Genomic DNA, 72,089 nt, shown 5'->3' with positions numbered 1-72,089 from the left:
GATTGTCACCCACACGACGTCTAAGAAGAGAAGAGGAATATGACAGAAGATCAAGAGGTCTTTACCTATGAAGAAAGGTACAACTAGTTCTTTAATTCCATTGCGTAATTGGTTTTGTTTCCTTCATGTCGATTTTGGATATCGATTTTGAATACCAATACAAGAGGCCAGCGATCTTATACTTTAATCAAGGTGTGCTTTGATCATTCAAGAACTTGCTTGATTGATCAAACATATGTCTGATCGAACGTGCAGGTTGCTAGGAATAGTTCTATACTTGTGCAATTTTTTGTATGAAAAATTTAAATAGAATGGAATTTCAGCGCCTTCAGTTCTGATGCTAATGACCTACACTCCCCCTCAATCCTTGATATGGATGACTTTCAATATCCTCCTTGAATGTTGAGAACTTCTCAACCTTCGAATCCTCATGTTTTTTTTATCTAAAGAGTTCCTCTCTTTAGATTTGTCCTCACTTTTCATTGAGGTTCGATCTTCATGGAGCTTGTTCAACTTGCTCCATAGCTCGACATTTTGATATATACCTATTCTACACAAAATATTATTAGAAACCAAATTAACTAAAATTTTGGGTCCCTTGTTATTTGTCTCCGATTTTCAAAGATGTTCCTTGATCCATTTCTTCTTCCCAAGGAGTTTTTTTCTATTCATTGGAGCTTCAAATCCCTCCATTAGGATGAACCAATCTTCAATATTCATCATGAAGAAATTATCAATCCTATCCTTCCATTGATCAAACCTCTTGATCCAAAAGGAGGTGGAATTAGAATGTCATATCCAAGTCCATCTTTGAACACCATTTAACTTAAAATTTGAGACTTTATCTTCTACCTCTAGCTTTTGTGCTCTGACGAAGGTTAATCCGTTGAAGAGTTGCCTTGCTCTAATACCACTTGTTAAGACCTGTGTAGACTAGAGGGGGGGGGGGGGGGGGGGGTGTGAATAGCTCTTAACTCTTCTTGTCTTGATCTCGTGTGTGTCATTTGAATGCGCAGCAGAAAATTGAATCAATACCAATGCTACATACGCAACTCTGGAAATTACTTGGTATCCACTTCTTAGGTGACTAATCGCAAGCCTATTCCTAGTAATCTTTCTCCACTATGAACTTCTCCTTTTTAGATACATACCAGAGGTAGAGAAGCCTCTTACAACATGTTCTTATAAGAGAACAATAAGAAAATGAATAAAAAGACCAATGAAATTGAAAATGACTTTATAATGAGAACTTGATTTGGATGCTTTAGTATTGCTTAGAAATGCCTCTTGTTGATGCAGAAATGCACTAGCACTTTGCCTCAAAATCTACAAGAACTAGCACTGAAAATCCTCTACGAACTCCTCTTTATAGGGATGTTGTTCGGACTGATTTTAGCCTAGTAATCAATTGTTAGACTTCACCAATTGATGAATCTGATCATTTAAACTTGTAAAATAACTCTTTTTTATATTACCAATCAATTGGTTGCCTCTGTTGGATCGTAAGAGATCGAGAGAGAGGGGGAGAGGGGGAGAGGGGGGTGAATCTTGACCCTTTTAAAACGTTTCTTTTCTTTCATTAAAACTTAAGTGTGCAACGGAATAAAGTAAATAGAAAGACAAGAGACAAGCTTATTTTTATTTGGTTTAGAATCTTCTACGACTCCTACTCCAAGGCCTGCGATCATCAATTACTTTTGTTGGACAATCCACTAATGATCAAATGATATTATAAGGAGTACAATATGTAAGTGAAATAAAGAATACCGACAAAAAATGAATACAAGATGAAGAGTAAGTTGTCAGAAACCTCCCGATGTCATAGTAGTCACAGCTTGCAGAAACACTGAACGAGAGTAGTTGAAAAATCAAAAGATGAAAGTTCTATCTAGCTTGGAGCTTGAGGGCTTATTTTATATGTCTCGATCCGTCGACTGATAAAAGGTTTTGTCGACTAAACTGATCAGTCAACTGATCAATCTATCCATCAACTGATCCTCTATTCCTTCCTTATTTGCTTGATCTGACCCGTTTGTTCATAGAAATCTCATTGTTCCATTGATGAAACACAGTCTATCATGCCCTGAAGGTATACTTGTCCTCCAAATCAGACAGTACACCTAGTGATAGTATAGGAAATAATCGATACCAAACTAATTCAAGCCAACACAAACACCAATGTGATATAAAATCACTAAACTCATAAAAACTAATGCATATATGTATGCATGTACATGTGATCATACTAAACTACACAAGATAACAATTATAATATTATAACAAAACCTCAACAAATTGATGAGGGAAAGAAAACAATAACTGTGATAGTAGAATAGAAAATAAATCAATTCCAAAAGAAGAATCCAACTTGAGTGGGACTGGTAGCCAAAACTTGTGAGAGACACAACATATCCTCTATTTGCTAACCTGAAAGTCAAAGGAAAAGTAGGGGGTAGTGAGTACAATAACTTAGTGGGTATAAGAAGATAATGCATGATACTACATATAAGGAGATCAAAGGAATGCAATCTCAGGCAATAATGCCTACTATAAAAGTAAGGGCAATAGTATAATTGTTTGCTAACAAAACATAATAATTATTTAACTCTATACTAACCTGCTCAACCAGGTGTAACCAATAAATTGGGAATATATATAATACATCCAAAACTAGCATGAACAAATACACAACCGACATATAGCAAGCATATAATAAGTCCTGACTAGTGCAATATATACTATCATGAATGGATCTCGTGGTAGGTAAGGGTATATAAATAGTTACTGTATGTAGGAGAACACTCTATCATGGATGATCTTGTGAGAAGATAGAATGAGATAGCTATCTAGTTCCTCAGTCACTAATTGTGGGAGAATGTTCTACCACGGATGGTTTGGTGGAAAGTCAGGGTATGTAAACAATCACTATCTACAGGAGAACTCTCTACCACGGATGGTCCCGTGAGGAGACAAGCTATCAAGCTATGAACTATGGGCGAATATGCTACCACAAATGATCACATGGATAGTCATATGCATCATGATCGCTGACGACTCTTTCAACCATAAATGGGAGACAATAGTCAACATAATATACTATCAGTCACTAACAACTCTCTTAACCACGAATGAGAGACAACTGTCGTCAGGATATAATAACATAATGATAATCAAAAAGTGAATAATCATATATTTTATGACCCTCTATAAGCACACCTCGATCTAACTTTACTAGTGTATAGCCATGAGTCTAAAGAACTAACAAAGGTCTAGTAAGATACTCATCTATCTAACTATGAATTACGTGCTATAGCTCAATACCACTATCTGTTCTAATGGGTTGTTAAAATGCATAGGAATGTAATAAATAACAAGTCTATCAACATGTATCTAAGTACAACCATAGCAAGTATAGTAGTAACTTTCGCAATCAAGGGAATCTTAGTCGTCAAGTTATAATATCTTAACTAACTCCCTGGTATTATCATAATTACTCTAAACCACCGGGTTCAGAATCAAGTAGTCATGGATGCCGCTACAAAGAAAATAACCTAGTGGAATACTCTACCCTTTGGTAGGATATGATTTCTATCATGTGTAGGTAGGTATAGTCTTGTTGACATATATCTATACTTGTGTAAGTATACACGAGTGTACTTATAGATACAAGCCTAAGTGTATAACTAGAATGTGAGGTAAATGCATGAGTATCAATCAGTAGCTACACTATGATCTAGTAATGTCATATATACTCAAACAATACATTCATAAAACAAAGGAGACTGCATAGATATCAAAATAAATCAAAATACAAGATCAAGCAATTAAAAGGTCAAACTTAAGTAACAATATGAATAGAGTCAAGATAATAAAACTACCAATCAGATCATAACTCATGCGCTAAGATCAAAGATCTAAAGAAGATAAGTAAGAACTACCCACCTCAACTATAGATCATCCTAATTGTCTTCAAGTCAGAGGATTTACTTTGACCTCCAATCCTACATACAGTATGTGAAACACAACTAAGTGGTTGAACAATCCTAATAACCATGAATAGTCTACGTATGTTAATCATTTATTTCCCCTTTAATAGTTATCTTGATTTCTTAATTAGTATTAATGAATCTATAATTTATTTAGTCATAATCAATGTGATTAGAAATTGAGTCAACTACCAAGTTAATTAAACTAGTTTAGATAACATAATCTGTAATTAATTTCATTATCTAATCATCTAACTAATCAATCTAGCATGCTAATTATCATTTGAATTAAACAACGTTACTTAATCTCAAATTCTCACATACTAATTAATCATCAATTAACCCAATTAATACTAATGGATTAATTAATTAATTAACCAATATATTGATTAATCAAAACCAAAGCAAATTAATTAGAGGCCATCAATTAAACCGATTACCTATTGTACAACCTCCTCCTTTTCAACATGAACACTCTGTAGCCAGCGACACATAGCGACGATATTGATAATAGTCAGCGGAACTAGAGTAGGCAACAATGGTTGCTGCTTGTGGCAGATGGCACAGATAGGGAGGCAAACAACCGACGACAAGACTTCAGTGGCTTTGTGTGGTGGTGGAAACCACGGTGGCTGGCACATGACAGTGCTATAATTGGCAGGCTTATAGTAGCATACGTCGCATGACTCCTATGAGGGGACAACTACTGGTGTGGTGGTAGCACACGTAAACATAACATAGGCGAGTGGGTGAAAAGGGTGCTCATGAGGGCCTCGACCCAATTGTAGACAAAGCATGTAGCACCAGCAGTTGGGGAAGGAAATGGACGTGATGGCCATGTTGGCCTGTCTCATGGGCGGAGGGGTGGCATCGGCTTCCGATGGAGGGTGGTGTGGCATGTGTTGCAAACCCGAGGGGGTTGCGCACGCGTTTGACATGAGACCCGGCTGGGTTTATGGTGTGGCCAGATTCCAGCGGTGGTACCGTACATTAGTGAGGAAGAGCGGCACCATCGGTGGGAGGCGACAGTCGTTCTTGGCCTTCGTCGATGCACGATAGTGGCTACGGGTGAGGGAGCCGACTGGTTTGTTTAATCAAAACTTAGGTTTTGATAAACAAACTTTAGGCTTATATACTCAATTAACTTCCAATTTAATTAGGTATTCTAAACAAGCTTTTCTAAAGCCTTAACCATTTACTCCCATAAAATATCTACACATTCCTTTTAAAATTCATAAAAATTTGAAAAAAAATTATAATAAACTTTATATATTTCTATAAATTTATTAGTTTATTAATTATCATTTATATTGTTATTATTTTACTAAAGAAATTCATTTATATAAATTTTAATTATTTTAATTCTTATAGTTATTTCAGTATTTTACATTCTCTCCCACTAATAAAAGTTTGTCTCCAAATTTACTACGCAAATGGTAGTACTAAAGTATCCTCCAGATTATGGGTGGAACAAAGTCCACACTTTTGTATATTAAAAGAAATACGAAGGTTGTTGTATGCTCTAGCTAAAACTATGAATAACAACTAGGCAGTATGTTAGCTAGAGCCCTAGAGCCAATCATTTGATGATTGTATTTTGGACTTGTTGTATCATATTCTGTATAAATAAAGGAATTTGGTTTTTGGTTATTATACTTACTTGTATTGGTGCCAAATAAACTAAGTATAATAACGTCCTTGAGTAGAAGGTTCTTAACTATATCAATCGATTGGTTGAATCGATAGTGAGATGATATAGGGAACACTATTCTAAATCATTCCTAGTCGAGTATTAACATTCAGGGACAATGTTAATGCAATAAGACTAGCATGTAGGTCAACTCGATGACTTGATCTCACAAGTCATGGATATGGAGATATCAAGTTGACACATGGGTATGCATTGGAGAATGTATACTGAATGACCCGCCATGAGAAAGTATCATGGATCGTTATATGAGTGTAATATACTTTATCATGTGACTATTAGTATGACTATTGGTCCTTAGACCTGAAGTCACCATGGTTCCCTACATAAGGAGTTATGTACTTTGGTTTCGTCAAACGTCACCCGTAACTGGGTGGACTATAAAGGTGATTACTGGGTATATAACGAATTATGCAGAGGGATGTGAGTGATGTAGATGGGATCTATCCCTCCCATATGATGGGAGCGACATTGGTATTCTTGATAGAGTTAGACCACGAAGTGTATGGCCATGCCCAAATGAGTCAACATGAGATGTTGAGCTCATTTGATCGAGTGAGTCTACTTGGAATTCAAGATTTAGATTGATTAGAGGATGACACGGTCTATGCCTCACATTGATCAATTTAGATGTCTAGGATAGAAGGACAATGTCACATATTGTGAGGAGTCACAATTAGTAGTCACAAGGTGATGTTAGATCTCAACATTCTTGTAACTTGGGTAGCAATGATGTATTGCTAGATGCCGCTCATTGCTTATGTTTCTATAGGAGTTTAGAAACATTGCCAACGTTACAAGAACCTATTGAGCCACACACAAAGAACAAGTGGATGGAGATTAGGTTCATATGATGAACCAATTGGATTAGGTTCATATGATGCACCAAGGATTGGATTCGGATTAATTCAAATTAGACTTATTGAGTTAGACTCAATTAGATTCAATTGTTAAATGAGTCTAATTTAAATTTGATTCTTTGAGTCAATTTATATTAATGAATTGAGATTCATTAAATTAAAATTGACTTGAACCAAATGTTGGTTTTTAACTCAACAAGGAAGAGAATTGGTTAATCTTGACTTGACCAAATGGAAGTTGAAACATCAAGTTTGACTTGATGTATTGCCACATCATGAAGGTTGACTCATCCTACATGGCATGACTAACCTTGCCACATCATCTCCACCTCATAATGGTGTGCCACCTCATGGAGGTTACACATCTTATACTAATTAATGTGGCTGGCCACATTAAATGAGGGGTTACATTGTGTGGCCGGCCACACTAATGTTGGTGGGGGTTTTGGTTTTGTGGTATTGATGAGTATTATTGATTCCATCTTCTTCCTAGTGTTCTTCCTCCTTCCTTGCTGTGGTTGCCGAGAGTTTCAAGTAAGGTGAAGAGGAATGTGTTGAGTTCCAAGAGAAAGGGTGAAGTGAAGGTCACAAAGGAGGGTACCTAGAGGAGTATGTGAGATTCTTTTTCTTTCTCTCCTTTCTCCCCTTTAAAATCCTACCCGAGAGCCCTAGAAAGTGCTAGCACACTTGTGGTGCTCTTCTTCTCCATCCTTGAGTGTTAGAGAACACTTCTTGTTCGTGTGGATATCACTAGAGAGTTGTCTACGTTGACAACTTCGAGATCCGGCGTACCGTTGGACGAGCGGGATTTGCGAAGGCACGCATCGAAGGTATAAAATATTTTCCCTTTGTAGATCTACTGTAGATCGAAGTTTAAAACTCGTACTCGTATTTCTGAAATTTTTCTTCGCACGGATCCAATGGCTAGGGGTTTCGGGGTTTCCGCGACGCGAAAAAGCGGTTTTCGCGGTCCGAAAAACCCAACAGTGGTATCAGAGCCACGTGCGAAGCTTGTACGAGTTTAGTTTTTGTTTTTATGACAAAAATTTAGTTCTGTGATATTCTGTAATTTTATGGTTTTTAGAGTTTTTATGGGTATTTTTCTCGTAGAAGCGAAGCACAAGTGTTTCGGCACTTGTAGGCTTCGACTACCGAGAAGAATTTTTCAAAACAGCAAAGTTTCGCCCCAAAATTTTTTGGGACAGCGGGCTAAGGCGCTCTTGGATCGCTTAGGAGCAACTCGCGATGGTTAGATCACGGGTAGGGGTACTGCCCCTGACCCCGCAAGGGGATTTGCTCCGCGATTGCGCCCGAAATCGCTAATCGGGACCGCCGGGAAAAATTTACTCATAAAATCTGTAAAATTATAAAAAAAATTGTAGAAAATTATAGAAATATATAATTTTGAATTATATATTAATTTTGTGATAGTCATGACCCAAACGACCCAAATTGGATTTGGAAATGTGTTGTAATTCATAATACGACCTGCGTGCCGTTATGTGATGTGCGTGCTGTATTTATTTTATTTTTATTTTATTTTCACGGCCTGCGCGTCGTGCCTTTCTCTTATATTTTGGTTGTAAATTAGATTTAGACTCGAATGTAACTTGAGTTTCAAAAATTGTAATGTAATTTTGAAGCGGTGGAAGGTCCACACGAGACGGAGTTACGAGGAGGGCGCGAGCAACACGAGGTGGTCAAAGGAAGAAGCTTGAGAAGCTGTTGACCTTAGGTTGACCATCCGATCTTCTCATTGGCTTGAGAAGATCGTAGTAGGGCCATGACACAATCACAAAATAATTTAATTAATTGCTTATATGTAAGTGGTGCATGTTTAATTAAGTAGTTAATTAGTGCCTAGCGATTATATTAGATCTAAATCATGCACATGATGCACCCTTCGATTAGATTAGATCTAAATCAAGTATTTGATACGCATCATCATTTAGATTAGATCTAAATCACATCAACTCGTAATGCCTACCATGTCGTGATACCTACCACTACCTCGATCACATGTTGTTGTTGAATCTGCCAAAGTAGAGCAACATATACTATCTTGGTAGGGTACGGAGGGACAATCTTGGTCCCGCCTATCAACGCATGGGTGAGTATAACTCAATTAGATTGAGTAACTAGTTAACTCAATTGGATCGAGTTTAACTATAGGCATTATCCAATGGTTGGTAGATAGGTCAAAATCATGTTTATATTAACTCTTGGGCGTATTAGCCAAAGCTAACTCGAGTTTTAATATAAATGCGGATTTTGATCCTATAAACAAGAGTTGTATAGAGATGTAATTGGTAATCATTACCTACCGATCATACTAAGTCTTGGGCGTATTAGCCAAAGCTAACTCAAGGGTTAGTATGATGTGGATCTTGTCCCACATGAATTATAGAATTCAGTGGGAGCATTATTTAGTTAAAGGCCTAATTAAATGATTAAGAATATGATATTTATTTCTACATTTATTTTTGTTGTAGGATTTCCATGATGTCAAACACGAACAACTTCTCTCTGCGTTCTGTCCTTAAGAAGGACAAGCTCAACGGATCAAATTTCCTGGACTGGTACAGGAACCTGAGAATAGTTCTCACCCAAGAACGTAAACTGTACGTTCTGGAGCAGCCCATTCCGGAGGCTCCTCCTGCCACTGCCACGCGAGCAGACCGAGATGCTTACAAGAAGCATCAAGATGACGCATTAGATGTGTCCTGTCTTATGCTCGCGACCATGAACTCTGAGCTTCAGAAGCAACATGAGTTAATGGGCGCTTACGATATGGTTGAACATCTTTGTCACCTATATCAAGGACAAGCAAGGCACTGGAAGAGGAACTCCAAAGAATACCTGGAAGATCTTAAGAAGAAGAGAAATAAGATTTCTACTTCAGGTATACATGTTATAGAAGTCAACCTCTCTATTTCTTCATCGTGGGTATTAGATACCGGATGTGCTTCGCACATTTGTACTAATGTACAAGCACTGAGAAATAGCAGGGCATTGACGAAGGGTGAGGTAGACCTACGAGTAGGCAATGGAGCACGGGTTGCTGCTATTACTGTAGGAACTTACTATCTATCTCTACCCTCTGGGTTTGTACTAGAATTAGATGATTGTTGTTATGTGCCTGCCTTGACTAAGAACATAATTTCAGTTTCTTGTTTGGACAAGAAAGGATTTTTGTTTACAATAAAGAACAAATGTTGTTCCGTCTATTTAAACGATATGTTCTATTGTAGTGCACCTCTGATAAACGGACTCTATATTCTAGACCTTGAGAGCCCTATCTATAACGTAAATACCAAGAGGTTCAAGTCAAATGACATGAACCAAACATACCTCTGGCACTGTCGCTTAGGTCATATAAATGACAAGCGCTTATCCCAGCTCCATAAGGATGGTTTGCTGGACTCATTTGATTTTGAATCATATGAGATATGCGAGTCAAGCCTACGAGGCAAGATGACGAAGACTCCCTTTAGTGGGCACAGTGAGAGAGCGACTGATTTGTTAGGACTTATACATAGTGATGTATGTGGCTCTTTCAATGTCGCTGCTAGAGGTGGTTATAGGTACTTCATCACATTTACTGATGACTTCAGTAGATATGTTTATGTGTACTTGATGACACATAAGTCAGAATCCTTTGAAAAGTTCAAAGAATTCAAGAATGAAGTACAGAACCAGCTTGGTAAGAGTATTAAGATACTTCGATCAGATCGAGGTGGAGAATACCTTAGCCATGAGTTCCGTGACTACCTAGCTGAGTGTGGGATTCTATCCCAACTCACTCCTCCTGGAACACCACAGTGGAATGGTGTATCCGAAAGGAGGAATCATACCTTATTAGATATGGTACAATCTATGATGAGTCACACAGATCTTCCGACATATCTATGGGGATATGCTCTAGACACGGCAGCTTTCATTCTCAACCGAGTTCCATCCAAGGTCGTGATAAAGACACCATATAGGATATGGACTGGGAGAGATACCCAGGTGTCTTTCATGAGGTTTGGGGTTGTGAGGCTTACGTTTGACGTCAAATCTCAGACAAGTTAGGACCCAAATCCGACAAGTGCTATTTTATTGGATATCCCAAGGAAACTAAGGGATATTACTTCTACATTCCCAGTCAGCACAAGGTAGTTGTGGCAAAGACTGGGGTCTTTCTAGAAAGGGACTTTGTTTCTAGAAAGACTAGTGGGAGCGCGTTCGATCTTGAAGAAGTTCAAGATGTGAACAAAAGCACTGATGTCTCGATGGAAATTGAACTGGAACCACAAAGTGTTGTGGATGATGTTGTTCCACAAGGAGTTGAAGAACAACAACTAGTTCAAGTAGACCAACCTCTTCGCAGGTCTGATAGGGTACGTCGTCAGCCTGAGAGATACTCATTTCTCTTGTCTGACCATGATGACGTTATGCTCATTGAGGATGAGCCTACCACCTATCAGGAAGCTGTGATGAGACCAGATTCCGAGAAATGGCTAGAGGTAATGAGATTCGAAATGGAATCCATGTACACCAACCAAGTATGGACTTTGGTTGATCCACCTGAAGGGGTAAAACCCATTGGGTGTAAGTGGGTCTTTAAGAGAAAGACTGACATGGATGGACTTATCTATAAGGGTCGCTTGGTAGCTAAAGGTTTGAAGCAGAGTCATGGTATTGACTATGATGAAACCTTTTCTCCAGTAGCGATGTTTAAGTCCATTCGGATCATGCTTGCTATTGCAGCCTACCATGACTATGAGATATGGCAGATGGATGTCAAAATCGTGTTTCTGAATGGAAACCTACTCGAGGATGTGTACATGACACAACCTGAGGGTTTTGTAGATCCACATCATACTAGCAGAGTATGCAAGCTGCATAGGTCCATTTATGGACTAAGGCAAGCTTCTCGGAGCTGGAATCTTCGATTCGATGATGCAATCAAACAGTTTAGTTTCATCAAGAACGAAGATGAACCTTGTGTCTACAAGAAGGTTGTAGGGGACATAGTTGTCTTCCTCATATTGTATGTGGATGACATACTGCTCATTGGGAAGGACATCCCTATGCTTCAGTCTGTCAAGACATGGCTAGGGAGTTGCGTCTCAATGAAGGACATAGGTGAGGCATCCCGCATTCTAGGGATACAGATCTATAGAGATAGATCTAAGAGATTGCTTGGCCTAAGTCAGAGTACATACATTGACAAGGTACTCCTTCAGTTTACCATGCAGAACTCCAAGAAGGGATTTCTGCCGATGTCACATAGCATGAGTCTTTCGAAGACTCAAGGTCCCTCTTCTAGAGAGGAGAGAGACCGCATGGATCAGATCCCTTATGCCTCAGCCATAGGATCGATCATGTATGTCATGCTATGTACTCGACCTGATGTCTCGTATGCTTTGAGCATGACGAGCAGATACCAGTCAGATCCAGGTGAAAGTCACTGGATAGCGGTCAAGAATATTCTTAAGTACTTAAGAAGGACTAAAGAATATTTCTTGATATATGGAGGTAATGATGAGCTAGCTGTAAAGGGTTACAGTGATGCTAGCTTCCAGACCGACCAGGATGACTATAGATCGTAGTCGGGGTTCGTGTTTTGCATTAATGGTGGTGCTGTGAGCTGGAAGAGTTCGAAGCAAGACACAGTAGCTGATTCTACGACAGAGGCCGAGTATATTGCTGCATCAGAGGCAGCAAAGGAGGCAGTTTGGATTCGCAAGTTCATCACTGAACTTGGGGTGGTTCCTAGCATTGCTGACCCCATTGAACTCTATTGTGACAACAATGAGCTATAGCACAGGCGAAGGAACCTCGCTCACACCAGCGGACCAAACACATACTACGGCGCTTCCATCTCATTCGAGAGATCATCGAGAGAGGAGATGTGAAGATTTGCAGAGTACCTATAGAGGCTAACATCGCAGATCCCTTGACCAAGGCTTTGGTACAGAGGAAGCATGATGGTCACACTAGGTCATTGGGGCTTAGAGCCTACACTGATTGACACTAGTGCTAGTGGGAGATTGTTAGCTAGAGCCCTAGAGCCAATCATTTGATGATTGTATTTTGGACTTGTTGTATCATATTCTGTATAAATAAAGGAATTTGGTTTTTGGTTATTATACTTACTTGTATTGGTGCCAAATAAACTAAGTATAATAACGTCCTTGAGTAGAAGGTTCTTAACTATATCAATCGATTGGTTGAATCGATAGTGAGATGATATAGGGAACACTATTCTAAATCATTCCTAGTCGAGTATTAACATTCAGGGACAATGTTAATGCAATAAGACTAGCATGTAGGTCAACTCGATGACTTGATCTCACAAGTCATGGATATGGAGATATCAAGTTGACACATGGGTATGCATTGGAGAATGTATACTGAATGACCCGCCATGAGAAAGTATCATGGATCGTTATATGAGTGTAATATACTTTATCATGTGACTATTAGTATGACTATTGGTCCTTAGACCTGAAGTCACCATGGTTCCCTACATAAGGAGTTATGTACTTTGGTTTCGTCAAACGTCACCCGTAACTGGGTGGACTATAAAGGTGATTACTGGGTATATAACGAATTATGCAGAGGGATGTGAGTGATGTAGATGGGATCTATCCCTCCCATATGATGGGAGCGACATTGGTATTCTTGATAGAGTTAGACCACGAAGTGTATGGCCATGCCCAAATGAGTCAACATGAGATGTTGAGCTCATTTGATCGAGTGAGTCTACTTGGAATTCAAGATTTAGATTGATTAGAGGATGACACGGTCTATGCCTCACATTGATCAATTTAGATGTCTAGGATAGAAGGACAATGTCACATATTGTGAGGAGTCACAATTAGTAGTCACAAGGTGATGTTAGATCTCAACATTCTTGTAACTTGGGTAGCAATGATGTATTGCTAGATGCCGCTCATTGCTTATGTTTCTAAAGGAGTTTAGAAACATTGCCAACGTTACAAGAACCTATTGGGTCACACACAAAGAACAAGTGGATGGAGATTAGGTTCATATGATGAACCAATTGGATTAGGTTCATATGATGCACCAAGGATTGGATTCGGATTAATTCAAATTAGACTTATTGAGTTAGATTCAATTAGATTCAATTGTTAAATGAGTCTAATTTAAATTTGATTCTTTGAGTCTATTTATATTAATGAATTGAGATTCATTAAATTAAAATTGACTTGAACCAAATGTTGGTTTTAACTCAATAAGGAAGAGAATTGGTCAATCTTGACTTGACCAAATGGAAGTTGAAACATCAAGTTTGACTTGATGTATTGCCACATCATAAAGGTTGACTCATCCTACATGGCATGATTAACCTTGCCACATCATCTCCACCTCATAATGGTGTGCCACCTCATGGAGGTTACACATCTTATACTACTTAATGTGGCCGGCCACATTAAATGAGGGGTTACATTGTGTGGCCGACCACACTAATGTTGGTGGGGGTTTTGATTTTGTGGTATTGATGAGTATTATTGATTCCATCTTCTTCCTAGTGTTCTTCCTCCTTCCTTGCTGTGGTTGCCGAGAGTTTCAAGTAAGGTGAAGAGGAATGTGTTGAGTTCCAAGAGAAAGGGTGAAGTGAAGGTCACAAAGGAGGGTACCTAGAGGAGTATGTGAGATTCTTTTTCTTTCTCTCCTTTCTCCCCTTTTAAATCCTACCCGAGAGCCCTAGAAAGTGCTAGCACACTTGTGGTGCTCTTCTTCTCCGTCCTTGAGTGTTAGAGAACACTTCTTGTTAGTGTGGATATCACTAGAGAGTTGTCTACGTTGACAACTTCGAGATCTGGCGTACCGTTGGACGAGCGGGATTTGCGAAGGCATGCATCGAAGGTATAAAGTATTTTCCCTTTGTAGATCTATTGTAGATCGAAGTTTAAAACTCGTACTCGTATTTCCAAAATTTTTCTTCGCACGGATCCAATGGCTAGGGGTTTCGGGGTTTCCGCGACGCGAAAAAGCGATTTTCGCGGCCCGAAAAACCCAACACAGTATGCTACAACACTAGTTCATCCTAGTGTCACAAAAAGTCCTTAATCATGAGGGAGTAGGGTTTCCTTATAAAAGTACATGATAATCTACTTCTAAGTAGATAATCATTACTCTATGGGTTATGAACTCACTCTATTACGACTACTCTAATATTACTATCTATAATTGGGTAGATGAATTCCAATAGACTTAAATGATCTTTCCAACTACCTCTGAAGTCCATCATACATGCTCTAAGCAAATTTTCTAGTATCTGAATAGTGTGCTCTGTCCATTTGCATGCTTGTCTGAAATACTATACAAAATGATGTTCTACACAAAATAAAGTTTTGTACTCATGACTCATTGGAAACTTTGCTAAGTGATCCTAAGAGTCAGTCTAGCAGGTTAGTAGGAATGAATGAACTTAGTTAATCGATCATTGATTACCGAAATCAAATCATGCACCCTCCAAAGTTCATTGTACTATGTTCTCTTTTCTACTTGTTATGAAGCCATAAGTGCAAGAGTACGTCAGTACTATGTTCTCTTTTCTACTTGTTATGAAGCCATAAGTGCAAGACTACGTCATTAGTAATAAAATATCGATCGTACAGGGATTGTTAATTAAGCATTAGTTAACTTAGCACAGTGAATTATCTAGATAATCAAAGGTTGGTTGATGGTCACGTACGCAAGAGAAAGAGAGAGAAATAAAGGGAAAGAGAGAGGAACTGTATGGTGGATGAATGATTCTAGGAGTTCAATTTCATTGTAATGTTGATCAATGTGTTTTAAATTGTTCATCTCAAATCCTCTATCCTTATATAATGTAGAAAGTCTAATTAAATCCCGACACTCCCTAATGACGATCGTGTCGGAGTGTTGCTCTCTTGATTATCTGATGTCTCTAGGTAATGTAGGATTGTTGCACTAGAGGGGGGGATAGCGCTCGTGGCTTTCACGTTCATTTAAAACTCGGAGAGTAAAATGTAGCAGAATAAAGAAAAAAAATAAAAATAAACAATGCTAACACTACCAAGTTTTTACTTAGTCCAGAGCCTGTGACGACTCCTACTATTGTTCGACATGTATCAACCAAAGGTCCAAATATTTTGATTTGAATGTAGGAACCAAATCCTTGGGGGAAATAGAACCATGTGGTCGTAGTCTTGAGCTACTAGGTGTGGGCAACTTTTTGGTGAGTCGACTAAACTCCACCTTATGGTCCATTATGCAATAGTCACCTCACTTAGGTTTTAGGAATTCTTGAAGACAAAGTACATAAAAAAGGTAAAGAAATATTGTCTCTACCTCTCAAAGGTCATCTTTTGTAATTTTCACTATGTAATGTCATGATCTTACAAATAATAAGCAACTAGCTCTATCTTCTCCACCTCACTATGGTCATATATCTGAATGTACCTTCTAAGTTATCTAACCTAGTACGAGCAGTCCATAATCAAAATTCCCATGGTATATAATACATCGATCCTTAATTGATTGTGATAGTATCAGTATATATCCCTTGTCCATTACCCAAATGGTAGTGGAAAGAATGGTATAATTGTTGGTTTTTTCTGAGATTATGCTCTTTGATCTCCAATAAGTGGTTGATGGACTCAACCCCCACTTTTCGACTTGGTATCAGTCGGTGTTTCAAGAGAATTAACATTCTCTTCATCAAGGTCGAGTCCCTAACATGTCAACTAGTTGCTTTCATGGTCGACCCCAACCATGATTGAGAATAGGGCTGATTTACTATGTGTCATCATGCTAAAACCAAGTAATTAATAGATAGGTATGGAGATACCTACACAATCCATCCAAATTAGAGAGTCTAATAGTAAACCAATCAAAGTAATGAACCCAAAAGGTAAGATAACCACTAGAGATATACCTTACTTTCCAATAGCTCAAAGATATCCTTCTACTTGCCTTGTGTCCCTAACTCAAAAAAAAAAATCATAAATCAAAACAAGATGAAAATCCCATAAACACAAACCCTATAATTGCAATCAAACTTGTCCCTGATACCAATAAAATTGTTACACCCCGAGGGTATATTTGTCTGCTAAATTAGACGATACCCCTTGGTAACAATATAGGAAATAATCAATGCCAAACCAATTCAAGCCAACATAAACACCAATGTGATATAAAATCACTAAATTCATAAAAATTAATGAGTATATATATGCATGTACATGTGATCATACTAAACTAGACAAGATAATAGTTATAATATTATAACAAAACCTCAACAATTTGACGAGGGAAAGAAAACTATAAACCTTGATAGTGGAACAGAAAATAAATCAACTCTAAAAGAAGAATCCAACTTGAGTGGAACTGATAGCTAGGACCTCTGAGTGGCACAACACACCTCTATCTACTAACCAGAAAGTCAAAGGAAAAGCCGAGGGTAGTGAGTATAACAACTCAGTGGGTATAAGAAGATCATGCATGATACTATATATAAAGAGATCAAAGGAATGTAGTCTTAGGTAATAATATTTACTATAAAAGTAAGGGCAATAGTATAATCATTTGCTAACAAAACATAACAATATCTATCTCTATACTAACCTTCTCAATAAGGTATAACCAATAAATTAGGAGTACGTACAATACAACCAAAACCTGCATGAACAAATACATGACAGACATATACCAAGCATATAATAAGTCTTGACTAGCACAATAATATGCTATCACAAATCGATCTTATTTGCGGTCAAGATATATAAATAGTCACTATCAGCGGGAGAATGCTCAATCACGGATGGTCCCATGGCCAGTCAAGATGAGGTAGACATTTAGCTCCTTAGGCACTGAATGCGGGAAAATGCTTTACCACAGATGATCCCTTGGGTAGTCAGGATATGTAAATAGTCACTATCTGTAAGAGAACTCTTTACTAGGGATTGTCCCATAGGCAGATAGGGTATATACATGGCTATCAAGCTATGGACTAGAGGTGAACACACTACCATAGATGGTCACGTGGACATTCATATGCATTATGATCGCTGACGACTCTTTCAACTTTGAATGGGAGACAATGGTCAATAAGATATACTAACGGTTGCTGACAACTCTCTCAACCATGAATGAGAGATAATGATCGTCAGGATATAACAACATAATGATAAGAAAAAAGTGAATAATCACATCCATTATAACCCTTTATGACCACACCTCAATCTAACTTCTCTAGCATATAGGCATGAGCTTAAAGAACTAACAAAGGTCTTGTAGGATACTTAGCTATCTAGCTACGGATTATGTACGATAGCTCAATATCACTATCTGGTCTCATGGGTTGTTCAAATGCATAGGAATGCAATAAATAACAAGTCTATTGACATGTATCTAAGGATAATCATAGCAAGTACAACAGTAACTATCGCAATCAAGGGAATTCTAGTCACCTAGTTATAATATCTCATCTAACTCCTTGGTTTCATCATGATTACCGTAAACCAACAAGTTTAGAATCAAGTAGTCATGGATGCCGATATAAAGAAAATAACCTGGTGGAATACTCTACCCCTTTACTAGGATATGATATCTATTATGTGTAGGTAAGTATAATCTCGTTGACATATATATACACACTTGCATCAGTTTATGATGTACGTAGAATATATATACTTTTATACATATTTTAACAAACATTCACTTGCTTTCTTTACATATGCTCTATGCATTTTCATCCCTTTTGTCATATTTTTAGCATAATTATTCCTTTTATCGGAGATCTATTTTTTTTATTTTCTATCGACAGGATACATTTTTGAAGCTAAAACAGTGTTGAAATGTGCTTTGGAGAGACAAAAGAAGAGAGAAGAACTTTGGCCGTGTGATTTCACATGGCCGTAGCCCTTCATCCATGGGTAAGCAGCACACGACCGTGCCAAAGGGCACGATCATGCCATCCATCTAGAGAAGAGTCAACCTCTAGCTGTGTGGTTTCACACAGCTGTGTCTACTCACTAGAACTCAGTCAAGCTAGGGTCGTGCCAAAAGGCATGATCGTGTCAAGCAACTAGAACCGAATCAAGCCCTGGCCATGCCAAAAGACACAACCATGTCATTTCTAGCCGAGGGGAATCAAACTCACAACCATGCCAAAAGGCACGACCGTGTGAGGCTAGTTGAGAGGAAGAAAACTGAGGTTGTGTGGATCCACACGACTGTGTGGCTTTGGCAGAGAGGAAGAAGAGGTTAGCCATGTGACTCAACCTGAGAGGAAGAAGAGTATGGCCATGCCAATCGACACGGCTGTGTGACTCCAACCGAGTCAAAGAAGAACCCGACCATGTCAATCAACACGACCATGTGAAGACCACCTCAACCCAGCTATGTCTTTAAGACACGGTTGTGCCCCTATTGTGTCCGCCGCCACACCCACCCAACCAACTTTCTCTTTACTTCTTCTTCTCCACAATTCATTTCCTCCACATCTCCATTCACCTCCTTCTTCATTCACCTCTCAATTTCTTCACTAGGATTCTTAGATCTCATCTTTTCAAGATCTAGATCTAGATCTAGGTTTAGATCTAAACCTAAATCTAAGAATTCCTCTTCTTCTTTAACATCATGCTTCCTCATCTCTCAAGATCTACCTCTTATCACAAGATCTCTCCTCTTTCTTCTTTAATTAATCACTCCCCCTCACTTATCTTCCCATTATGTCTACTCTTTTGAAAAGACTCTTATGAGGGGGTGGCAGATCTTGTGGAGGAAGAGATCCGGGGAGGGACAAAGGCAAAGAGAAAGTAACATCAAAGGGCAAAGGCAAGAGGAGTGCACGCGATGAAGGTAACGACAACGAGTATCGTATTATTTTTAGAAATGATGAACAAAAATCTAGATATGATTCTCTTGTTGTTAGAAAAATTATTTACACTAGATATTTAGATCCAAATACTATGAAGGTTTTGGGTATTAAGAAAGTTATAGATTAGATGATTAGTGTTTTTGACTAGAATGATATGATGTATACCCATCAACCAACATATCCTTGCATTATCCTTGAATTTTTAAGCTTAATTGAGGTCCACTACACTTCTGATAAGGATTATATTGGTAATTGTTGGTGCAAAAAGCACGAAATAATCAAACCTAAGTTTTGATTATAGCAAAGGATTCAAAGTTAAGCTATCATGTGATCTAACAAATTAAACTAAGTATGTAGGAAAGTCCTAACTAATCTTAGGAAAAGGAAAGTCCTAGTTGCGGTTAGGCAACGAAGTCCTGGTCTAGAGGACTAGGCAAAGTCTTGGCAGGTCAAGGACATCAGGTGAAATCCTAAGGTTGCAAATTCTAGGTGGAAGTCCTGGGGGTCACGGACACCAGGTAGAAGATTAGACTGGTTGGGGATCAGACATCAAGTGAAAAAGTCCTCGAGCCTCAGATGCTGAGCAAAAGCCCAGACGGTCTGAGGATCGATCTGACAAAAGGTAATTTCTCTGAGAGGAGTAGGTAAGGACGTGTTCCTCAAAGAAGGAATAGTAGGTGTTGGTCCAATCTAGAGTTTAAGTGAAACTCAAAGTCATGATCGGATAGTCTGAAGGCTGTCAAAACTTATTATTCTTTCAATATTATTTGCTTGGACTAACCTTGTGTTGTAGAAAAAGAAGTTGGTAGAAAATGGTGGTCCGGGTGCCCGGAGTTGCTCCAGGCACCCAAACGGCCAAAAATTAATCTTCATAGTGAGCTAGAGCACAATGATTGGTGGACCTACGTCACAGTCCAGGCACCCAGGAGTGGTCCAGGCACCCGAAGGTGGATAACTCTTGCAAGATCAAGTTTCGACGAGAGCACACTGTTAGGATCGATGATCGCGGCTAGAGAGGGGGGGGGTGTGAATAGGCGCCCCAAATCGTTCGTTTCTTTCTACAAATCAAGGTTAGCGCAGCGGAAATAAACAATAGAAACGACAACGGAGAATAGCAAACCTCAAACTCGTCGATGTAACGAGATTCGGAGATGAAACTCCTACTCCTCGGCGTGTCCGTAAGGTGGACGAGCCCTATCAATCCGTCAGTGGATGAGTCCCCGGAGAACCGGCTAATAAATACTCCTTGTGGGTGGAGAAACCTCGCCACAATAGCTTGCAACAGCAATATGGAAATACAAAGAAGAGCAAGAACAAAATACATAATGAATGTACAAATACTCGCTTGCCTTCTCGTCGACTGAAGTCCCGGATGAAGCACCAACTTCACGGACGAATGCCAACAAGCAACTCAGTCAAAGAAGCTCACCCGAAGCTTTGGAGCTCAGCAAAGCTCAAGAGCACAGTCAGGAGTAGGAAGAAGAAGAGAAGCTGTAAAGGATCTCGATCTCCTTTTATAACTTCTGATATCCTGAGCCAACCTGCGAACCTGCAAGGCAAAAAGACCAGAACACAGAAGCCCGAAATAGCCTAGCCGTTGAGTCACAATGGCTAGGGCCAGACCGATCAGGCATCACCCTGATCGGTCTGGGGCTGATCTGATCGGTCGTGGGGACCGATCAGGCTCTATGCTGATTGGTCCCCAGACCGATCAGAATGCTTCACAGAGAATTGCCCAACTCTCTGTGCGTACCCTGATCGGTCCCGGGGACCGATCAGGCTTCATGCTGATCGGTCCCCAGACCGATCAGTAAGCTCACAGAGGCACTGATCGCTTTCTGATCGGTCTCCAGACCGATCCAGGTCTTGGTTTTTGCCCAAACCAAGTCCAAACCAATATCCGGTCAAACTTGACCTCTTGGTACATCATGCTTAGCATCCGGTCACTCCCTTGACCTGCTAAGACTCCACACCAAGTGTCCGGTCAATCCTTTTGACCCACTTGGACTTTTCTCTTCGTGTCAAGTATCCGGTCACTCCCTTGACCTACTTGACCTTCTCAACACCAGATGTCCGATCACCCTTGATCCATCTGGATTTTCCCTTGCCCGGCTTCACTCACCAGGACTTTCACCTAGCTTCACTCACTAGGGTTTTCACCTGGCTTCACTCGGCAGGATTTCCAATCTGCCCGGCTTCACTCACCAGGACTTTCCAACTGCCTGACTTCACTCACCAGGACTTTCCCACTGCCTGGCTTCACTCACCAGGACTTTCACCTAACTTCACTCACTAGGGTTTTCACAACTGCCTGGCTTCACTCACTAGGACTTTCCCACTGCCTGGCTTCACTCACCAGGACTTTCCCACTGCCTGGCTTCACTCACCAGGACTTTCCCACTGCCTGGCTTCACTCACCAGGACTTATCCGTCTGCCTGGCTTCACTCACCAGGACTTTCCACATCCGGTCCAGAGAACGAGCTACCGAGCCCTCTCTGACCTAGTCCGGAGAACGAGCTACCGAGCCCTCTCCGACTTCCATCCGGTCCAGAGAACGAGCTCCCGAGCCCTCTCTGACCACAGTCCGGAGAACGAGCTACCGAGCCCTCTCCGACTTCCCATGGGGCCCATATAACTAGCTCCCGAGCCCTCTCTGACCACAGTCCGGAGAACGAGCTACCGAGCCCTCTCCGACTTCCCATGTGCCAAGCTTCCATACTTGGACTTCTCCGTGCCAAGTCTCCATACTTGGACTTTTCCCGTGCCAAGCTCCCTGCTTGGACTTTTCCCATGCCAAGCTCCCTGCTTGGACTTTTCCCATGCCAAGCTCCCTGCTTGGACTTTTCCGAGTCAGGTCAACTCACCTTGGGTCAACCAGGTCAACCTTGACCACGGGTTGCACCCACAATCTCCCAAGCTTGTATCCTTGTAAAACATCAAGATACAACTTTTCTGTTCACGTCAAACATTGTCAAACATAACTCGTCAAACATCAAAACACAACTCGAGTCAAGTCAACTCGAGTTTGGTCAACTAGGTCAACCTTGACCTAAGGTTGCACCAACAATCTCTCCCTTTTTGATGTTTGACAAAACCCATAATCAAACCCATAATCAAGTTAGGTTAACCCGATAACCTAACTTAGGTTTTCCAATGTTCTTCCCTGAACATTCTCTAGACATTCTCCATTCTCCTTTCTACTCTCCCCCTTTTTGACACACATCAAAAAAAGTGAATCAAGGTCAAGAGTTTCTTCCTAATGAAAGTCCCATACCTTTCATTGAAACTCTTAATTTCCCCCTTGATACTAAGGTCAACAATTAACTTAGTGATAATCCCATATCACTCAAGTCTTTAGGAGTAAAAACTCCCCCTAAAAGTCAACTCCCCCTTGACTAATAGGTAAAACTCCCCCTAAAGGTCAACTCCCCCTTAACCATTGCACCAACAATGTCTTGGAGAGTTTCAACCCTTTAGAAATCCAAAACACCAACTTCATTGCTGAAATTTTAGAAATTTCAGACAGCACAGTCGAAACTGGCACGCCCTGATCGGTCACCAGACCGATCAGGTCTTCCCTAGATCGGTCACAGTGACTGATCCACAACTGCCTGGACCGATCAGACTCCCTTCTGATCGGTCCACAACCTCTGATATCAGTTTCTGAATTTCCTTCCAAAATTCAGAAACCCCTACAAAATTCCAGAAAATTTCAGAAACTATAAAACTTTGAGGATACATTCCTCATAACATATACTATCAAGGAAAAATAGTTTTCTATGAAAATAACTTCCATTTTCAAAACTTTGATACAAAGTTCGAAAAACTTTGAAATAGTTCAAGTTTAACTCAACTTTGTATCAACTTTCTCAATGATGAATTCTATCACTAGAAAAGCTTCATCAAGGTTTTTCAAATCAACTTTGAAATGATTTTAAACCATTTAATTTAGGACCACAATCTTAGGGCTAAATGTACATGACTTGTACACAAGATTTCCCTATGATCCCCAATTAGAATTAGGCTCATCTAGGTACAAGAACTATGCACCTTGATCCTAACTCACAATCCTAATATCTCACACACATCTAAGGTGTATCAAACACATCCAAGTCAATTTTGATGTGAGATATGGGTTTAGGTTAGCTTAATCTAAGTTCTCATGCATTTTTCTAAATAACAATTTGATCTCCATATCAAATTGTGTTTTAGTCCTTAAATCAATTTCATTGATCATTAATGCACAAGAAGATGACATGGCATATAATTGTATCAAAAATGGAAACATGTGCCAATGTCATGATGTCATGGCATAAAGTATGAAACTTAAATAGAGCATGACATTTAACTAACCTAAGCATTATCATGACATTTTAAATGATCATAAAATAAATATGATGTCATGACATGGCATATGGCAAACAATATATGGCAAATAGCACATAAAGGTATAGAAAATACCTAATTCTAGCCTTAGTTGCCATTTTTGATAATTTTGATAATTTTGTCGTAAATTCTATATTCCTAAGTGTAATAGGCCTAAAATCATATCCTCAAGACTTTTAGATCACTATGTGCCAACTAGATTGACTCTAGAAAATTCCTCAAATGTGGTTGGCACATCCTAATTATCTTAGGAATAATTTTTACTTTCATTTTCAAGGCTTGATTAGACCTTGAAAATTCCTAAGGTGCCACCTTTTGCCATGATTAGGTTAACTACCTATTCAAGTAAGGTTGACACACCCTAAACCATCTAGCGTGATGGAATCACGCTCCTAGGAACCTAATACCTATTGGAGCTCATTGGGTTCACTAAGTATTCACTAGGGATGACTTCCCTAGCAACCCTTCTAATGACCCTCCTAGGCTTTGAAGCCTTGGTCATTTGGGACTCATCAAGATCAACTCTAGGGGTGACTCCCCTTGTGACCTTGGTGATGGTCTTCCTAGCCCTAGATTTTGTTCCATAATCGAATGGAACATTGTGATAAGTGGGCTTGACCATTTGGGACTTAGGTTTGTGACCCAAACCTCTCTTGTCCTTTGTCTTTGGTTTTTGACCCTTAGACCCTATATTTGACTTTTCCAAATTTTTAAGGGTCTTTTCTAACATGTCAAGTCTTGACCTCAAGACTTGATTTTCCTTCTTTAATACCTCAAGACTTGATTTGTCATTTTTCTTTGAGGCATTCCTAGGCATGTGTCTAGTTGATTTGGGATTCCTACCTAGGTTTTCCTTAGCCTTAGATGGGTTAATTATAGGGTTGGCTTTCCTAGTGTTATCCTTATCTAGGCTCACATGTTTGGCACCTAAGCATGTGTATCGATTTCTAATGTTATCATGCTTACCATTATTAACAATAGCAATAAGGCTACTAGCATATGTCTTATTATTATTGCAATAATGTGCCTTAGAGATTACCTTAGGGTTTGCCTTAGCTCCCCCTATCGATGTGCTCGTCTTCTTGTCCTTGTGAGGTTGCCTCCCCCTCGGACATTGGCTCCGATAATGTCCCCTTCGCTTGCATTGGAAGCACACCACGTGCTCCTTTGTCACGCCCCAGAGGAGTCCCAACAACTGGGTCTCTCGGATTCTCGTCCTGATCGACGACTGAGCAACTATGGTAACAAGAATACCCTGCTCTGTATGTCCCTGCTCCTCAATGTCTAACTCAGAGAAATCCTGAATCAAATCTGTGACCACAACTCGGTGGCAAGCTAAAGTCCCTCTGAACTTCCAGCTAAGGCATCAGCAACCACATTAGCTTTTCCCGAGTGATAGCTAATGGTAAAATCATAATTCTTCAGGAACTCAATCCATCTCCTCTGTCGAAGATTAAGTTCCTTCTAACTAAACAGATCTTTGAGACTCTTATGGTCAATGAGAATCTCAAATGTAACGCCATATAAATAATGTCGCCAAATCTTCATGGCAAAAATAATGGCGACTTACCCAGATCATGTACAGGGTAGATCTTCTCATGCTCCTTCAACCGACGAGAAGAATAGGAGACTACCATATCGTGCTGCATCAGAACAGTGCTCAAACCCTGAATAGATGCGTCGGTGCAGAGGACATATCCGTCCTCTCCAGAAGGTAAAAATTCAAAATCGGAGCCGACACTAGTCTCCGCTTCAGCTCCTAGAAGCTGATCTTGCAATCCTCAATCCAAGTAAACTTCATGCATTTCATGGTCAGGCGTGTAGGTAGCATAGCAATCCATGAGAAACCCTCAACGTATCTCAGGAAATATCGGCCAAACAAAGGAGGTGGCGAGCTCCTTCTATAGACTCCGTCTACTCCCAACGGTAACAACCTCAATTTCCTGGGGAACCACGGTATACTCCTACTGGTAACCGTGTGTCTCAACATCTCATAGAAGACAAACCCAAAACACACTACTGAACTTTGCATCTAGATGTTCCCATCGAAACATCTCTAGACTATGCAAAGATGATGTGCGTGACTCACCGCGGATCTGAAATAGATCACAACATCGTCCACAAATACAATGGAAACCTATCCAAACATCCTGGAAATACCAAAATCACCAAGTCTCTAAAAACCTCTAAGGCACTGTAAGCCTATATGGCAAAACTCAAGACACAAAATGTCCGTATAACAGACATTCCTATCCATAAGATCTCCGATAATAAATCGAAATATCTTATCATCAACAACATAAATCATCAAAGAATAAATCCTCCAGTGTGAGAGCAACGCTCCATCACAGGAAACACCACATATGTGGGAGCAACGCTCTACCACAAGAAATCCTCAATATGTGGGAGCAACACTCCACCACAAATAATCTGAAATATGTATTTGCAAAAAAATATATGAGCAATGCTCCGCTACCAGTAATCCGTAATATGTGGGAACAACACTTCACCACAAAATAATACATAAGTACCCCAAGGCACCTTACTATCTAGCTAGAGATTGTACAAGATCTCTCTACCACAAATCACTGTGGTTAGCCTAGGCTATAACTACCTAGTAACTAATCAAATCCATCATCAACTCTATCAGCATCCTAGTGGGTCATCCACTGATAGGAAAATTAGTTGATGGGTTAATCCAACAAACGACATAATGCAGTCACTCCACATTCTGCATTCAGTATAAGTAAAATCATCATACTGCTACCAATGTATACACCTAGCACACATGCTCACACAACATATGTATGATCAACAAAATCCTCCAATTATTATACACCAAATATACTCACAACTCAGGTATATTCAGTATGATACATCCAACAATACATACTGAACACGTGTGCAAAATCAACGTAGGTAAAATCAACAATACACCTCAAACAACACTCACATGACATATCTTCACCTATGCCAAGAGTATAACCAACATATACTTCCAATAAAGCATACTAAACTCAGGTGCACTCACATATCAAACATAATCAAAAAGTTACATCAGATACCACACCAAACACATATGTACATATCACAACTCAGATTAAATCGACAAAATGCCTCTATCAAAACACCACCGATGTACTTATACTACATCTCGGATTTAATCAACAAGCTATCTTCAATAATACCTCCAGATACATACACCGAACTACATATCTATGATCCACAAGGAACCTTCAAATCATATCAGAACATGGATACATATACTACTTGCAAATGGACAGTCTACCACAGGACTCCTACAACCCAAAACAATCATGATATATATGCAAAATCAGCATACCAGCTCAATCAAAGAGACCAACCTTATGCTACCAACACTCATGGGTTACCGGTATATCTAAACAAAATTCATGCATATGTATCAAGCATGAATACATCAATAAAAAACAACCCAAAATAAAGCAGCCTAATCATCCAGTAACAACCCTGCTCTAGGTTCAAAGGAAACTGGTATCGGACAAGAAAAATATACACACCGTGGTATAACATTGCTAGTCAATGTCATACACTACCAAGACTATATCCAATTGGAAAAATTTTTATCATCATAAATCCAAATGTACTCTTCCAGTTTACACTAGTAACGATTGTATCCCATAAGTGTTAAGCAATTAGCTCTACACTTCCTTACATCAGCGGGGTCGCATATTCCAAAGCACCCTCTAAGTTATCCCACCAGGTATATACAATCCACGATCAAAATCTTCATGGAATAGGATACATCGATCCTTTATAACCTATCCAAGCCGATAATGATATATGGCTAAATCAGTCATTTTCATGTCAGTACAAAACATGTACTCAAATGTGCTCTAGATACATAACTAAGCACAAATAACCTAAAGGTTCGAACCTCTAAAAATAGAATATGGCAATCCTCTACTGATCACCCAACAATAATCATCAAACCTGTGAATATTATAAATGACACTCACTATGTCACCATCAATGACAACCCAAATATAAATCATCAAAATAGTTATCCACTAATAGATCATCAAAACAAATATCTAATAATGGATCATCAAACAACCACATAACATTTATCCTCATAAATCATTAGAAATCAACATATCACAATACCTGATCTCACCATGTCTCTCAACCTCAAACCATTCTCAACAATGATCAAACATGATAACTCTCCAATGACCAATTTTTTATCATATTGAATACCCTAATATCCAAAAGATACGAATATAAAAACTCTACTGGCTAAGTCCACAGGAATATATAGGTATCATCCATTACCCAGCTAACAATAGCAGAGGCTGATATGTGCCTCCATCTCCTAATAGTAATAACAGAATCTAAAACTACTGATGGTATGATATGAAAAATCACCAGAGACTATAATCCTTGATCTCTATGAGGGTCGATCCAGATCAGTGGCTAACCCATCACATGTAATATGGCTACAACAACCAGACAGGTACTAAAGATAAAGTGCTAATACATGTCATAACTATCATAAAATAAACATCATACCTATTTGCTGTCTGGAGATGTTCCGTCGCTGTCCTGTCCCCAACCTTTGACCTCAAACTCCGAACGAGAAACATCGCCGGAAATCCAAATAAATCCGAAACGGAAATCCGAAACATAACCATATCGAAAATCCGATAATGCCCAGTTTGACTCGCAAACCTGGCTAACCCAAATATCCAGAATACCAACAACCGGTATCCGATAAATCTCCAGAACACCGAAAACAGGTATCTTAACCCGCTCTGATACCAAATAAATTGGTATCAGATAAATCCCGAAAATCCAAAATACGAAACAAAAGATCGTAAAACTGTGCTCTGATACCACTAAATTGGTATCAGAATAAATCTCGAAAATCCAAAACACATAGCAAGTATCGTATACCTGCTCTGATACCACAAAATTGTCACGCCCCCAGAAGAGTCACTGTCCGAGAAAATTTCGGCAGCATCTCCCCTGTACGGCGGACAATCAAAAATTTTCTACAAGCACTAAATACTCAGCCACAGGCGGCTGGAATCATAACAATAATAAAAATCAATCACCACGCAGTTTATATATATATTCAGCCTCTGGCTGACACAACCACGCAGTAATAATACTCTGACTCAAAAACCACCCTACTCAACTACACTCGTAAAGCTCAAAACCGACGAACTCACCTCTTCTGCCATCCAGGCAGGCATGTAGTAGAATAAAAACCAAATCCAAATCCATCGATATAATAAAATCTATATCATGTCCATAAGCAAATAAATCCAGAATATAACGAGTTCAAACAGTCTAGAACAGAAAGAAACTAAAGAAAACCAAACATATCCTGGAGGTCTGCAGGACCAGCACTACGTGCAGTGAGGACTAGCGACTGGAACTCCCTCCTGACAGCATCAACCTGAAAATATCAACAATGGAGGCGGGGTGAGTCCAACACTTAGCAGGTACAGATGATATGCAAAGTAAAGAAACAACACCTAGCACTAATCATGCGTACAGTCTCTTGATAAAAAGATAAGAATGCATCTGAAATAAACAGGAGAATACTGTACTAACCAGGTCCTGAGTATAAGGTCAAACAGTCCGAGGGATAAGGAAATCCTGTATGCATGTCAAACATAGGTATCCAAACAATATGCAGCATATAAATACAGCAAACACAAACACAAGTATTAAATGCATCATGCATATGATGCCAATGATGCGTCCTGGTCACCCCTGACGCCAGTCGATCATCTCATACAAAAGTGAGGCCGAGTGGGTAGGGCTGTGACAACCGTGCACTCTGTCGTCACTACTCCTGATGAGTGACCGAGTGGACGGGATGCTGTCGGAGTACACCTATAAAAATAAATAGAATCATAGAATAGCCTACGCGGGGATTGAACCCGAGACCTATTGGGTTCTATGACTTAAGGTGAACTCTAGTAACCAGGAGAACCCAGCAGGGCCGTGCTGTCCGAGAAGAGTCACTGTCCGAGAAAATCTCGGCAGCATCTCCCCTGTACGGCGGACAATAAAAAATTTTCTACAAGCACTAAATACTCAGCCACAGGCGGCTGGAATCATAACAATAATAAAAATCAATCACCACACAGTTTATATATATATTCAGCCTCTGGCTGACACAACCACGCAGTAATAATACTCTGACTCAAAAACCACCCTACTCAACTACACTCGTAAAGCTCAAAACCGACGAACTCACCTCTTCTGCCATCCAGGCAGGCATGTAGTAGAATAAAAACCAAATCCAAATCCATCGATATAATAAAATCTATATCATGTCCATAAGCAAATAAATCCAGAATATAACGAGTTCAAACAGTCTAGAACAGAAAGAAACCAAAGAAAACCAAACATATCCTGGAGGTCTGCAGGACCAGCACTACGTGCAGTGAGGACTAGCGACTGGAACTCCCTCCTGACAGCATCAACCTGAAAATATCAACAATGGAGGCGGGGTGAGTCCAACACTCAGCAGGTACAGTTGATATGCAAAGTAAAGAAACAACACCTAGCACTAATCATGCGTACAGTCTCCTGATAAGAAAGATAAGAATGCATCTGAAATAAACAGAAGAATACTGTACTAACCAGGTCCTGAGTATAAGGTCAAACAGTCCGAGGGATAAGGAAATCCTGTATGCATGTCAAACATAGGTATCCAAACAATATGCAGCATATAAATGCAGCAAACACAAACACAAGCAATAAATGCATCATGCATATGATGCCAATGATGCGTCCTGGTCACCCCTGACGCCAGTCGATCATCTCATACAAAAGTGAGGCCGAGTGGGTAGGGCTGTGACAACCGTGCACTCTGTCGTCACTACTCCTGATGAGTGACCGAGTGGAAGGGATGCTGTCGGAGTACACCTATCCTCCTACCCCAAATCATAGATGGTGGAGCGCAATGCTCTCAACTCCCGGTACTCAAAGACGGGGAGGAATCCCTGCCGAATAACACGTTGTATCACAAGGTTGTAGAAGCTAGGTTTCGAACCCAGCACCCCTGACCCAAATTGTCACGCCCCCAGAAGAGTCACTGTCCGAGAAAATTTCGGCAGCATCTCCCCTGTACGGCGGACAATCAAAAATTTTCTACAAGCACTAAATACTCAGCCACAGGCGACTGGAATCATAACAATAATAAAAATCAATAACCACGCAGTTTATATATATATTCAGCCTCTGGCTGACACAACCACGCAGTAATAATACTCTGACTCAAAAACCACGCTACTCAACTACACTCGTAAAGCTCAAAATCGACGAACTCACCTCTTCTGCCATCCAGGCAGGCATGTAGTAGAATAAAAACCAAATCCAAATCCATCGATATAATAAAATCTATATCATGTCCATAAGCAAATAAATCCAGAATATAACGAGTTCAAACAGTCTAGAACAGAAAGAAACCAAAGAAAACCAAACATATCCTGGAGGTCTGCAGGACCAGCACTACGTGCAGTGAGGACTAGCGACTAGAACTCCCTCCTGACAGCATCAACCTGAAAATATCAACAATGGAGGCGGGGTGAGTCCAACACTCAACAGGTACAGTTGATATGCAAAGTAAAGAAACAACACCTAGCACTAATCATGCGTACAGTCTCCTGATAAAAAGATAAGAATGCATCTGAAATAAATTGGAGAATACTGTACTAACCAGGTCCTGAGTATGAGGTCAAACAGTCCGAGGGATAAGGAAATCCTGTATGCATGTCAAACATAGGTATCCAAACAATATGCAGCATATAAATGCAGCAAACACAAACACAAGCAATAAATGCATCATGCATATGATGCCAATGATGCGTCCTGGACACCCCTGACGCCAGTCGATCATCTCATACAAAAGTGAGGCCGAGTGGGTAGGGCTGTGACAACCGTGCACTCTGTCGTCACTACTCTTGATGAGTGACCGAGTGGACGGGATGTTGTCGGAGTACACCTATCCTCCTACCCCAAATCATAGATGGGGGAGCGCAATGCTCTCAACTCCCGGTACTCAAAGACGGGGAGGAATCCCTACCGAATAACACGTTGTGTCACAAGGTTGTAGAAGCTAGGTTTCGAACCCAGCACCCCTGACCCAAATTGTCACGCCCCCAGAAGAGTCACTGTCCGAGAAAATTTCGGCAGCATCTCCCCTGTACGGCGGACAATCAAAAATTTTCTACAAGCACTAAATACTCAGCCACAGGCGGCTGGAATCATAACAATAATAAAAATCAATCACCACGCAGTTTATATATATATTCAGCCTCTGGCTGACACAACCACGCAGTAATAATACTCTGACTCAAAAACCACCCTACTCAACTACACTCGTAAAGCTCAAAACCGACGAACTCACCTCTTCTGCCATCCAGGCAGGCATGTAGTAGAATAAAAACCAAATCCAAATCCATCGATATAATAAAATCTATATCATGTCCATAAGCAAATAAATCCAGAATATAACGAGTTCAAACAGTCTAGAACAGAAAGAAACCAAAGAAAACCAAACATATCCTGGAGGTCTGCAGGACCAGCACTACGTGCAGTGAGGACTAGCGACTGGAACTCCCTCCTGACAGCATCAACCTGAAAATATCAACAATGGAGGCGGGGTGAGTCCAACACTCAGCAGGTACAGTTGATATGCAAAGTAAAGAAACAACACCTAGCACTAATCATGCGGACTCCCGATAAAAGATAAGAATGCATCTGAAATAAGCAGGAGAATCTTGTACTAACGAGTCTAGGTCATCAGACCGAGGAGATAGAAAATCTGTATGCATGTCAAACATAGGTATCCAAATAATATGCGGCATATAAAAACACAAACACAAGCAATAAATGCATCATGCATATGATGCCAATGATGCGTCCTGGTCACCCCTGACGCCAGTCGATCATCTCATACAAAAGTGAGGCCGAGTGTGTAGGGCTGTGACAACCGTGCACTCTGTCGTCACTACTCCTGATGAGTGACCGAGTGGAAGGGATGCTGTCGGAGTACACCTATCCTCCTACCCCAAATCATAGATGGGGGAGCGCAATGCTCTCAACTCCCGGTACTCAAAGACGGGGAGGAATCCCTGCCGAATAACACGTTGTATCACAAGGTTGTAGAAGCTAGGTTTCGAACCCAGCACCCCTGACCCAAATTGTCACGCCCCCAGAAGAGTCACTGTCCGAGAAAATTTCGGCAGCATCTCCCCTGTACAGCGGACAATCAAAAATTTTCTACAAGCACTAAATACTCAGCCACAGGCGACTGGAATCATAACAATAATAAAAATCAATAACCACGCAGTTTATATATATATTCAGCCTCTGGCTGACACAACAACGCAGTAATAATACTCTGACTCAAAAACCACGCTACTCAACTACACTCGTAAAGCTCAAAACCGACGAACTCACCTCTTCTGCCATCCAGGCAGGCATGTAGTAGAATAAAAACCAAATCCAAATCCATCGATATAATAAAATCTATATCATGTCCATAAGCAAATAAATCCAGAATATAACGAGTTCAAACAGTCTAGAACAGAAAGAAACCAAAGAAAACCAAACATATCCTGGAGGTCTGCAGGACCAGCACTACGTGCAGTGAGGACTAGCGACTGGAACTCCCTCCTGACAGCATCAACCTGAAAATATCAACAATGGAGGCGGGGTGAGTCCAACACTCAACAGGTACAGTTGATATGCAAAGTAAAGAAACAACACCTAGCACTAATTGCGTACAGTCTCCTGATAAAAAGATAAGAATGCATCTGAAATAAATTGGAGAATACTGTACTAACCAGGTCCTGAGTATGAGGTCAAACAGTCTGAGGGATAAGGAAATCCTGTATGCATGTCAAACATAGGTATCCAAACAATATGCAGCATATAAATGCAGCAAACACAAACACAAGCAATAAATGCATCATGCATATGATGCCAATGATGCGTCCTGGACACCCCTGACGCCAGTCGATCATCTCATACAAAAGTGAGGCCGAGTGGGTAGGGCTGTGACAACCGTGCACTCTGTCGTCACTACTCTTGATGAGTGACCGAGTGGACGGGATGTTGTCGGAGTACACCTATCCTCCTACCCCAAATCATAGATGGGGGAGCGCAATGCTCTCAACTCCCGGTACTCAAAGATGGGGAGGAATCCCTGCCGAATAACACGTTGTGTCACAAGGTTGTAGAAGCTAGGTTTCGAACCCAGCACCCCTGACCCAAATTGTCACGCCCCCAGAAGAGTCACTGTCCGAGAAAATTTCGGCAGCATCTCCCCTGTACGGCGGACAATCAAAAATTTTCTACAAGCACTAAATACTCAGCCACAGGCGGCTGGAATCATAACAATAATAAAAATCAATCACCACACAGTTTATATATATATTCAGCCTCTGGCTGACACAACCACGCAGTAATAATACTCTGACTCAAAAACCACCCTACTCAACTACACTCGTAAAGCTCAAAACCGACGAACTCACCTCTTCTGCCATCCAGGCAGGCATGTAGTAGAATAAAAACCAAATCCAAATCCATCGATATAATAAAATCTATATCATGTCCATAAGCAAATAAATCCAGAATATAACGAGTTCAAACAGTCTAGAACAGAAAGAAACCAAAGAAAACCAAACATATCCTGGAGGTCTGCAGGACCAGCACTACGTGCAGTGAGGACTAGCGACTGGAACTCCCTCCTGACAGCATCAACCTGAAAATATCAACAATGGAGGCGGGGTGAGTCCAACACTCAGCAGGTACAGTTGATATGCAAAGTAAAGAAACAACACCTAGCACTAATCATGCGTACAGTCTCCTGATAAAAAGATAAGAATGCATCTGAAATAAACAGGAGAATACTGTACTAACCAGGTCCTGAGTATAAGGTCAAACAGTCCGAGGGATAAGGAAATCCTGTATGCATGTCAAACATAGGTATCCAAACAATATGCAGCATATAAATGCAGCAAACACAAACACAAGCAATAAATGCATCATGCATATGATGCCAATGATGCGTCCTGGTCACCCCTGACGCCAGTGAGGCCGAGTGGGTAGGGCTGTGACAACCGTGCACTCTGTCGTCACTACTCCTGATGAGTGACCGAGTGGACGGGATGCTGTCGGAGTACACCTATCCTCCTACCCCAAATCATAGATGGGGGAGCGCAATGCTCTCAACTCCCGGTACTCAAAGACGGGGAGGAATCCCTGCCGAATAACACGTTGTGTCACACTACCCATGAGCGGACCAACGGTGCCTAACAGAGTCCCTGCTGCAACACACTCAGCCTGAATCGACTACTAACCCATGAGTGGTGGTGTGTGCAGATCCATGTAACTGGCGATGTGCTCAACAATAATGGAGCGGACTATCGCACAGCATGCAATCATGCAAATGGTGCATGGCACTAACCACAAGAATATCCTGACCTAATCCACATATATATAAAAATGCATCAAAGGTCAACGAATCCAAAACAATCCAAAGGTATACAGAAGGTATAAAACCTAGGTCCTGAACATAGTGAAACATGGTATATCACTACCCCTATTAGCATGTATAAACAGGTAAAATATACCTGAGATGCAAAACCAATCAATCAATCAAGCATGTAAGATTTGGGTAGTGATTAACCGAAACAGATAAGAAACACAATTAATACAACATGTTAATTTAATTACTAAGCATATCAAATGACATAAGTCAAAAGTACCCGCCTCCGAAAATAGAAAGGTCCAATCTGACTCCGAGATACTCGTCTCGCGTCAAAGTCCTGTGTTAAATCCCACAGTTTAAATAATTTAATTATAAACAAATAGATAAACTAATTTCTAATCCACTGACCAGTTAGGGTTAGTTTCATTAACCCCAACTACACCGCTATACAACTTCTAAACCTAAATCAATAATTATTGCTAACACAACTAGCAATAATCTAACACAAAGATCAAAACCATAAACCTTACCTCAATTCAACCGCTGCTGGAAGTCACAAAGTTGTTACCCAATTATGATTGTTTACAGCCAGCAAAGATAAATTGCTGCTGGAACAAAACGAACAAACCAAAACAGTAATTAATCCACATTCTTAAACATACAGAATTTCCAACCAAGCTACACCTTACCTCAATCCTCACAGCAGGGAGGTTGCTGCTGGAAATTGCTAGCTGAAAATACCTACTGTCGCAAATTCTTGGCCGGAGCTACACTGATTCTACAACCACAGACATCCACCCGGTGAGCACAACATCCTGTACCAAATCTGAAATCCAAATCCAATAAACCTTACTTACCCGATACCTTCTTGTTTTCTCTCTGTCGACAGCTAGTGGTGAAGCAGGAAGATCCGATGGTGAGGCATAGGTCACGGTGAAGCCACTAGAGCTTGGAGTTTTGCCTTTGGTTGAAGACCAACTCGCTAGAGCGGCGGTGAACCAAGTCTAGGGCATGACTCGATACTGCTCGCTCTCGGCAGTGGCACACAGAGGAAGAACTAGGCTCGGCGGGGTGGACACACTGTTCCAGTCGGCTGTGGGTGACAACGGCGGCGCAAGATCACAGGGGAGGCCGGCAGTACTAGGGCACGACCCAATCGGCAGAGAGGCTCGGCCGTCGGCTGTGGTGGCTCCGGAATCTCCACAGCGAGGGAAAAAGAGAAGAAGGCGATCGGCGGCGCCGGGTGGCTAGGGCACCGAGGGGTGCGTCGGCGATTAGGGCACAGCCGTCGGGCTGTGGAGTCGTCGGGTGAGGCTCGGCAGGCACGCGCGGGGGAGAGAAGAAGGGAAGAGGCAATGGCTTCGGGTTTCGGGGAGGAAGAGACCGCCGGCCGGCGGTTAGGGCCGGCGGTTAGGGCCGGCGTCGGGCGTGAGAGAAGAAGAGGAGAAGGCTCGGATAGGGAGAAGAGTTTTCGGTGAGGAGAATAAAGAAAAGGAATTTAAAAAGAAAAAGTAAAAAAATTAACTTTTTCTCACTTAAATGGGGTAGCCCGAATAGGCTTTTCCGGGCCCCGTTTTTATCCCGTCAACTCGTCCGTACGAGCTCCGAAAAATTCCCTTATTAATATTCGTCATTTTTCCGGTATTTTACATCCTTGCTCTTGCGTATCGGGACTCCGGCTTCCTTGATCTTTGGCGCCGGTGGAGTCTTCCTAACCCTCTTTGGACATTTACTCTTGTAATGTCCAAATTCCCTACACTCAAAGCATCATATATGCAATTTACTAGAACTTAAATTGCTTGAGTTACCTAGGGTTGAGGTGGGATGTAAGCTCTCTCCTTCATCCCTTCCGGAGGTAGAAGCTTCTTCTCCTTGCTCCGAACTTGAAGAGGAACTCTCCTCCTCTTCTTCTTTAGATGTTGAGTAGCCCTCAACTTCTAAATCCATGCCTCCATGATGTGAGCTACTCGGCTCACTTGACTCCTCTTCATGGCTTGAAGTGGAGTTCCCCTCATGGAACTTAGCCAAGTTGTTCCACAATTCCTTGGCATTGTTGTATCCACCTATCTTACATAGAATGTCATTAGGTAATGAGAATTCAAATACTTTCATTACCTCATCGTTGATTGTGGAATGGTGGATTTGTTCCCTTGTCCACTTCTTCTTCTCGAGTGGTTTTCCTTCCTTATCCATTGGAGGCTTGAAACCTAATTGAACACAACTCCAATTTTCAAGGTTAGTCATAAGAAAATACCTCATTCTTACCTTCCAATACGCGAAGTCGTCGCGGTCATAGAAAGGTGGAATGGTGATGTCTTCTTCGAGTTGATCCATCTCTAGCTTGTGCTCCCTCGGGTGTTAATCCGGCGAAGTGCGACCTCGCTCTGATACCACTTGTTAGGATCGATGATCGCGGCTAGAGACGGGGGGTGTGAATAGCTGCCCCAAATCGTTCGTTTCTTTCTACAAATCAAGGTTAGCGCAGCGGAAATAAACAATAGAAACGACAACGGAGAATAGCAAACCTCAAACTCGTCGATGTAACGAGGTTCGGAGATGAAACTCCTACTCCTCGGCGTGTCCGTAAGGTGGACGAGCCCTATCAATCCATCGGTGGATGAGTCCCCGGAGAACCGACTAATAAATACTCCTTGTGGGTGGAGAAACCTCGCCACAATAGCTTGCAACAGCAATATGGAAATACAAAGAAGAGCAAGAACAAAATACACAATGAATGTACAAATACTCGCTTGCCTTCTCGTCGACTGAAGTCCCGGATGAAGCACCAACTTCACGGACGAATGCCAACAAGCAACTCAGTCAAAGAAGCTCACCCGAAGCTTCGGAGCTCAGCAAAGCTCAAGAGCACAGTCAGGAGTAGGAAGAAGAAGAGAAGCTGTAAAGGATCTCGATCTCCTTTTATAACCTCTGATATCCTGAGCAAACCTGCGAACCTGCAAGGCAAAAAGACCAGAACACAGAAGCCCAAAATAGCCTAGCCGTTGAGTCACAACGGCTAGGGCCAGACCGATCAGGCATCACCCTGATCGGTCTAGGCTCTGATCGATCGGCCGATCGATCCAGAGCTATGCTGTGCGATCGCGAGCTTCTCCCAACTCAATCCACTGATCGGTCGGGAGGAGGCTTGTCGCGGGGCCTCACCCAATCGATTAGCTGATCGATGGCATGAGCCGATCGATCGTCTGATCGATCCAGTCTTGGTTTTGCCCAAACCAAGTCCAAACCAATATCCGGTCAAACTTGACCTCTTGGTACATCATGCTTAGCATCCGGTCACCCTTGACCTGCTAAGACTCCACACCAAGTGTCCAGTCAATCCTTTTGACCCACTTGGACTTTTCTTCTTCGTGTCAAGTATCCGGTCACTCCCTTGACCTACTTGACCTTCTCAACACCGGATGTCCGATCACCCTTGATCCATCTGGATTTTCCTGCCGGCTTCACTCACGGGACTTTCACCTAGCTTCACTCACTAGGGTTTTCACCTGGCTTCACTCACTAGGACTTTCCATCTGCTTGGCTTCACTCACTAGGACTTTCCATCTGCTTGGCTTCACTCACTAGGACTTTCCATCTGTCTGGCTTCACTCACCAGGACTTTCACCTAGTTTCACTCACTAGGATTTTCATCTGCTTGGCTTCACTCACCAGGACTTTTCATCTGCCTAGCTTCACTCACCAGGACTTATCCGTCTGCCTGGCTTCACTCACCAGGACTTTCCACATCCGGTCCAGAGAACGAGCTACCGAGCCCTCTCTGACCACAGTTCAGAGAACGAGCTACCGAGCCCTCTCCGACTTCCATCCGGTCCAGAGAACGAGCTCCCAAGCCCTCTCTGACCACAGTCCGGAGAACGAGCTACCGAGCCCTCTCCGACTTCCATCCGGTCCAGAGAACGAGCTCCTGAGCCCTCTCTGACCACAGTCTGGAGAACGAGCTACCGAGCCCTCTCCGACTTCCCATGTGCCAAGCTTCCATACTTGGACTTCTCCGTGCCAAGTCTCCATACTTGGACTTTTCCCGTGCCAAGCTCCCTGCTTGGACTTTTCCCATGCCAAGCTCCCTGCTTGGACTTTTCCCGTGCCAAGCTCCCTGCTTGGACTTTTCCGAGTCAGGTCAACTCACCTCGGGTCAACCAGGTGATGTGCGTAGATTATATACTCTTTTATGCATGTTTTTTACGCACATTTACATACTTTGAGCATGCTTGATCTATGCATTTTTATACTTCCAGCTTTCCTTTTAGCATATTTACTCTTTTGGTTCGGAGATCTGCTTTTTGTGCATTTTCTGTACACAGGAGTCGATTTGGTGAAGAATCTACATCTTTGGGCATGCATTGGAGGAAACGAAGGGAGAAAGCACCGGGCCGTGTACCTCACACGGCCCTGCCTATGGAGCTCGGGCCGTGTGGAGTTTGACACCAACAGAAGAGGAAGATGACATGGCCGTGAACCTCGCACTAGTGTCAAGATTTGAAGCCAACCAGGCGAAGCCTTACATGGCGTGTGGATCTACATGTGTGAGACTTCGAGACCAGCGGTGTGGCGTGTGCACCACTGGCTGTAGCATTCAGTGAGGGGTTACGGCGTGTGGAGTCACACGGCAGCACTGGCAGGAGAGGGCTGGACATGGCGGTGTGAATCTCACACGGCCGTGTCACGGGCCGTGTGGCGCCCGATTCCCTCCTCTATTTAAACCCTTCTTCATGAATTGAAAGGGATCTCTCCCCCTTTGGGAGAAAGCAAGATTTGGTGGTTTCCTCCCATTCTTGGGAGGATTTATGGGCGATTCTAAGGGAGACCTCGGCGATTCCGGCTCCGGAGCGTGGATTGGATCCGAAGACGAAGCTTCTTTGTAGATAAGTTTTCTCTTCTCCCCTCTTCTTGTTTTCTTGGATTGGGGATTCAAGGAATGCTTGTAATCTCTATTCTTTCGGGTTTTCTTCCTCGATTCATGGAGTAGATCTTGTATTCTAGGATTAAGGGAGTATTTGTATGATGGATTGATGTAATCTCTTATGGATTTGCCATTTTCTTGTTTCAATGACATTATCTTGCTTGTATCAATTAGATCTTGAATGATTGATGGTGGTTTATGCTTAATTCTCATTCTTGATTGATTGTTTGGATTTCTTATGGACTTGGTAAGGATAAACTCTCACTCGATCATCCGAGGGATCCACGTGACAGGTGCAAGCCCGTGTAAGGACGTTTGAGAGATAATCTTGAAGAGGAAATAGGAATATTCAAGAGAGTAGGATGGATTCTATGATTAGCTTCTTGTATCTTTATAGATTAATAAGTTGTGGGCTTCTATGTTGATATCCGAGGATGACATAGTAATAGGTGCGCTTCTGTGTAAGGACAACGTAGGTTCATGTCTAATTAATCCTATTTAGATACATTTCTCAGTCCTTAGCCGGTTGTCTATTGTAAGAGGGAACCGGCAACTTTCTACATGTTTGGCAATTGAGGAATAAGAATTGGTGAACCATTTACATTCAAGAAATCTTACAAAGAAATCGAAACTCCTAGAATCTCCCTTTATCATAACCCAAAACACTAAACTCTTGTTTGTTGATCTCTAATATTAGATTTGTTTACCTTTACTTTGCTTTTGAAACGATTGGATAGTTGTTTAGCTAATTCGTATTGAGACATTTCTAGTGCTTATTCCTGTCCCTGTGGATACGATAATCTTTTATATTACTTGCGACATTTCCGTACACTTGCGGAGCGTAACAAGTTTTTGGCGCCGTTGCCGGGGACTGCGCTATAACATTAGGAATTATCAATTGAGTTAGACTAAACATAACATTTGTTTTCCTTTCATATTGCATAGTTGTAACTAATCATTAGATTTCTATTTTTTTTTACTTACTTGTATAACTTTCACTTCTTGTTAATTCCTTTTGTACAAATTCAATTCTGTATTTTTGATTCTTCTAATTTTCTTTTTGTGTCGAATTGCTATCTGCTATCTTGTTCTTGTGTATGCGAAGATCTAACTTTGCAGGGGAATTCTTTCCTTTTGACCCTGAGATTGATAGAACTTTCCATAAAAGAAGAATTCTGCAAAGGCAAATTGAAGAACAGGAACATTTGAATATGGCAAATAGACCACTTAAGGATTATACAGCACCCTATGCGAGAGGTTTTCGATCTAGTATTTCAAGACCTTCAGTGGAAGCTAATAACTTTGAGATCAAACCCGCAATTATATCTATGGTGCAGCAGAACCAATTTGGTGGAGGACCTCATGAGGACCCTAATCAACACTTAGAGGTCTTTTATGAAATATGTGGTACCATGAAAATGAATGGAGTTCCTTCAGATGCAGTTAGATTATTATTATTTGGGTTTTCTTTAAGAGATAGGGCAAAGCAATGGCTGAATTCTTTGGCCCCTAACAGCATCACCACTTGGGAGCAGTGTGAGCAACAGTTTCTTGATAAGTTCTATCCACCAAGCAAAACAGCTCATATGAGGAATTTAATTGCAAGCTTCAAGCAAACTGACTCAGAATCTCTTTTTGAAGCATGGGATAGATATAATAGTATGCTCAGACAATGCCCACATCATGGGTTGGAAAGATGGTTAGTGTTGCACACTTTTTACAATGGTATCAATTATCATACCAAAGTGTCCCTTGATTCAGCTGCTGGAGGGGCACTTATGAACAAAAGCTTAGATGAAGCCGAAGAAATCATTGAAAGTGTAGCACAAAATCATCATCAATGGGCAAATGAAAGAAGTGGTGGCTATTCCTCTGTAAACCCAATAATTAAAGCATCAGGGAAGTTTGATGTAGATGCAGTCACTCTTTTGTCTGCAAAATTGGACGCTCTTACAAAGAAATTTGAGAATATGGGGACTAGTGCTAATATGGTCAATGCTATTAGTACATCTTGTGAAGTATGTGGGAGTTCAGAGCATTCAAATGACTCATGTCCATTGGGAGCTATCACTGCACAAATCAATCAACTTGAACAATGTGATGCAATCATGAGTTACAATCAAAGGAAGAACAACCCATACTTAAATACTTATAACCCTGGATGGAAGAGTCATCCAAATTTTTCTTACAGAAATAATCAAGACCAAGGACCATCTATGGGGGCAAGACCAAATTTTCAAGCTGGGCAACAAAATTTTCAACATCTATCTTCTCAAGGCTTACCAAAGTCAAATGTTGAAAAGATGCTTGAAGAAATTATCTCAACTCAGAATGAAATGAAGCAAGATATAGCAAAGCTCATTCAGAGAATGGATAATTCTGAAAAGCATCAAAAGATTCAGGATAGTCAAATTGCCCAACTAGCTGCCTCATCATCCAGAGCACCAGGACAACTTCCAGGAAAACCTGATGTGAATCCTATGGAGCATTGCAATAGGATTGAGCTTAGGAGCGGACGGACCTTGGGAGACTCCCAAGTGACTGCTTCAAAAGGGATACAAAAAGAAGAAGAGCTCTCTCCTCCTATACCAAATCAGATTCAAGCTAATGAGGAGAGTACCATTGAGGTTGAAGAGACTCTTCCACTGAACCATCAGAGCAAAGCTGTCCCTTTTCCTCAGAGACTTACAATGCTCAAGAAGGATGAAGAATTTGGCAAGTTTCTAGAAAAGGTTAAGGAAATTTGTGTAGAGGTACCTCTTATTGATGCTATTCTACAAATGCCTAGATTTGCCAAATTCCTGAAGGATCTCATGTCAAATAAGAGAAGAAGAGGAGAGGTCGAGACCATTGCGCTTAGTGAGGAATGTAGTGCTATTTTTGAGAAGAACACTTCTCCAAAACTGAAGGACCCAGGGAGCTTTTATATTCCTTGCAACATAGGAAAAGAATTTTTTGAAAAAGCTTTTTGTGATTTGGGGGCGAGTGTTAGCCTCATTCCCTATTCAATTTGTAATAAATTAGGTCTCAAAAATATTAAACTTACTACTATGGCACTTCAACTTGCCGATCATTCCTACAGGTACCCTTTGGGTATTATAGAGGATGTGCCGGTAGAGGTGGATGGGAACGTTATTCCCACAGATTTTGTTGTGTTGGACATGGAAGAGGACCCTAGGATTCCTATCATATTAGGAAGACCTTTCCTTGCTACAGCTGGAGCTATAATTGATGTCAAAAATCATAAGCTTTCTTTGGTAATTGGTAAGGAAAAGTTGGAATATGATTTATCTAATATCTCTAACCATGTCTCGTCTCTTTTAAATGCTTGTAGCAGGACAAGCATTTATAAACTTGAGGAATGGAATTTCCATCCTCATGGAAGGCCACCGAATGAAGGAGACAATGTGGTGGAAGATGTTGGGAGAAGATCTCCCAACAGAAACGAAAAGTATATCTGTCCTCCAAGGGCGAGGAAAAGGAGCGAATGATTAAGTTTGGTCGAGCTAAAGACCTTAAACAAGCGCTTCTTGGGAGGCAACCCAAGGGTTTTTTTTTTTTAGTTAGTTTTGATTTGTATTGTAATTTCTTTTAGTTTGATGCATTCTTTTGATTTTGTTTTCAGGTTAGGTGCAAAACAGTGTGCTATACACGGCCAGGCAAAGGTTGCAGAGAATGGAAGTGTTTGGGCCGTGTCATCCAGACACGGCCGTGTGGGATCTCCCGAGGAGAAAAAGGTATAGGCCGTGTCATAGACACGGCCGTGCAAAGAATCCCGAGAGGAAAGATGGAGAGGCCGTGTCTCGTGCGAGGAATCCAGAGAAGGAAGAGGGGGAGGCCGTGTGGATCTACACGGCCCGTGCAAAGAATCCCAAGAGGAAAGATGGGGAGGCCGTGTAGATCTACACGGCCCGTGTAGGAGAACTATTAAAGTCTACCTCCTACCTCACACGGCCAGATCTTGGCCGTGTTCCGCACACCCCCAACTCTCCAAAACATATCTTTCTCTCCCAATTTCTTAAAAACTCCTCTCTAATCTCTCAAGATCTTTTAGATCCGATTCTCCTCCTCTCTAAGACTTGGACTTTTGTTCTCTTAACCTAAGATCTTTTGTTCTTTGAAGTTTTGTACTTTGAAGTTCCACAACTCTAAATAATTCTTCCCCTATTTAAACTCATCAAGATGTCCAATATTTTGAAGAGATTACGCAAAGGAGGTGGTGGATCTAGTGGAGACAAAGAGAAGGAGCCATCAAGAGACAAAGGAAAACAACCAGTGAAGGGCAAAGGCAAAAGGACTTCACGCAACGAAGGTAATGACAATGAATTCAATATTGTGTTCAGAAATGATGATCAAGTAACTAGATTTGCAATTCTTGTCAATAGAAAGATAGTGTGTACTAGATATATGGACCCAACTGTTCTTGATATGCTTGGAATTAGGGAAGATGTAGATTTGATGATTGGGTTTTTGGATTGGAGTGATATTATGTACACACATTTGCCTACATATCCTCGTCTTGTTTTAGAATTTTTAAGTTCATTGGATGTCCATTTTACTAACGAAGATGATTATTTTGGAAAAATCTCTTTTAGATTAATGAATCAAGAATTTCTATGGGCATTTAGTGACTTTAATTCTTGTTTTGGAATAACCACCGGTAGCCCTCGTAGGTTTGATCCAAGGTTTAATTGGGATCATTTTTGGAATGCAATAACTGGGTTAGATCAACCTTATGAGCCTTCAAGAACTAAGGCCTCCCATATGCAAAACCCCATCTTTAGGTATCTACATAGAGTCATGAGTAAAACTATTTTTGGTAGGGGAGAGAGTGATGGGGTGGTTAAGAAGATAGAGCTTTATGCTTTATGGGCTATGCTTTATAAGGTTGAATTTGACTCTGGTTTTCATTTTGTTCAAACCTTATTGAGATCAGCTAGGGCATCATCGGGATCAATTGTTTTTGGTGGTTTGATTACCCGAATAGCTTGTAATTTAAATCTTGATGTTGATGGGTTGGAAATAATTCATGGTAATGACATGATTGACATTGATACATGTCTTTCTATGAAAATGATCGTTCGGGATGAGAATGGTTTCGCGTTTCCTAGGAGGAGTGGTTCTCCTTTACCCCTTCCTTTTCCTGAACGAACTACTATTCGTAACCGGGCTAATTGGGTAATTTCTGAGTTAGATTTTGAGGATAACCCTTCTATACCTGGAGACACTGAGCCACATAATGAACCCTCGTCATCTGGACATACGCAGCCTTCTAGTTTTATGGAGCCTGCTAGACATTCTTTTGCATATGGCACGGGATCTTCTAGGTTTGATTTTTCAGATTTTCGTACGTCTCTAGAATCACTTCATGAGAAGCAAGATTCCCAACGAAAAATGTTGGAGGGGCGCTTCTCTTTATCTGATGATCAGTTTAGGGAGGTACAAAATCATTTTCAGTTTACGAGGAATTTTCAAGGTCAAGTGGCTGAGTTTGTGCAAGATTATGATACTGATCAGGCTAGGATGAGAGATTTTATGCAGAGTATGACGCTTACTAGCCAACCAGTTGATGCTTTATATGAGTATCATAGATCCTTGGGTGAGATTCCAGGTTTTCCTAGTTTTCCTATTGGCCAACCACGTCGTAGACCTCCTTTCCCTCGTCCACCTCCACCTCCTCCACCATACTGATTTCATCGGGACGGTGAAAAGTATGGGTGTCATGTATTGTTTAGTTTGGTTTTCAGTTTTTAGTTTTTGATTAGTTTTTCATGTTGGTTCTTATTTTCATTGCTTGTTGCTTTATTTTGCTTGTTTTTGAAATAATCATGGCAAAAAAAAAAAAATTTTTGAGAACATCAAATCTTCACTTATATGCTTTCTTGGATTCAAGTGAAATGTTAGCACGATTATTGTCTCGATTCATGATGTTCGCATGATGCTACTAGTAAACTTTGTGTAGTTCTTTTTTCTATCTTGGGAAGCATTAATAAGCTAAGAATCTTATGGTGATGAGTTTTAGTTTTGGTTCAACCTTAAGGATTTTATCTTCACTACACTTGTGCTTGATGCTTGAATAGTTGATGTCATTGAAATAGTCATGATTCATCTTGTTTGCTTAGTACTTGGTTTCCATGGTGATCTCTCAACTTTCATTTTGGTTACTGGATGAGGCTCAAATCATTAAAGCTCATTTGGAAAAATCAAAATATCCCAACATGTGTGCTAAAAGTACATTTGTAAATAAGTTTTGCACAATGCAAACACTTATAAAAAAAATGAAAAAAAATGAACAATAAGGGATATAAAAAACAGTTGTCATGAGTGGAATCTAGCGAGTCACCCCTTTGAGACCGAGTTAGGTTACTGGGGAAATGACTGTTTAGTTTCTCTTGAGATTGAGCACACCTTTGAGACCTTGGGTTAGTTGAGAAATATGAACCAAGTGAATGGTAAGTAAGTGCCTATCACTGGTTATTTGTCTTTCACTGGAAACATTAGGAATTCAAATTTGATGACGACTTGACTAGGACATGGATTGAAACTTGAAGGGTGTTGAGTTACTTTTACACTGCGCACAAGATTCTTATGCTTGAACCATACTTTACTTGTTTCCATGATCAAGCTTGTTAATGAAACTTTTTGATAGAGTTAGGAAAGTGCACTGGGTTTTATGAATGTGTTGTAGAACATATGAATTTAGACTGCAGCATTTTGCTTGAGGACAAGCAAAGGTTTAAGTCTGGGGGTGTGATGTGCGTAGATTATATACTCTTTTATGCATGTTTTTTACGCACATTTACATACTTTGAGCATGCTTGATCTATGAATTTTTATACTTCCAGCTTTCCTTTTAGCATATTTACTATTTTGGTTCGGAGATCTGCTTTTTGTGCATTTTCTGTACACAGGAGTCGATTTGGTGAAGAATCTACATCTTTGGGCATGCATTGGAGGAAACGAAGGGAGAAAGCACCGGGCCCTGCACTGGTATGGAGCTCGGGCCGTGTGGAGTTTGGCACCAACAGAAGAGGAAGATGACATGGCCGTGTGAACCTCGCACGGCCGTGTCAAGATTTGAAGCCAACCAGAGCAGAAGCCTTACATGGCCGTGTGGATCTACACGGCCGTGTGAGACTTCCAGAGACCAAGCAGGCTGTGGCCGTATGCACCACACGGCCATGTAGCATTTCCAGAGAGCAGAGGGGTTCTGGCCGTGTGGAGTCACACGGCCGTGCAGCTTTGGCAGAGAGGGAACTGGACATGGCCGTGTGAATCTCACACGGCCGTGTCACGGGGCCGTGTGGCGCCCGATTCCCTCCTCTATTTAAACCCTTCTTCATGAATTGAAAGGGCATCTCTCCCCCTTTGGGAGAAGGCAAGATTTGGTGGTTTCCTCCCATTCTTGGGAGGATTTCTGGGCGATTCAAGGGGAGTTCTTGGCGATTCCGGCTCCGGAGCGAGGATTGGATCCGAAGACAAGGCTTCTTCGTAGATAAGTTTTCTCTTTTCCCCTCTTCTTGTTTTCTTGGATTGGGGATTCAAGGAATGCTTGTAATCTCTATTCTTTCGGGTTTTCTTCCTCGATTCATGGAGTAGATCTTGTATTCTAGGATTAAGGGAGTATTTGTATGATGGATTGATGTAATCTCTTATGGATTTGCCATTTTCTTGTTTCAATGACATTATCTTGCTTGTATCAATTAGATCTTGAATGATTGATGGTGGTTTGTGCTTAATTCTCATTCTTGATTGATTGTTTGGATTTCTTATGGACTTGGTAAGGATAAACTCTCACTCGATCATCCGAGGGATCCACGTGACAGGTGCAAGCCCGTGTAAGGACGTTTGAGAGATAATCTTGAAGAGGAAATAGGAATATTCAAGAGAGTAGGATGGATTCTATGATTAGCTTCTTGTATCTTTATAGATTAATAAGTTGTGGGCTTCTATGTTGATATCCGAGGAAGGCATAGTAATAGGTGCGCTTCTGTGTAAGGACAACATAGGTTCATGTCTAATTAATCCTATTTAGATACATTTCTCTGTCCTTAGCCGGTTGTCTATTGCAAGAGGGAACCGGCAACTTTCTACATGTTTGGCAATTGAGGAATAAGAATTGGTGAACCATTTACATTCAAGAAATCTTACAAAGAAACCGAAACTCCTAGAATCTCCCTTTATCATAACCCAAAACACTAAACTCTTGTTTGTTGATCTCTAATATTAGATTTGTTTACCTTTACTTTGCTTTTGAAACGATTGGATAGTTGTTTAGCTAATTCGCATTGAGACATTTCTAGTGCTTATTCCAGTCCCTGTGGATACGATAATCTTTTATATTACTTGCGACATTTCCGTACACTTGCGGAGCGTAACACCAGGTCAACCTTGACCACGGGTTGCACCCACAATCTCCCAAGCTTGTATCCTTGTAAAACATTAAGATACAACTTTTCTGTTCACGTCAAACATTGTCAAACATAACTCGTCAAACATCAAAACACAACTCGAGTCAAGTCAACTCGAGTCTGGTCAACCAGGTCAACCTTGACCTAAGGTTGCACTAACACACACCACGTCAACACTATGGGGGTGCCCGGGGGAGGTTCCAGGTTCCCGAGAGATATAAAAGGAGGATTCAATCAGCATCTCAACAACAACAATCTAAATGACTTTTGCTCTTGCGCGCTGCTCCGGAAATGACTCAACGACACCCAAACACTACCCCGATAACTGAAGTCAAGAATCTTCAAATCTGTAGTTGTCAGTAACTTTTAATATTTTACATCTATATTATAATTCAAATATTCTTGTAATATTTAAACTGATAATGGATTACCCAATGAAAGTGATCAACGATTGTGAGCCTTGGAGTAGGAGTCATCAAAGGCTTCGAACCAAATAAATCAAAGTGTTAGCGATTGCTTATTTTTCTTTCTGTCTTTATTCTGCTACTACTTATCTCTCAAAAGTTTTAAACGAATGTGAAAGCCATGAGCACTATTCACCCCTCTCTAGAGCAATGATCCTATAATTGGTATCAGACTGGGGTCACTTCGAATCGGTGAAACTACCATTCAAGTAATTTTTTTTCATGGTATAGTTTTTTAAAATTTTTTAGAGTTGATCAAAATTGGTATAATTGCCAATCATTCTTCTCGATCACAATCGATTGTTTTGTTTCTCAAAGTTGGTGCAACACCACTCGAGTTCTTTAGTTTTTCATAAATTCTTTATACCATACTACTAATCCAAGACTATGTCTTGGGACAAGTTTCCACATTTTATTATGTGCAACATTATTTTTCAAATGGCTTACAAAGAAGGCTATAGCACCGCATGCCCACCACTCTTCTCCGTGGAAGATTTTGGCTACTGGAAGAGCCAAATGAAGTACCACCTCAAAACATAAGTCGAGATATGGATCATCATCCAAACCGGCTTCACACTTCCACTCGACGACACTGGAAAACCAGTATCCTATAAAAATTGGGACCAAAGCCTAATGAATAAGATCGAAGCTAATGCAAAGGCAACCGAAACTCTTTAATGTGGCTTAACTAAAGAGGAGTTGAATCGGGTCAGACCCTTCAATAGTGCTAAGGAATTATGGGAAAAGCTAATCAAGCTACACGAGAGCACCTCCGACACTAAGGTAAGCAAATGAGACTTAATTTTAAATAAATTATACAATATTAAAATGCAAGAAGGTGAATCGGCGAGCTAGTTACATGCTCACATTCAAGATCTTTTGAACGACCTCCACACGATTGGACAAAAAGTGAAAAATCACGATGTCATTAGGTATGCATTAAACACTTTTTTGTGGAATACATTGTGGGCATCAATGGTAGATGCCTATAAGGTATCTAAGGACGTTTCCTTAATTAGACTAGACAAGCTATTTTTAGAATTTGAATTGCATGAACAGACTAATGCAATCTTGGTCGAAAAAGGTATTGCATTGGTTGTAGGTACAAGCAAGACCAACGAGTCTAGGAACAAGCGCCGAACCAAACCCGAGTTTAAAAATGAATTGGACTCAGAAGACGATGATGAATCACGGCTGAGCTTGGCAACCTACTACAAAAATTATAAGAAAAAGAAAGGCTTCACAAAATGTGAGATCAAGAAGGTAATCCAGTCAAAGACGATGCAACCAAGTCCAACCATAAATGCCAAGTCTAAAGTCACCTACTACGGTTGCAACAAGAAGGGACATATCAAGGCAAATTATCCCAACCTAAAGGAAGCAAAAAAACAATGGAAGAAGAAGGCTCTACAAGCAATGTGAGATGAATCTTCATTGGAAGACTCTGACGAAGATTTTGAACAGACGATTTTCCTCGCACTTTCCGCCCGAGAATAAGCCATCAAATCTGAGTCTGAGATAGAATTGGAAGCTAAGTTTGAGTGAAGACATGAATCCATATCCGATTCAGAATGTTCCCAATCCACTATAAGCATCTCTTTGATTAGATCACATAATTTAATTTCGTACTTGTCTAGAAAACTAGCTAAATCCAACCTCCAGGTCAAGTCACTCCAGGGGGGGATGAATAGCTCATTGCGCTTTGGTTGTTCACAAAGTACACTCACAATGCTAATGCTAGGATTTACTTGGTATCCACCTCAAGAAAAGGTGACTAATCCAAGGACCTACACACGACACTCACTTCACTAATAAAAACACTCCTTCTTGATAACTTCTGGAGGTGGAGAAACCTTGTACAACACTCACACATACAATAACTCAACATAAGAAGAAAAATACAATGAATACAAATGAAAAACCCACCTTCTTGCTTACTTGTCACTTGTTGTTGCCTCTTGAACCTTGGAAGTGCACCAGCACTTGTCCCCAAGAGCCTTCAAGAACTGGCTGTGAGCAGTGGAGAAATCGCATGAAGAATCAGGGAGAATTGCACGTGAAAGCTGCTGAGAAAAATGCTAGCAAACGACTATATACTGTGCACTCCTTTGACTCCCAATCGATTGGGCTTTGTCCCAATCGATTGCCATGTCACATCCCAGTTATCGCAGCCGTCCATCGCCAACATCCCGCGCAACGGTCGAATCCCAATCGATCGGTTGATCGATTAAGGAGGCTTGAATCGATCGATTGATCGATTCAGAGTACCTCTATCCTAGCAGGAAGTTGCCTGAATCGATCGACTGATCGATTCAGGCTTTCTCGTGATCGTATGAGAAAACCAGCTGCCAATCGATCGACCGATCGATTTGCGATGTCCAATCGATCGATTGATCTATTGGAAAGCTCTCTGTGCTCACAGCACTTGCTCCCAATCGATCGACCGATCGATTGGGCTGCTGCTTGTCGCAACACTCTCCCAATCGATCGACTAATCGATTGGGCTTGGGTCAATCGATCAGCCGATCGATTGCCCCAACCTTGACTTGCCTAAACTCAAGTCCAAGGTTTCCAAACCCAACATCCGGTCAACTGTGACCTATTGGGACTCCTTCTGCCTATCATCTGGTCAACCTTGACCTGCTGGGATTTCTTCACCAAGTGTCTGGTCAATCTTTTGACCCACTTGGACTTTTCTCCTTGTGCTAAGTGTCCAATCAACCTTGACCCACTTGGACTTACCGTCTCATGCCAAGTGTCTTGTCGTCTATGACCCACTTAGACTTCCACCAGATGTCCGATCACCTTTGACCCATCTGGATTTCCTCGTGCAAAGTATCAGGTCAATCCTTTGACCTACTTGGGCTTCCCAACATCAGGTGTCTGGTCAACCTTGACCCACCTGGATCTCCACGTGCCTAGCTTCACTCACCAAGTCTCTCCATCCGCCTGACTTCACTCACCAGGACATTCACCTAGCTTCACTCACTAGGTCTTTTCTTTTGTCTAGCTTCACTCACTAGGGCTTTTAATCTGTCTAGCTTCACTCACCAAGACTTTTACCTAGCTTCACTCACTAGGGTTTTCATCTGGCTTCACTCACCAGGACTTTCCCATTGTCTGGCTTCACTCACCAGGACTTTCACCTAGCTTCACTCACTAGGATTTTTACCACTGCCCGACCTCACTCACCGAGACTTTCCCACTGTCTGGCTTCACTCACCAGGACTTTCACCTAGCTTCACTCACTAGGGTTTTCACCACTGCCAGGCTTCACTCACTGGGACTTTCCTGTTAGAGTGTATAATAAAAGCCTAGCTTTTGAAAATATTTATTTTTGAAATAAAAGAATCACATTGGTCAAATGTGTATATTTATTTGTTAAATATAGTTGTTCAATTAATTTATAAAATAGATAACATGGTGTGTGGTGTCACACACAGAAGATCATGTTATCAGCTCTTTATAAATTATAAACAGTTGCTCACGACTAAGATGGAAAGGAACAAACCATTGGTATAGTCGTAGTGTAATTAGGTATTAATTTATCTTGACTAATAAATTACACTAGTACACTCTAAGTGTATTGAGTAGGATCATTTTAGTTAAGTTCTTTTTATACTGACTTAATAAAAGAACTAGACCTTAGTTATTATGGAAGTGTGTACTCTTAATCCTAATATAATAACAAGCATATATATTTAGTATCTATTTCTTTAACTTATCAAAGGGTGAGATTTAGCTTGATAAATCAATAGGCCCGATAAGTTGGGAAATGATATTACTTATAGTGTGTGTTGTTGATTATAAAAGGAAACTGTGTCCTAGTAATCTAGGTTGAGAATGCCCCCAAGAGGAGCTCATAAGGATTGTCATGTTAAACCCTGCAGGTGGACTTAGTCCGACATGACAATGAGGCTGAGTGGTACTACTCTTGGACTTAGATATTAATTAAGTGAGTTGTCAGTAACTTACTTAATTAGTGGACATTCGTTATCTTAAACACAGGGAGACTAACACACTCATGATAAGAAGGAGCCCATAAATGTAATTTGGGATTGGTGCGGTAGTGCAACAATAACTCTCTAGTGGAATGAGTTATTGTTGATAACTTGAGTTGTGTGTTCGAGGCGAACACGGGATACTCAAGCTCATCGGAAGGCCAAAATTAATTTCTCCTCTAGGTCCCTGTCGTAGTCTCATTAAAGTCTCAAGTCCACCCAAATAAAAGCCCTTCTTGGTGTCTAAGAAAGGAGGTCGGCCCATTGCTTGGTGACCAAGCAATGGCCGGCCACCATCTCCTTAAGAGGGCCAGCCCTCTTGCTTGGTGACCAAGCAAGTAGGGGCCGACCATAATAAATTCAAATAGGAGGGGTGTTTTGAATTTTTAAAATCTTCTCTTTATAGAAAACTATAAGTTTTAAAAGAGAGTTTTTAATTTTAAAAACTTTCCTTATTTGAATTAGGCCACGTGGTTTAATAGAGAGTTTTAAAAGTTTTAAAACTTTCCTTTTTTAACCATCCTCATGGTTTAAGAAAAAAGGAAGAGAAGTTTTAAAATTAAAATTTTCTATTCATGTTAAAAAAGGAATTTTTTTGAAGAGAAGTTTTAAATTTTAAAACATGATTTTAATTTATAAAATTTTCTTTTTTTAATATCCATTTTTAGAAAGAGAGCTTGTAAAATTTTATAAGAGGTTTTCTTCTTTTATAAAATTTTATAAAAAAATATTTTTTCTTCCTCTTTAAGGGGCCGACCACCCTTGCTTGGTGCCCAAGCAAGGGGACGGCCAAATAAAAATAAAAAAAAAAAATCAAACCAATCAATGATTGGTGATTGATTCAATCAAGAGGAAAGAAAAGAAAAATAAAAAGGGAAAAGGAAAAACTAGAGGAAGATTTTAATTTTTGTAAAAATTCTTCCCTTATTTGCCTTGGGCAAGTAATATAAAAGAAGGGGTGAGGAGACCTCATGGAATAACAATTCTTATTCTCTTGCTTGGTGATCCTCAAGTGGCCGACCCCTCTCTCCCTCTCTTTTCCCTTTGCTGTCTTTTGCTCCTTGGTGGTGTTGGTGGCTGAATTCTAGAGGAGGAGGAAGAAGTCTTTGGGTGGTGTTCATCTTGGAGGATCATCGCCCACACGACGTTCAAGGCGAGGCGAGGAATAAGGTAGAAGATCTTGAGGTCATTAACTTGCAAAGAAAAGGTATAACTAGTAATTTTCTTCCGCATCATGCTAGTTATTTTTCTTTGTTAGAATTCTAAACACAAGAGGCATTAAATTCTAGTTTTTCATATTTGTTATTCGAATTTGTATTTTTGTTTTTTCGAATTTGTGATTCGATTGTTCCTTTTGGTTAAACCTAGAGTTATATAAGAAAATTAAATATTAGCTTTCCTTAAAAGGCTTTGTTTAGGAAGTGGTGGTTGCTCTCATATCCAGGAAGGCCTTGTGCCTGCCATGTTTAACCTAGAAGCCAATTTTGGAAATTAATATTTAATTGAATTTATAACGTAGGTGGATTTGGATCAATAGTGTTAAGTTCCGCTTGCGATCCAAGTCTAAACCATTAAGAACAGATAAGTTAAATTTGGAATCAATAATATTAAGTTCTGTTTGTTGGAGTGTATACTAAAAGCCTAGCTTTTATAAACATTTATTTTTGAAATAAAAGAATCACATTGGTCAATATTTACATTTATTTGTTAAATGTAATTGTTCAATTAATTTATATAGTAGATAACATGGAGTGTGGTGTCACACTCAGAAGATCGTGTTGTCGGTTCTCTATAAATTATAAATAGTTGCTCATGACTAAGATGGATAGGAACAAACCATCAGAATAGTCGTAGTGTAATTAAGTATTAGTTTATCTTGATTAATAAATTACACTGATACACTCTAAGTGTATTGAGTAGGACCATTTAGGTAAGTTCTTTTTGTACTGACTTAATAAAAAAACTAGACCTTAGTTATTATGGAAGTGTGTGCTCTTAATCCTAATATAATAACAAGCACATATATTTAATATTTATTTCTTTGACTTATCAAAGGGTGAGGTTTAGCTCAATAAATCAATATGCCCGATAAGTTGAGAAATGATATTACGTATAGTGGTGTTGTTGATTATAGAAGGAATCTGTGTCCTAGTTATCTAGGTTGAGAATGTCCCCAAGAGGAGCTCATAAGGATTGCCATGTTAAACCCTACAGGTGGACTTAGTCCAACATGATAATGAAGTTGAGTGGTACTACTCTTGGAGCTAGATACTAATTAAGTGAGTTGTCAGTAACTTACTTAATCAGTGGACATTCGTAATCTTAAACACAGGGAGACTAACACACTCATGATAAGAAGGAGCCCATAATGTAATTTGGGATTGGTGCGGTAGTGCGATAATAACTCTCTAGTGGAATGAGTTATTATCGATGAACTTGAGTTGTGTGTTCGGGGCGAGCACGGGATACTCAAGTTTATCGGAAGGTCAAAATCAATTTCTCCTCTAGGTCCCTGTCGTAGCCTCATTATAGCCTCAAGTCCATCAAGAAGTGGGTCGGTCCAATGCTTGGTGACCAAGCAAGGGCTGGCCACATCCTCTTTATAGGGGTCGGCCCTATTGCTTGGTGACCAAGCTTGTAGGGGCCGGCCAAGATTAATTCAAATAGGAGGGTTATTTTGAATTTTTAAAATCTTCTCTTTGTAGAAAACTATAAGTTTTAAAAGAGAGTTTTTAATTTTAAAAACTTCCTTATTTGAATTTGGCCACATGCAATATAGAGTTTTAAAAGTTTTAAAACTTTCCTTTTTTAACCATCCTCATGGTTTAAGAAAAAAAAGAAAGATAAGTTTTAAAATTAAAATTTTCTATCATCATGTTAAAAAAGGAAATTTTATAAGAGAAGTTTTAAATTTTAAAATATGGTTTTAATTTTTAGAACTTTCCTTTTTTAACTCCTACTTTAGGAAAGAGAGCTTGTAAATTTTATAAGAAATTTTCTTCTTGTAAAATTTTAAAAAATATATATATTTCCTTATTTCTCTTGATGAGGTGGCCGGCCACCTTGCTTGGTGCCCAAGCAAGTGGCCGGCCATAATAAAATAAATAAAATCATCACAAAATTAAAATTGGTGATTGATTCAATCAAGAGGAAAGAAAAGGAAAAATAAAAGGGAAAAGGAAAAACTAGAGGATGATTTTAATTTTTGTAAAAAGTTTTTCCTTATTTGCCTTAGGCGAGTAATATAAAAGAAGGGGTGAGGAGGCTTCATGAGACACAACTCTTATTCTTTTGCTTGGAGATCTCAAGTGGTCGGCCCCTCTCTCCCTTCTCTTTTCCCTTTTGCTCTCTTCTCCTTGGTGGTGGTGGTGGCCGGATTTTAGAAGAAGAGGAGGAAGCTTTTGGGTGGTGTTCATCTTGGAGGATCGTCGCCCACACGACGTCTAAGGCGAGGCTAGGAATACGGCAGAAGATCTCGAGGTTATTAGCTTACAAAGAGAAGGTATAACTAGTAATTTTCTTCCGCATCATACTAGTTATTTTCTTTATAAGAATTCTAAATACAAGAGGCAATTAGATCTAGTTTATCGAATTTATTTTTCGATTTTGTGTTTCCTTCTTTTTCGAATTTGTGATTCAATTATTCTTTTTGGTTAACCTAGAGTTATTTAAGGAAATTAAATATTAGCTTTTCTTAAAAGGCTTTGACTAGGCGGTGGTGGTTGCTCCCATATCCAAGAAGGCCATGTGCCTCGCCATGCAGTCCTGGAAGCCAATTTTGGAAATTAATATTTAATGGAATTAATAACATAGGTGGATTTGAATCAATAGTGTTAAGTTCCGCTTGCAATTCAAATCTAAACCATTAAGAACAGATAAGTTAAATTTGGAATCAATGATGTTAAGTTCCGTCTGCTAATTTAACTTCTAAAGAACACAATAGATTATTTAAGGAAAGGTTTGACACTTGTACAAAAATTTTTGTACAGTGGAACCAGTACGTTTTCCTAGGACTAACCTACAACTGGTATCAGAGTCAGGGTTTGCCTCTGTGTGTTTAGAATTCAAATAGGTTATGCACATGTCATACATAATTTAGGCAGGATAATAGTAGGATGTGCTAACTCTTTGGTTGCATGCTCCAACTATTATGGCTTATTGATGTTGTGTGTGATTGGACCCTTGGACATGTCAAGGGCAATATTTTATGTGTGCATGATTGTATGTAACTAATACAACAGGAGATGTATTAGCCCTAGGATTTTAGAATTTTATTTTCGATTTAGATTACATGTACATTCCCTCGTGGAATATAGGATCGATATATGTAAAATTCTATTTTTGTCGCGGATCGGATTCTTTCGAGGCATGTTACTTATGGAGCACCAGAGGCACAGCGGAATAAGAAGCAAGATGGATGCGATGACTCAACCCATCAACTATATATGTCTATCTATATGCATCAACTATAATATACCTACCAATATGTGCATGAAGAGGAAATACATCATGCTAACTATGCTCTTTAGGCTAACAAACACTGAAGATATGTATAAGGTGCTAGTTTAGCAACAATTAGTTGATATGGAGAGATGCAAAATTTTGAAAACTAAATGAACACAAGAAGTATAAATATGACAAAACGATGAGAAACATGCTTCAGATGTTCAAGAAGGATTGAATCATTCATTTATTAGTACTAACAGCTATATGGAAAACTGATAACTTGAATACTAAAAAAGCAATCTTACTTGATCCTGATCACATAGTAAGAAGCTCCTCACAAAGTAAGAAGCTCTTGTAAGATTTTTCATTTTTTGTCGTGCCCTCTATTCATTTTCTTGGTTCATATGTTTGAATTTTTTTATATAAATATATTATATTTATATTATTTATTTCAAATTTCTATTTTAGTTTGCAAGATCAATTAAGAACCAGTATTACAATTAATCTCAATATAATGAAGTAAGAAGTGAATGGAGTGAAATTCATCTACTTGTATGTGGGTGCCTAAGGGTTGTACATATAGGTTGTGATATAAATTTTTGGATTGTATTTAGAGCTTTGTGGATACACTTTTGAGTGCAGTTTGTCAAACATGTTATTTGTTTGAGTGCAGTTAGTCAAACATGTCCTTTATGAATGCACTTTTGGATTGTGATAGATATTTATGAATATATTTATTCTATTTTGGAAGTAAAAAATATTTTGTTCAAAAATAATTATGTTGTAGTAAAATATAGTCAATTACTTCCACACTACAAATAAATGGTGGTGTAATATAATACAAATGACTTCGGCAAATTTAAATAGTGTTGATGTTAAAGAAAATATTTATTTTGTAACAGTTTAAATTTGTGAAGTCATTCATATAAATTACTTCATTAAATTAAAATTTCATTGCAATAAATATTATCAATTACTTCTACACTCAAATAAATGGTGTAGTAATACACTACAAATGACTTTGACAAATTTAAATAGTGATCAAGTTAAATCAAATATTTACTACACCATAATTAAACAAATTATGAAGTCGTATAAATAATTTACTTCATTAATTAATATAACTTATGAAGTCATATATGATCAACTACTTCGGTACTTTTACAGGACCGATGAAGTAAAAAGCTTTTTCACTTCATAAACGGTTCAATTTCAAACCGGTTTAGACCCAACAAAAACTTCACCACAAAGTGGCGAAGTAATAAACCGACCCTTTTACTTCATGTTCCTATACTTTGATAATTATTAGCTTATTACTTCGTTGAATATCTGAAGTCTATCACCGAAATTCACATTGTATGAAACTTGTTAAACTATGATATGTGTATATTGATGGATCTCTTGTATGAATATGTTTGTTTTTGTATGATTTCATTTTGGATATTTGGACTTGTATGAATGACTTGTTTCGATGAATTGTGTATATAGGATGTAGTGGATTGAATATGAATATGACTTGTTTGGATGAATTGTGTATATAGGATGTGTTGGATTGTGTAATTGTTGTGTAGGAAGTATTTGATTGTTTATTGTTGTTGTTTATATAAAAATATGTTTGAATATGATTTGTATACATAATAAAAAGCAAAAATGGGTAGGGTCTATGAAAAAAATTTGTATTTTGCGATGAATTTTGCGACAAAATTGTTCGTCGCAAATTTATCATAATTTTCACTGTGTATCATAATTTTGGGATGAAAACTATTTTCGTAGTACAATCTACGATGAAAATAGTTTTTCTCCCTGATTCTATGATGAAATGGATTTTTCTCATAGAATCTTCAATGTAAGCAGGTATCCGTTGTCGATTCTATGATGAACATCTAATTTCGTCGCAAATTCTGCGAAAAAAATATGTTTCATCGCAAATTTTATGACAAAAATTTATTTTTATCACAAAATTGATATTTTTTTACCACACAAATTTACAATGACTCTAGAGACGAAAAAAATGTTTGTCATAGATTTTTTGAATCTGTAATGAACCCTAGATTGTCGCAGATTTGCGATGAATCTGTATTTGTCCCAAATCTACTATGAATGTTTGTTCGTCACAAATTTGTAGCGAATATCCATTTTTGTCATAGATTTGGGATCATGAAATTTCTAGCAAATTTTTTTTTGTCACAAATTGGCAATGAATTTTGAGACGAATATTGCATTTCATCGTAGATTTGAGATCATAAAATTTCACGATAAATTCTTTTTCATCATAAATTTATAATAAATTTTGTGACAAAAAACTAATTCATCGTAAAATTTACAACAAATGTACATTATTTCATCATAAAATTTGATAATGACTTATTTGCAATGAAATTTTTTTTGTCATAGATTTAGTCACAAATTAATTTTGTTAGATCATTCTTTTTTTTTAATTTATTACAAAATTCATCATAAAATGACTATTTTTTTTAGTATCAGGAAAGGAGACTCCTTTTTTTTTGAAATGGGTTGTTGGAATTCAAAATCTCCCAGTGAGTTTGGCAGCACAACAAAGTGTAGTGGTTGGTTTGTTTTCAAGTTGGAGTATTAGTGTGGTTAAAGATACTCCAAAGGCATATCACTACCTCAATCAGAAAAGTAGAGTTCAACCCATTACGAAAGACATTTGGAAATTTTTGTTGCCTTTGGAGTACGCCTTTATTATGTAGCATATAGTAAAGGGCAAGTTATTTGATTCTATCAGGAAGCTAATTCAGAGGGACTGCTAGGATGATGTGGATAGAATGTTAACCGAATCATTATGGTTCAGACTGAGGGGTATGCTGAGATGACTTCTATGTTGACCAAGTCGTCAGAAGTTCTCTGGTCAACGCTACCTGCAGCTAACGACTAGGTTGCCCCGGTCCCTAATACCCCAATGCTTAAGGCAGATCCAATGAATATATAAGAACCAAAATAATAGTAGAATAATGAAATGAATGAAGGAGTATGATGACATACCCTAGCCCAGGGGCACCCTCTGGTGGATCGGTGAGTTGATCGGGACGCTGCTAGAGTTGTCCTGACCCGGAATAGTAGATGACTTTGAGCATGATGAAGAGCTAGATCTGACTGCATCTAGTAGAGCACGACTTAGATCCAGAAGACGACATGCATGCCAGGACCTATTAGTGACACGCAGGCCAAGATATGACATTAACACGCATGTCGAGATATGAGATTAGCACGCAGGCCGAGATATGACATCAGCATTTAGGTCGAGATATGACATCGGTATGCAGGTCGAAACACAACAACGGCGCGAAGGCTGGAACACAATAGCGAGGTGCACTACGGATGTAGCTCAAGGGAGGTTGGATTGCATCAATAGAGCATGACGACGTGGATCAGGGGTTGGATCTGCATCAGACCTAAGGACAAGGGCACTACACAATCAGAGATTGGATCTAGAGACAGGGCTGACGTAGCGGTGGTGACACTATGAGGTTGGCCAAGGCCGTGGGTCGAGGCCATGGTCACTGGGTTGTTCGCTGAAGGTGATGGCGAGAGGAGAGGGAAAGAGAGTTGTCGGTGAGTGGAACGTGGCGACCTCAACTCTAGAGAAGGTGTCAACGCTGGGCTGCTCGTTAGGACTGCCTGTGAGAGGAGATGTTGACGATAGGAGGAGAGGAGGTTGCTGTGTGTGGAGGCGTGCGTGAGTTGGCAGATGGAAAAGGCGGCGAGAGGGAGATGACTGTGGCTTCCACGTGGAGAAGAAGGAGGCGAGTGGTGGCCGACGTCAGAAGCAGCTGGCGGAGAAGACACCCAACCCCACTTGTATGATGAAATCCCCCTCACAGAGATGTGCATGCGACAGGCGGCGCTGGCCAGTCCAGTGAGTGGTGGAGGCAGCGGGAGTGCCCCCTCTCCCTATGCGTGCGATTTTGGCGACATCGGCGTGTGCTACCGACAAGAGGAGCTGTCAGTGATGGCGGCGGCATCCTCCCCACCCTCTGTGTGTGGCGGTAGACCAAAACACAAAGAAAGCAACCCCCCCCCCTCCCCGTAAATAGTGCCTCTTCTCCCCTCTTAAAGACATAAATAGTAAAATGACAAAAAATCCCTTCCCATTCTCCCTAATTACCTTAGGCCCCCTCAATATATCTGCATCACAAGCCTCTCCTTCAAGTCTAGTCGAAGGAGACGCAAGTCCGACTAACTAGACCAAGCCTAACATAAAGCAAAATCACTCCTAAATGCAGAGTCAAATTGCTAGGTTTGTCGTGTAACCTCAAACAAATAGCGACTAACAGCGAGTGCCTGGCAGAGTGATGAGAAAAATAATGCTAAGCGAGCGATAAGTCAAATGATTGTTGACCCATTGGCAAGCGGGGTACCGAGCTGATCAGGGAATGGAAAGCCGAGCAGGCAACCGAGCGAATGCTTAAGGGGCGATCGATCGAATAAAGGTGTGTCAAGTTGAGCAACCTAAGGAATGTTGAGTTGAGCGATGTAATAAATAATGTCAAGCGCATGCTAAGTAAGTGATCGGTCGAATGCCGAGGGAGACCGAGTGATATAGAGAAAATGGTCGAGCGATGTTGAGCAGAGCAATCGAGAAATTATACAAATGCCAAACAAGAAGTAAAAACAGGTGCCGACCGGGCAATAAATGTGGGGCAGAGCAATGAGTGAGACGCGAACAATGAGTGTCGGGCAGAGAGGCAAGTGAGGTGCAAGCGATGAGTGCCAAGCAGAGCGGCAAGTGAGACGCGAGCGGTGAGTGCCGGACAAAGCGGCGGGTGAGACACGAACGATGAGTGCCAGGCACAACGGCGAGTGAGGCACGAATGGTGAGTGCTGGGCAGAGCGGTGAGTGAGGCGCAAGTGATGAATGAGATGTATGTCGACCAGGCGATGAGTGTCAAATAGAGCGGCAAGTTAGACCAGTACCTAATCAGGGAGAGAGCCCACCAACTAGTCATTGGCCTTGAGAGCTCTGCTCGTTTATAACTCGCTCTCGGGCAAGAGTCTGAAATTCGATTAAATGACCGGATGGTACCCATCGGATGCCAAGCGAATAGAAGAATGTCAAGCATGCATATAAATGGAATAAAGCGAAAGATCGAGTAGTGCCGAGTGGGAGATCAAAGAAATGCCGACCGAGCACTCGGGAGAATGCCAAGCGGGTGGAAAGACGACGAGCAAGGGGTTCCGAGTATGCGATCGAGAAATTGTCGACCAACTTATAGTAAACCGCGACTGGGTGACCAAAAAATGTCTACCGAGTGATTGTCAAATGCGACCAGGTGACCGAAATTGTCAATGGGGTGATCGTAAAAGTTGACTGGGTGACCATAAAATGTAACCAGGCGACTGAAAAATGCCGACCAGACAATAGGGAGAATAACAAGCGAGTGGAAAGATAACGGACGAGGGGTCCGAGCACGCGACTGACAATAAACGATGACCAAGCACGACTAGGGGACCGAAAAATTCCTACCGGGCAATAGGGAGAGTGTCGAGCCGGTGGAAAGATGATGGGTGAGCGATTTCGATTCGTCAGCTAAGAGAATGCTGACTGGGAACCCAAAAGAATGTCAAGTGGGTGTGAAGCTTGTGTGCTCTGTGAGCTAAGTTAGGAGCGGATCCCGAGAGATTGAAAGGCACAACGTCGTTGCACCAAGTTGGCATGAAAAACATGAGATCGAAGGCAAATGTGAGTGGAGGCAAAGCCATGGAGCTGAGTGGGTGCAAAGCCTGTGAGCCGAGTGGGCGCGAAGCTCGTGAGTCTAGAGGAGAGTGGGATGAGTGCTAACTGAGAGACAAGTGTCAGGTAGAGCAGCAAGTGAGACGCGAATGGTGAGCGCAAGGTAGAGTGGCGAGTGTGAGTGCCAAGTAGAGGAGCAAACCCGACTGACTAGTAGTTGTGCCCTATTGAGAGGTCATTGATCCCGAAAGCCCGACCAAGAGGTCATTGGTCATGAGAGCCCGACCGAGAGGCCATTGGTCATGAGAGCCCTAATCGCTTATAACTCGCACTAGGGCGAGAGGTGGAAAGCCAACCAAGAAGTCGTTGGTCATGAGAGTCATTCTTGCCTATAACTCGCACTGGGCGAGAGTTTGGAAAACCGACCGAGAGGTCGTTGGTCATGGGAGTCATGCTCTTATATAACTCACACTGGGATCAGAGTCTGGAAAGCCGACCGAGAGGTCATTGGTCACAAGAACCATGCTCTCTTATAACTCATACTGGTGTGAGAGTCTGGAAAGTCGACTAAGAGGTCGTTGGTCGCGAGAGTCATGCTCACTTATAACTCACACTAGGATGAGAGTCTGGAAAGCAGACTGAGAAATCGTTGGTCATTAAAGTCATGCTCTTTTATAACTCACACTGGGACGAGAGTCTGGAAAGCCAACCAAGAGGTCGTTGGTCATGAGAGTCATGCTCTCTTATAACTTGCACTGGGCCAAGAGTCTGGAAAGTCACCGAGATGTCGTTGGTCGCAAGAAACATGCTCGCTTATAACTTACACTGGGGCGAGAGTCTGGAAAGTTGACCTAGAGATCGTTGGTCATGAGAGTCTTGCTCGCTCATAACTCTCACTGGGGTGAGAGTCTGGAAAGCTGACCAAGAGGTTGTTGGTCGTGAGAGCCATGCTTGCTTATAACTCACACTGGGACGAGAGTCTAGAAAGCTAACCAAGAGGTCATTGATCGGGAGAGCCATGCTAGCTTATAACTCCTACTAGGGCGAGAATATGGAAAGTCGACCGAGAGGTCATCGGTCGCAAGAAACATGCTCTCTTATAACTTACACTGGGACGAGAGTCTGGAAATCCAACCCAGAGGTCATTGGTCATGAGCCATGCTCACTTATAACTCGCACTGGGGCGAGAGTCTGGAAAGCTGACCAAGAGGTCGTTGGTCGCGAGAGTCATGCTCGCTTATAACTCGCATTGGTGCGAGAGTCTGGAAAGCTGACAGAGAGGTCGTTGGTTGGGAGAGTCATACTCGCTCATAACTTACACTGGGGCGAGAGTCTGAAAAGTCGACCGAGAGGTCGTTGGTTGTGAGAGTCATGCTCACTTATAACTGACACTGGGGAGAGAGTCTGGAAAGTCGATAAAGAGGCTGTTGGTCATGAGAGCCATACTCGCTTATAACTCACATTGGGCGAGAGTCTGGAACCTGAACGAGAGGTCGATGGTGATACTCTGGTCCGAGATTGGTGGAGATACTCCAGTCCGAGACCGGTGGCGATACTCTGGTCTAAGACCGATGGTGATACTCCGGTCTGAGACCGGTGGCGATACTCCGGTCCATGGCGATATATACTCCAGTTCAAGACCGATGGTGATACTCTGGTTTGAGACCGATGGCGATACTTCGGTCCAAGATCGGTGCCGATACTCTGATCTGAGACTGGTGGTGATACTCTAGTTTGAGACTAGTGGCGATACTTCCAATGTTATCCATCTTTCACGTTCCAAAACAGGTGGAGGAGATTCCCACAGACAGCGCTAAATTGATCATGTCTAAGAGCTGAGTTAGAGGGACTGTCGAGGTGATGTGGATGGAATGTTGACTGAACCGCTATGGCTTGGACTGAGGGGCATGCTGAGATTGCTTCTATGTTGACTAAGTCATCAGAGGTCCTCTAGTTAACACTACCTGCACTCAACGACCAGGCTGCCCCGGTCCCTGGTACCCCGATGGCCGAGGCAAATCCAATGAAAATATAAGGAAAAATTAATAGTAGAATAATGAAATGAATGAAGGAGTGTGATGACGTACCCTGGCCCAGGGGGCGCCCTCTGGTGGATCGGTGAGCTGGTCGAGACTGTTGGGTTTTTCGGGCCGTAAAAATCGCTTTTTTCATTGCGAAAACCCCGAAACCTCCATGCCACGGATCCGTGCGAAGAAATAAAATTATGTAAAACTTTCATATACATGTTTTCTACTCCTAGATCTACATTAGATCTACAAAAGAAAAAGATTACCCTTGATGCGAAGCCCTTCGCAATCCCGCTCGTCCAAGGTTTGACCCCGGATCTCGAGAGTATCAAAGTAGATACTCCTCTATGTGTATCCACACGAACAACTCGATGGAGAGAACCTCTAAGGATGTGCTAGCAACCTTAGAAGATCAGTAATGGTGGAGAGGGAAAGAAGAGAAGAGCTTGAGGAAGAAGAAGGAGTTACTCACCAAGCACACAAAATGCACTAACTCCCTCATCTAAAGTGGCCGGCCACTTTAAGAGAGAATGTAACCTCCATGGGATGCCAAGAGTCACAACTCTTGGTAACTCCCATGAGGTGGCATCTCACTTAAGCAACCATGATGATGTGGAGCATCATCATTGGTCCACTTCTTGTCAACTCACCAATGAGGTGGCAAATGGTCAAGTCAAACTTGACTCTTCATCTTCCTCTCAAGTCAAGTCAAACTTGACCACTTCTCTCCCATGGTTGATCAAATCTAACCATTGGTTCAAGTCAATTTTAATTTAATGAATCCCTATCCATTGAATTAAATTGATTCAATGAGTCTAAGTTCAAATTAGACTCATTTAATACATGAACCAAATTGAGTCCAACTCAATTAGCCTAATTTGGATTACTCTTAATCCAATTTGGTTCATCACATGAACCTAATCCTTTAGGTTCATCAAATGAACCTAATCTCCATCTAATTGTCCTTTGTGTGTGACGCTATAGGTTCTTGTAACGTTGGTAATGCTCCTAAACTCATTTAGGAGCATAAGTAATGAGCGGTATCTAGCAACACATCATTACTACCCAAGTTACAAGAATGTTAAGATCCAACATCACCTGGTGACTACTAATTGTGACTCTTCACAATATATGACATTGTCCTTCTATCCTAGACATCTAGATTGATCAATATGAGGCATAGACCGTGTCATCCTCTAATCAATCTAAATCTTGAACTCCAAGTAGACTCACTCGATCAAATGAGCTCAATATCTTATATTGACTCATTTGGGCATGGTCATGCACTTAGTGGTCTCACTCTATCAAGAATATCGATGTCTCTCCCATCATATAGGAGGGATAGATCCCATCTACATCACTCACATCCCTCCACATAATTTGTTACATACCCAGTAATCGCCTGTATAGTCCACCCAGTTACGGGTGACGTTTGACGAAGCCAAAGTATATAACTCCTTATGTAGGGAACCATGGTAACTTCAGGTCCAAGGACTAGTAGTCATACTAATAGCCACATGAGAAAGTATATGACACTCATATAATGATCCATGATACTTTCTCATGGCGGGTCATTCAATATACATTCTCCAATGCATACCCATGTGTTAACTTGATATCTCTATATCCATGACTTGTGAGATCAAGTCATCGAGTTGACCTACATGCTAGTCTCGTCGCATTAACATTGTCCCTGAATGTTAATACTCGACTAGGAATGATTAAGAGTAGTGTTTCCTATATCATCTCACTATCGATTCAACCAATCGATTGATATAGGTAAGAACCTTCTACTCAAGGACGCTATTATACTTAGTTATTTGGCACCAATACAAGTAAGTATAATAACAAAAAAAAATATCTTTATTTATATACAAGAATATGATACAACGAGTCCATACAACAATCATCAAATGATTGGCTCTAGGGCTCTAACTAACAATCTCCCACTAGCACTAGTGCCAATCAGTGTAGGCTCTAAGGCCTAATGGCCTAGTGTGACCATCATGCTTTCTCTGTGCTAAAGCCTTGGTCAAGGGATCTGCGATGTTAGCCTCTGTGGGTACTCTGCAAATCTTCACATCTCCTCTCTCGATAATCTCTCGAATGAGATGGAAGCGCCGTAGTATGTGTTTGGTCTGCTGGTGTGAGCGAGGTTCCTTAGCCTGTGTTATTGCTCTATTGTTGTCACAATAGAGCTCTATGGGATCAGCTATGCTAGGAACCACCCCAAGCTCTGTGATGAACTTGCGGATCCAAACTGCCTTCTTTGCTGCCTCTAATGCATCAATATACTCGGCCTCTGTTGTAGAATCAGCGACTGTGTCCTGCTTCGAACTCTTCCAGCTCACAGCACCACCATTAATGTAAAACACGAACCCTGACTGCGATCGATAATCATCCTGGTCGATCTGGAAGCTGGCATCACTATAACCCTTTACAGCTAGCTCGTCATCGCCTCCATATATCAAGAAATATTCTTTAGTCCTTCTTAAGTACTTAAGAATATTCTTGACCGCTATCTAGTGACTTTCACCTGGGTCTGACTGGTATTTGCTCGTCATGCTCAAAGCTTACGAGACGTCAGGACGAGTACATAGCATGGTGTACATGATAGATTCTATGGCTGAGGCATAAGGGATCTAATCCATGCGGTCTCTCTCCTCTCTAGAAGAGGGACCTTGAGTCTTCGAAAGACTCACGCCATGTGACATTGGCAGAAATCCCTTCTTGGAGTTCTGCATGGCAAACCGTAGGAGTACCTTGTCAATATATATACTCTGACTTAGGCCAAGCAATCTCTTAGATCTATCTCTATAGATCTGTATGCCTAGAATGCGGGATGCTTCACCTAAGTCCTTCATTGAGAAACAAGTCCCTAGCCAAGTCTTAACAGATTGTAGCAAAGGGATGTCTTTCCCAATGAGTAGTATGTCATCCACATACAATATAAGGAAGACAACTGTGCTCTCAACAACCTTCTTATAGACACAAGGTTCATCTCCATTCTTGATGAAATCAAACTGTTTGATTGCATCATCGAATCGAAGATTCCAGCTCCGAGAAGCTTGGTTTAGTCCATAAATGGACCAATGCAGCTTGTATACTCTGCTAGTATGCTGTGGATCTACAAACCCCTCAGGTTGTGTCATGTACACATCCTCGAGCAGGCTTCCATTCAGAAACGCAGTTTTGACATCCATCTGCCATATCTCATATTCATGCTATGCTGCAATGGCAAGCATGATCCGAATGGACTTAAACATCGCTACTGGAGAAAAGGTTTCATCATAGTCAATACCATGAATTTGCTTGAAACCTTTAGCTACCAAGCGACCCTTATAGATAAGTCCATCCATGTCAGTCTTTCTCTTAAAGACTCACTTACACCCTATGGGTTTTACGCCCTCAGGTGGATCAACCAAAGTCCATACTTGGTTAGTGTACATGGATTCCATCTCGGATCTCATGGCCTCTAGCAATTTCTCAGAATCTGGTCTCATCACAGCTTCCTGATAGGAGGTGGGCTCATCCTCTATGAGCACAACGTCATCATGGTCAGACAAGAGAAATGAGTATCTCTCAAGATGACGACGTACCCTATCAGACCTGCGAAGAGGTATGTCTACTTGAACTGGTTGTTGTTCCTCAACTCCTTGTCGAACAACATCATCCACAACACTTTGTGGTTCCAGTTCAACTTCCATCGAGGCTTCAGTGCTATTGTTCACATCTTGAACTTCTTCAAGATCGAACATACTCCCACTAGTCTTTCTAGAAACAAAATCCCTTTCTAGAAATACCCCAGTCTTAGCCACAACTACCTTGTGTTGACTGGGAATGTAGAAGTAATATCCCTTAGTTTCCTTGGGATATCCGATAAAATAGCACTTGTCGAATTTGGGTCCCAGTTTGTCTGAGACTTGACGTCTAACGTAAGTCTCACAACTCCAAATCCTAATAAAAGACACCTGGGCATCTCTCCCAGTCCATATCCTATATGGTGTCTTTATCATGGCCTTGGATGGAACTCGGTTGAGAATGAAGACTGCTATGTCTAGAGCATAGCCCCAAAGGAATGTAGGAAGATCTGTGTGACTCATCATAGACCGTACCATATCTAATAAGGTACGATTTCTCCTTTCAGATACACCATTCCACTATGGTGTTCCAGGAGGAGTGAGTTGGGATAGAATCCCACACTCAGCTAGATAGTCACGAAACTCATGGCTAAGATATTCCCCATCTCGATCTGATCGAAGTATCTTAATACTCTTGCCAAGCTAGTTTTGTACTTCATTCTTGAATTCTTTGAACTTTTCAAAGGATTCAGACTTATGTGTCATCAAGTACACATAACCATATCTACTGAAGTTATCAGTAAATGTAATGAAGTACCTATAACCACCTCTAGCAGCGACATTGAAAGGGCCACATACATCACTATGTATAAGACCTAATAAGTCAGTCGCTCTCTCACTATGTCCACTAAAGGGAGTCTTGGTCATCTTGCCTAGAAGGCATGACTCGCATGTCTCATATGATTCAAAATCAAATGAGTCCAGCAAACCATCTTTATGGAGCTGGGATAAGCGTCTGTCATTTATATGACCTAAGCGACAGTGCCAGAGATAGGTTTGGTTCATGTCATTTTACTTGAACCTCTTGGTACTAATGTTATAGATAGGGTTCTCAAGGTCTAGAATATAGATTCCGTTTATCAGAGGTGCACTACAATAGAACATTCCATTTAAATAAACTGAACAACATTTGTTCTTTATAATAAATGAAAAGTCTTTCTTGTCCAAACAAAAAACTGATATAATGTTCTTAGTCAAAGCAGACACATAACAACAATCATCCAACTCTAATACAAGCCTAGAGGGAAGAGATAGAAAATAAGTCCCTACAGCAACAGCAGCAACCCATGCTCCATTGCCTACGCGTAGGTTCACCTCGCCCTTCGTCAATGCCCTGCTATTTCTCAGCGCCTGCACATTAGTACAAATGTGAGAAGCACATTCGGTATCTAATACCCATGATGAAGAAATAGATAGATTGACTTCTATAACATATATACCTGAAGTGGAAGTCTCACTTCTCTTCTTCTTAAGATCTTCCAAGTACACCTTGCAGTTTCTCTTCCAGTGCCCGGTCTGACCGCAGTGAAAGCAGGTAGCATCCTTGGCGACCCCTCCTTTAGGCTTCAGTGCTTTGCCTTTGCCCTTAGCTTGGGACTTTCCCTTGCCTTTAGGCTTGCCCTTGCCCTTGTGGTTCTGAACCATCAGAATAGAGTTAGGCTTAATCTTCTTAAGGTTGAGCTCAGCAGTTCGTAACATACTAAGCAGTTCGGGCAGTGGCTTGTCAATTTCGTTCATGTTGTAGTTCATGACAAATTGACTGTAGCTCTCTGGTAAAGACTGCAAGATCAGGTCAGTGGCCAGCTCTTGGCCAAGTGGGAATCCCAACCTCTGTAGATTCTCTATATACCCAATCATCTTGAGTACATATGGACCTACGGGAGCCCCATCTGACATCTTGCATTGAAATAGTGCCCTTGAGATCTCAAATCTCTCGTGCCGCGCTTGTCCTTGATATAGTTGACGAAGATGTTCAACCATATCATAAGCATCCATTAACTCATGTTGCTTCTGAATCTCAGAGTTCATGGTCGCGAGCATTAGACATGATACATCTAATGCGTCATCTTAATGCTTCTTGTAAGCATCTTTGTCTACTCGCGTGGCATTGGCAGGAGGAGCCTCCGGAATGGGTTGCTCTAGAACGTACAGTTTACGTTCTTGGGTGAGAACTATTCTTAGATTCCTATATCAGTCCAGGAAATTTGCTCCATTGAGCTTGTCCTTGTCAAGGACAGAACGCAGAGAGAAGGTGTTCGTGTTTGACGTCATGGTAATCTACAACAGAAAAAAATGTAGAAAAATAAATATCATATTCCAATTAATCATCTAATTATGCCTTTAATTAAATGATGCTCCCACTGAATTCTATAATTCATGTGGGACAAGATCCACATCATACTATGCCCTGAGTTAGCTTTGGCTAAATCGCCCAAGACTTAGTATGATCGGTAGGTAACTAATTTACCAATTACATCTCTATGCAACTCTTTTTTATAGGATCAAGATCCGCATTTATATTAAAACTCGAGTTAGCTTTGGCTAATACGCCCAGGAGTTAATATAAACGTGATTTGTCCTATCTACCAACAATTGGAAAAATGCCTACAGTTAAACTTGATTTAACTAGTTATACTCAATCTAATTAAGTTTTACTCACCCATGCGTTGATAGGCAGGACCAAGATTGTCCCTCCGTACCCTACCAAGATAATATGTGTTGCTCTGCTTTGGCAGATTCAACAACTACATGTGATCGAGGTAGTGATAGGTATCACAGCATGGTAGGCATTACGAGTTATCGCGATTAAGATATAATCTAATCGACGAGGTGTATCATATACTCGATTTAGATCTAATCTAATCGTTAGGGCGCATTATGTACGCGATTTATATCTAATCTAATCGTCGAGGTGTATCATATACGCGATTGATTGAATCGAATCGTTAAGGCGCTAATTAATTACTTATTCTAGCATGCATCAGATATACACACACAAGCAATTAATTAAATGTTTTGTGATTAGTCATAGCCCTACTACGATCTTCTCAAGCCAATGAGAAGATCGGATGGTCAACCTAAGGTCAACAGCTTCTCAAGCTCCTCCCTTTAACCACCTTGTGTTGCTCGCGCCCTCCTCGTAACTCCGTCTCGAGTGGACCTTCCACCGCTCCATTT

At 40.8% G+C, this 72,089-nt stretch overlaps 1 long non-coding RNA gene and 1 other non-coding gene across 2 annotated transcripts; both read right to left on the bottom strand.

Annotated features, from left to right (window-relative positions):
• Window positions 1-35,894: 35,894 nt before the first annotated feature.
• LOC121987342 lies at window positions 35,895-36,187 on the bottom strand. The gene is made up of 3 exons (XR_006113510.1): window positions 36,164-36,187; window positions 35,996-36,084; window positions 35,895-35,911 (listed from the first exon to the last, which is right to left on the bottom strand). It is a non-coding gene; the product is annotated as an uncharacterized LOC121987342 (long non-coding RNA).
• A 5,624-nt stretch (window positions 36,188-41,811) lies between these two features.
• On the bottom strand, window positions 41,812-41,917 carry LOC121988158. The gene has a single exon (XR_006113902.1). It is a non-coding gene; the product is annotated as a small nucleolar RNA R71 (small nucleolar RNA).
• Window positions 41,918-72,089: the final 30,172 nt, after the last annotated feature.

Source organism: Zingiber officinale, chromosome 5B (genome assembly GCF_018446385.1).
Source record: "Zingiber officinale cultivar Zhangliang chromosome 5B, Zo_v1.1, whole genome shotgun sequence".
NCBI lineage: Eukaryota > Viridiplantae > Streptophyta > Magnoliopsida > Zingiberales > Zingiberaceae > Zingiber > Zingiber officinale.
The sequence above is the reverse complement of the archived record's forward strand: the minus strand, read 5'-3'. Positions and strand labels throughout refer to the sequence as shown.